The 60948-nt window shown below is 44.6% G+C and overlaps 1 protein-coding gene across 1 annotated transcript; it reads right to left on the bottom strand.

Annotated features, from left to right (window-relative positions):
• Window positions 1-22378: 22378 nt before the first annotated feature.
• On the bottom strand, window positions 22379-37679 carry LOC310634781 (uncharacterized protein; the record flags this gene model as incomplete). Its single annotated transcript, XM_083353317.1, has 2 exons — window positions 37477-37679; window positions 22379-24463 (listed from the first exon to the last, which is right to left on the bottom strand). Exon 2 carries the CDS (start codon window positions 24455-24457, stop codon window positions 22379-22381), a length of 2079 nt encoding a protein of 692 aa, XP_083209443.1. The 5' UTR covers window positions 24458-24463; window positions 37477-37679.
• Between the last annotated feature and the right edge of the window lie 23269 nt (window positions 37680-60948).

Here is a 60948-nt window from a genome sequence, read left to right as displayed (position 1 = left end):
GGGAAAAAGTAGTTTCTCCCAAAGAAAAACCATCACTCTAGATAGGTTAGCTTGACTTTATACAGTATTAACAATGACGCGGTGGCTCAGTGGGTTAGGACGCTGAGCTTGTCGATCAGAAGGTCGGCAGTTTGGCGGGTCGAATCCCGAGTGCCGCATAACAGAGTGAGCGCCTGTTACTCATCCCAGCTTCTGTCAACCTAGCAGTTCGAAAGCACGTAAAAATGCAAGTAGAAAAATAGGGACCACTACGGTGGGAAGGTAACAGCGTTCCGTGCGCCTTTGGCATCTAGTCATGCCGGCCGCATGACCACGGAGACGTCCTCGGACAAGCGCTGGCTCTTCGGCTTTGAAGCAGAGATGAGCACCGGCCCCTAGAGTTGGAAACGACTAGCACGCATGTGCGGGGGAACCTTTACCTTTAACAATGACTGCTCCAGAAGGAAGACAGGCCCAATGATTGAAGAAAAAAAAGCAGAATAGGTAAGTTTCTATATTTATTTAACTGGGTTTTTTCCCCATGTAATGATGTGAGGAAAGCAAATTTTTAGAGGAGTGGGAGTTATTAGCAAAACAGAAAAATAACTGGCACATAAAAATGTCAGGTTCTTAAGACATTTTATGAAAATTTCTGTGACAGCCTAATTGATAACGGGTTTTGTTTTTAAGACAATTATTTTTTCTTGAAGCGAGTAACAGTAGAAGAGCAGAGAAGTAACTTGCTTACTTTTAAATCCGTGTACTTACATCAATTATTATTTATTTATTAATTAAATTTATATGCCACTCGTCTCACTGTCTCTACAAGTGGCTCTGGGACGCTTACAATAGTATAAAAGTGTAGCAATAAAATCACAGCTACAGGTAGTCCTCGACTTACAACAGTTCATTTAGTGACTGTTCAAAGTTACAACAGCACCTGAAAAAAGTGACTTATAAGTGACCGTTTTTTACACTTACAACCATTGCAGCATCCCCATGGTCACATGATCAAAATGGCTTGGCAACTGACTCATATTTATGACGGTCGCAATTTTCCCAGGGTCATGTGATCACCTGTTTTGACTTTCTGACGAGCGAAGTCAAGGGGGAAGCCAGATTCGTTTAAGAACTGCAATGATTCACTTAACAACTGTGGCAAGAAAGGTCGCAAAATAGAGCAAAACTTATTTAACAAATGTTTTACTTAGCAACATACAGTTGGGCTCAATTTGGGTCGTAAGTCAAGGGCTACCTGTACCTGTATGCCTATCATTTTCTCCTCCGTCCTGAAGCATGTAACTATGAATGCCTCCCTTTGTCTTTAGGAATTCCACCTACTGTTCTATGGAGGGAATTTTTCTAGTGCCCACTGTTAAAATAAAGACTACAGTCAGCCTTGATTAGAATAGAAAGAATAAAATAGAATAAAAACTTTATTGTCACTTTAAATGCACACTAAATCAGCATACATTAAAATGAAATTTCATTGCATTCAGCTCTCAAAAAAACCCTCCCAACCATTATGCATATCCCCACACACATATACATAAATACACACACACACACACACACACACACACACACGACATACTGTAGAGAAACATCATAGTCTAGTTCGAATGTACACATATACCTAGCAGGGAAAAAAAGAATCCTACGAATTTACAAGATGGATGGCATAAGGAACAAAGCTGTTACAGAATCTAGTAGTTCTGCTATAAATACTTCAAAACCTCCTTCCAAAGGGGAGAAACAGAGCTTGAAGTGAGTGGGTGTGGGTCTGTAACAAGGCTTCGAGCTCTAAGCACATAGCACTTATAAGCAGCGTCCTGAATACCAGGGAGTGAGCTTCCTATGATCTTCTCGGCTGTCCTTACCACTCTCTGTATGGACCTTCTAACTGAGGCACTGCTGCCACCAAACCAGACAGTGATGCGGTTTGTTAAGACGCTCTCAGTCGTAAAAAGTGGTCAGGACCAAAGGAGAAAGATGTGCTCTTCTCATCTGACACAAGAAATGCAAACGCTGGTTTGCACGCTTCACGCTTTATTGGTTTTGGGGTCCTGCATTTGATTTCACAATCAATAAAGCATGACAAGCAACATAACAGGTTCTTCTCAAAGAACCTCTGTGCATGTTTATGATATAATCTTATTTTTTATACTTTCAGACCCACCCTTTTTATCTGCAGAGAAGAAGCAAATTCCTGTAATTCTGCTGGTACGGTAGTTCCTGAAACCCTGGCTGACTTGCAGCTGGCTGACAAGCCTAATGTTGCTCTCTGAACTTTAGGCTGGGTTTCATTTCCCTTCTTCGTATTCCTACTAAAAATGAAACCATATTGTGACTTATAACCCTTCCTTATCTGCCATTATCTGTTCAGCGTTGAGTCTACTGCCATTCGCATCTGGCATCTGCATGTGAGTTTAAAGTAGAAACAGGAGAATTACTTTTCTCTGGAAATGTGTCCAAAATACCTTTTGGGACAGCTTCTTTCTACCTCTTGCACAGCCTGCACATCTTTTCCCTTAAAGGTAGTCCTCGACTTACAACAGTTCGTTTAGTGACCGTTCGAAGTTACAACATCACTGGGAAAAGTGAATTATGACCGTTTTTCATAATTTTCATAACCATTGCAGCGTTATGAAAAATTAGGACGCCTGGCAACTGGCATGTATTCATGACGGTTGCAGTGTCCCTGGGGCCACGTGATCCCCTTTTGCGACCTCCTGACAAGCGAAATCAATGGGGAAGCCAGGTTCCCTTAACAACCGTGTTACTAACTTAACAACTGCAGTGATTCATTTAATAACAGTGGCAAGAAAGGTCATAAGATGAAGCAAAACCTGTTTAACTGTCTCACTTATCAACAGAAAATTGGGGCTCAGTTGTGACCATAAGTCGAGGACTGCCTGTATTCCCTTCTCTGCCTGTGAATCCATATCAAACTATACCCACTTCATTGAAGTTGGGTTGATTTGAAGCCTCCACCTCACACTCCCTCCTTCTCCAGCATCCTGCAGGGTTTGAAACTGGTCTGCCCCTTCCTAGCATCCATTCCCACAATACCCCTTTCTGTCCCTTCCCGACTCTGATTTCCAGCTCTTGTTTTACGTCCCTTTCTATTTTACACGTCATTTGTACAACAGAGGGGAACAAACTAATGCAGTGTTGTTTATTGTTTTAAATTGTCATTTCATAGTATCATAGTATTGGTAACATAGTATCATAGGGCTGGAAGGGATCCTGGAGGTCTTCTAGTCCAACCCTTTGCCCAAGGCAGAAGATCTTACTGCATCCCAGACATATGGCTGGCTGTCCAATCATTTCTTTAAAAGCTCCAGCGATGGAACACTCACAGTTCTGGGAGGCAATCTGTTCCAAGCTTTTCCATTTATCACAGCGGGTTCACTATATTTTTGTTCACAGTTTCTTCTGATAGAGAGGTGGGTACATAAGACCACCCTCCATCCAGCATATTATGTACATTGCCATCAGCCCCCCTATAGAAATTTCTCATTCTTGGCATCATGCCGGCATCAACTTCCCTCCGCCCTGTGCGCTCCCACAGAGAGGGAGCCTCCTCAGGGTGCCACCGATCAGAGAATGTCGATTGGTGGCCCCCAGGGGGAGGGCCTTCTCTGTGGGCACCCCGGAGCTATGGAATCGGTTGCCGGTTGAGCTCCGGATGGCGCCCGACCTTCGCTCCTTCCGTCGCGATCTGAAGACACTCTTATTTGAACAAGCCGGCCTGGCCTGATGGGGGATGGGTTGGGTTTTTATTGTCATTTTTAATATCTGTATTTACTGTTTTTAGTTGGGCATATGTTTAATTCTTTTTAACTTTTGTATTTTTGTATTTTTTATATCTCTGCCCTGTTTACCGCCCTGAGTCCTTCGGGAGAAGGGCGGTATATAAATTAAATAATAATAATAATAATAATAATAATAATAATAATAATAATAATAATAATAATAATAATAATAATTCCCTACAGGGCTTTTTTTCTCATAGAACGCTCAGAACGGAGTTCTGGCACCTTTTTTGGATGGAGCCTTGTAGGGTAGGCAAGGCGGGTTGTATGACATGAGTGAGTTCCGGCACCTTTTTCTTTTACAAAAAAAGCACTGCCTATAAGAGACTACTTTTCTTCCTTGCCAAGACCTCTAACTTTTCTGAGAATACGTTTATCTAAGGAGAAGCTATTCTTGGAATGTGCATCTTATCTCATCTTCATTGTAAGCTGTCTTCAAGGTCTGTGAAAAGTGAAAGCTAACACCACCAAAAAAGATAATTAGGGGACTGGAAGCTGAAACCTACAAAGAACAATTGCAGAAATTGGATACGTCTAGCTTAATGAAAAGAAAGACTGGGGTTGACATGATAGCAGTGTTCCAATATCTCAGGGGCTGATGGAAAGAAGAGAGGGCGGGGCAATCTATTCTCCAAAGCACCTGAAGGCAGGACAAGAAGCAACGGATGGAAACTAACCAAAGAGAGAAGCAACCTAGAACTAAGGAGAAATATCCTGACATTTAGAACAATTAGTCAGTGGAACAACCTGCCTCCAGAAGTTGTGAATGCTCCAACGATGGAGGTTTTTAAGAAGAGATTAGACAACCATTCGTCTGAAATGATATAGGGCTTCCTGCTTGAGCAAGGGGCTGGACTAGAAGACCTCTAAGTTCCCTTCCAGCTCTGTTATTCTGTTATCTTAGAGAACAAACTGAGACATGGTATCGGAGTCTTAATAAATATAAATGCTTCAATCCTATATCCTATAAAGTGTTCTAACACTATGAAGACCAACAGGCCAGGTCATCTCCACATACTCTGATGTGCCCCCAATGGTAACATATGCATACGAAAAACAGGATGATCTCCAAAGGTCCCACTTTGCAGTCCTCACACTTCTGCAACTAAACTTACACAGCATTTACCAAGCCTGTCTGTCGATCTTCCCCTTGTGTGTCTCTATGGCAGGGGTGTCAAACTGCCGGCCTGCGGGCCGGTTTCATCATACTGAAGCTGCACCCACCTCATTGCCGGCAATGCAAAAAGAGTCACGATATGTCGTGACACGTCACGTGATGTGGCAAGTTTGACACCTGTGCTCTATAGTTTATCTAGATCAGGGTGTCAAACTTGAAACGTCACATGACATGTCGTGACGTATCATGACTTTTCCCCCATTGCTGGGCGCGGTTTCAGCATGACGCATCTGGCCTGCGGGCCAGCAGTTGGACACCCCTGATCTAGATTTTGGCATATACTGTATGTGCAAAAGCAATATGAACAACCAAATCACATGTCTTGCAATGGGAAGGAGATGTGAAGGGGTTCCATTCAGCCACATGATTGTCAATGGTGTGTGTGTGTGTGTGTGTGTGTGAGTGTAATAAAATACTGAAGGATAAAGTTAATTAATGTTTGCAGACTAACTTTTTTAAAAAAATAAGCTTCGTCAGCATCTGAGCAATTTTTTTGGACAATAAATTCCTCTCTATTTTTCTCAAAGGTCAGAATGCTTAGTTTGCAATTGATTGTATAATGTTAAAGCATGTCAATAAACCATAATTAGAGTCATGCAATAAATTGAGCAACAACCTTAGGGCTTAATCTGATGGCGTGATATTCACAAAACAGTTAGATAGGATGTGCTTAATACTACTTAAGTGTGCCCGTTGTGGACAGTAAACCACAGATTCTAGTTTACAGGTTGGGCAAACCTAGCTATGAACTTCATCATAGTTTATTAATCAATGCCATTTTGTGAAGCTGCATAATCACAATCTGGCTGAAGCCACAGAGCCATTTTGATGGATGAGGACTGCAAAGCTGGAAGCAGCTGCAGATGTCATCCTAACTCCTAACTCCTATGCTGCTCAGTTCCTCCCTGTGGAGTCAAACCCAGGGCCCAAAGCAAATAATCAAAACATAGTGTAGTGTTTATTAGACAGAACTTACTAGTGGGAGTCCCACCAAAGAATATTGAGAGATGGCTTAACTGTCTCTCATTGCCCACCCTAGTGTAACTGATCCAGTTCAGGCAAGATGTTTACCCAATGGCCAGCCCAAGCATAGTTTGGAATGTGGCCCCCTCCTTCTTCCAGCTGGGTGACCTTGAGGCAGCATCTGGAGGAGATACTGCACTTACTTTTGTTTTCCCCCAAGCGGAAGGCCCCTCTTCGTTTCCCTCTCTCCACAGTTCATAGCAGTCTTGTTACTGTGTAGCAGCGAATCACAAGCAAGCAGAAGGTGGCAGCTGAGACTTTGGGCCAGTCACATACTCTCAGTCTACCCCCACTTCACAGGGTCGTTGTTCTGGGGACAATAGGATTAGGAAGGTGTGTGGGACACGTAAGCCTTGAGTTGTTTGTAAAAATAATAAAGTCGGGAAACAAACAAACAAACAAATCTCAGAAAGGTGGGAGAGACTAACGCATAAGCAACAGATGATGAAAACATACATGTTCATAGATAAAGGATCCCAAGTTATTATAGGTAATGGAGTTCAGATTATTTCCTCTGCCTGTGTTCCTTCAGAAACCAAAAAGAAGGGATAAAGGGATAGATTAAATGGTAAAGAAAACAATAAAACAGGGAGGAAAACATCTCCCATCAATTCTGAGGAGGGGGCAGTTTGGGAATGTCAGACAGGGGGGAAATTCCCTATTGCAAATCTGTGGGATTATTCTAAAAAAAATAAAATAAAGAACTTTGATCTTACATCTCTATATATCAACTTGCAGGGCTTTTTTTTTGTCATAGAACGCTCAGAACGGAGTTCCAGCACCTTTTTTGGGATGGAACCTTGTAGGGTAGGCAAGGTGGGTTGTATGACATGTGTGAGTTCCGGCACCTTTTTCTTTTACAAAAAAAGCACTGTCAACTTGATTTAATTCTGTTCCATTAATCTAAGAATTTATTTCCCCCACATCCCCATCCTGCTTCAGTGCCCTGCAGAGCAGCTGTTCTTGTGTCAGTGGGGGGACCTTACGGGATGGTGAGGTGGAAAGGTTTCTTCCTGTTAATTCTCTCCCACCCCTGCAGCCCAACAGAATAACAAAGGAAAGGGGGGTATCTCCTAGTTTCTTCTCTTCTGCTGCTGGTGGATGCCTCTTGCTCAAGCTGAAGGAAGGGAGACTTCCTGGCAGCTGAGACTCGACACCCGCTGCAGTTCTCTTCTTCCTCTCAATAGGAAAATTAATACCTACTGATACAACCCCAATAGACATTTTGCATGAAAGTTACAATTTTGATAGTTAGCATAGATTATGCTATAACCATAGGGGAAGAAGTAAATTTATAATTGTAGATTTATAAATTGTACTCATTGCTTTTTTTGTAAAAAAAAAAGTGCGGGAACTCACACACATCATACAACCCGCCTTGCCTAACCTACAAGGTTCCATCCAAAAAAAGTGCTGGAACTCCGTTCTGGGCGTTCTATGACAAAAGAAGCCCTGATTGTACTTATAATGCTATAAATATTAGACCTTCCTTCCTTCCTTCCTTCCTTCCTTCCTTCCTTCCTTCCTTCCTTCCTTCCTTCCTTCCTTCCTTCCTTCCCTCCCTCCCTCCCTCCCTTCCTCCCTCCCTCCAAGTTTTTCCCCTTTTTCTTATTCTATATTAGTTTCTACTAAATTTTAATTTTTTAAAAAATTATATATATTATATATATAATTATATATGTATAAAATTGTATTTAAAAATGTGCGCACAGACACACACAGAGGAAGAGAGAGAGAGAGGGAGGGAGGGAGGGAGAGAGAGAGAGAGGAGAGGTGCTCTTGGATGATTCCCGGGTGATTTCCTAATCTTGGTAGTTACAGTTTCTGATTTTATAATCCATAGTAGAACTAGATTGATAACATGTTCAGAAATTCTTGAAGAATTAATTTGCTTCTTTACTTAGAGATACCAAGAAGAGATTATCTTCCAGCTTTTAGATTTATTACCAGACCTAGTAGAATGAAGAGATTCAAAGCAAAATGTTTCATTTGTTCTGTTTTCCCGCTCCATTTGTCAAAGTTTAGAAGCACAATCAAAGGCTTATTTTATATATATATACATATCCTATTCTTCCTGCCTCTTTTTATAAATAAACCCTGGAGTAATTGCTACAGTCTACAGTCAAGTTAGGATACTTAAAATTTTGTTCAGGGTGCTTCGCAAAGAGTGTTAGAAGTTGCTTTTCTCAGTTTGCTGCCTGCCGGATAAGTGAACTTCATCTTGCAAACTTCCCAGCCAGAATTCCAAGCTTGAATTTCTTGAAGAGTCTCGCCTCTTTTAAAGCCTACCTGGAATGAGATCCCAAAATTGTCTGGAAAAGCCGATCCCTCACTCACCTTGTTTTTTTGGGCTGCTTCTTGTATGGGGAGAACAGTGTGATTGTGATGCTTCTTGGTTTTAGCACACTGGGCGCAGATCAAAGCCAACTCATTTTGGCAAAAGAACTTCAGAGGCTTGTTGTGGTCCTCACAGAGAGTTGAGGGCATTAAGCTAGCAGCAGCTCCAGCAGCATCAGCAGTAGCCATGGCTCCTCTCGTGGAAAGAACAAGAAGAGAAAAAAAATCTTCCCCCACAACTTCCTTTTGGCCAAGAAGGTCTCCTCCCACCATGCCCTCAGTGTCTTCTTCACTGACAAGGCCATCTTACACGCCTCCAGTTGTATCACACCAAGGTGGTGTTTCCCCCCACCTCTGTGGGGGAATTTAAGATGGCTGTCTGGAGCTGAGCCGGTTTCCCTGACTTCTCACACTGCCTGCAACTGGAGGGAGTGCTTCACAAGCAGATCATGCTAGGAGGGTTCCTATGAGGTTGCCAAGAAAAGTGTGTTTAGTGTGTCATGGGAATTCAATCTTACTTATGTGTACAGTCATGCTGGTACCCTTTGAAAGGCCTTTTATCGTCCTCAGAATATAGTTCTGTGGAGGGCTAGAATAAATGAACAGGTTCTGAAAGCTTATCCCAAAGGGTGTCCAAACTCCCATGTTGGCTGAGGCGTTCTGGGAGTTGAAGTCCACAAGTCATAAAGCTGCCAGGTTTGGAGACCCCTGTTCTAGATTAAGTATCTCCAAACTCTTCAGCCCTTTGCCCCTTTCACAAAGTGCCAAATTGTTCATTGACCTCCGAGCATTCATTCAAGGAAATTACAGGTAGTCCTTGACTTACCACCATTTGTTGGTGACTGTTCAAAATTACAACAGTGCTGAAAAAGGTGACTTATAGCCAGTCCTCACACTTACAACACTAGCGGCATCCTTGGCCACACGATCAGAATTTGCCAACAAGTATTTACAATGGTCGCAGTGTCCCAGGGTCATGGGATTGTGGCCTCCCCAGCTGGCTTCCAATAAGCAAAGTAAATGGGGGAAGCTGGATTTGCTTAATGACCATATGATTCACTTAACAACTGTAGTGGTTCACTGAACAAATAAGGTCATAAAATTGGGGATGACTTGTTTTAACAACTGCCTTGTCAAGTTTCCGACCTATGGGCTTTTCAAGTGACTCTGAGGCACTGTTTACCTTAAAAGTCCTTTATTAGCCTAATACACCGGCAAATGCTTGCTCAAAGGAAGCTGGAATCTGAAATCTCCGCCCCTTGCACAATATAATTAAACACAATTCTCCACCTTTCTGATTTGGTCATTAATCATATTCTCCAATTAATTTAAAGAATCAGTTTCCCTTCTGTTAGAAGCACCCGCCAAATCATATCTTCTTGAGAGAAACAAGTGGCCTTGAAAGTGCATTCCTACTCTTCCCTCCCACCTTTTTAAACTAAACTAATACATAAGTCTTAAAGCAATACACAGGTTTAACATATGCAATAGCTACTCCTTCATCTCATGTCAAGCAATAACATTCGATATTAGCAGCGTTGACATGCCTTATTTAAGCATGGAAATTCGGTCTCAACTCTGGCCTTTAACTAATAGTGCTGTGCATACTAATAGCAACAACATTGACCCCTTGGATAGTCCCCTCCACTCTCAGGGGCAATTTTGACCACTTTGGGGACTCCTGCTTTAGATTCAATGTTCTTGGATAAAGCCAACTTAACTCTGGCCCATAAGGCTGACCTATGACCTCCAGATAAGAACAAACCCCATTGAAATCAACAGGGCTGACATCTGAGCAGGCATATGACTGCATTACGATCTTTGTCATTACTAGGGTTGTTTCTGCCCTTCTTTTACACTTGAGATCTTGGTAGCCTGCCAACACCCTTGTCCTAGGGCAGGGGTCCTCAACCTTGGCAACTTTAAGACTTGTGGATTTCAACTGCTAGAATGGCTGAGGAATTCTGGGACTTGAAGTCCACAAGTCTTAAAGTTGCCAAGGTTGAGGACCCCTGCCCTGAGGGGATTCTTAGGTGAGTAACATCTCCAGTTGGTAGTGTTACCCATGCTGTCAAGTTTGGCTTATGGTCACTCACGCCACCACAATCCTGGTGAACAGCCCCACTCAAACACAGAAGCACAACCAGTTCTTTGAAATACCCAGAAACACTTTACTGCCTACAATATAAATTTGTTATTTCTCATACACATATGCCCACACTCATCCACACTTATCCGTGTCCTTCTCAACTAGGCTGTCAGACATTAGCCAGAGGGTCAGAAGCTGCCCAGTCTGGATCCAAAAAATAAAAATTCAAAGAGTGAGTGGGTTTCAAGACCTCTTTGATCTTCCAAATTCCTAGCTTGTTTTGTTTTGTAGATTCTCACATCTGGCAGCTTATCTTGCCTGTTGGTGGGATTTGGGGAGAGGTTCCCATGTGCTCAGGCCCAACGTCTTGTGATATGACATTTTTCTTTTGCTTCCTTAATGATTTGGGTCCTTCTTAACTACTTCTCTGAAGGGAACTTTTAGACAAGATTCCTGGTTTTTGTCTACCCTGCTTAGATGAATCCTCCATCTTTAGATATGGCAGCTTCAGCCTAGTATCACCGTAGCAAAACCTCTGGAGAAGGCCAGGTAAAAGAAAGCTGATCTGGGGATATCCTAAGAAACCAGAAAAAGAAAAGTGGGTGTTTTTGCATTGTTCAATAATCATACCTCTGTCAGACAAAAGTAGAAATCGGGGGGTTTCAAGCAGCAGGTCTGGTTTGAATAAAATAGGCAGCTGCAGGAGCTAATTCAAAAAACTTTGCCACAGAGAAACAGTAAATATGATTCCATTTTGGGCAAGGCAGCTTTTGAAACAGCAGCAGTCTATTCTAAGCAAGTTTTAACAGAGGCAGTTGCAGGAAACTGGGTCTAGATGCAAATAGCTTGAGTGTTGAACCACAAGGAAACTAAAAGCTCTAGGTGCTAAAACTAAAGTAGAGAAAAGCGTGACGTTTATGGAGCTGTTGGAACGTATCTACCAAGAGCAAGGTAACCCTTAGGACCTTTCAGCTCTTGGAGTGTAATATTCTTTTCAGCTGCCTATTTATTTACTAGCATGAGAAATCTACATGAACTGTGTATGCTCGTGTATTTATTTCATGCCCTTCATCCAGTGGTGGGATTCATATATGTGAACAACCAGTCCTCTGTGTGGAAGCCACTTCTGGAAGTCCATTGTGGGTCTAGGCAACAGAAAATTATCTACCAGTTCTGCCAAACTGGTGCGAACCGGCTGAATCCCACCACTGCCTTAATCCTATTTGTGGGGTCCAAAGATTCAGTGCAATAAAAGTTTGAAAACTCCTTAGCAGAGAGTGAGCTGTTTTGTCTCATTGTCTATTTCAACATGAGCTGAAATCTTACAACAGCCCTGCAAGTTAGGCCAGATGACCCTCATCCCCATATTTAAAGCAGAAAGCTGGACAGCACAAAGACTTTCTCAAAGCTACCAAAAAATGTGACATTTATGTTTGGGGTGCTTCTCCTTTCAGTCTGAAGTAAAACCTTGTTAGAGCTGAACTCAGCACCTGGTGACTTCATGGCTATATCTTCCTGGCTTACTTGGCAACATAGAGAACTGCCTCTGTTGGGTCTATTTTCCCAACTTCTTGCTGGGATCTCTTAGTAGCCTCCTATCCCACCAACACTGCTTAGTCTCTGAGACCAGACCAGGAAACCTAGATTCATATCACTGAAAAGAATTTCAGTCTCAAGATAGTATAGTTCCCTCAATCAAAATAAAATGAGTAATTTGCTTCAAAAGACTCCTGAGGTTGTCTCTCTTCTTGGCCAATATTGTAAGGGCAGTTTAAAGTAGAGCCATGACCCAGACAAGATTTCCTGTTGGCTGTTCATGCCAAGTGGAGCAAGACCGCCATCTGATGGTGAAGACTCTAGAAAGAGTACAGGGAAGAGCAACAAAGATGATTAGGGGACTGGAGGCTAAAACACATGAAGAACGGTTGCAGGAATTGGGTGTGTCTAGTTTTAATGAAGACAAGAACTAGGGGTGACATGATAGCAGTGTTCCAATATCTCAGGGGCTGCCACAAAGAAGAGGGAGTCAAGCTATTCTCCAAAGCACCCAAAGGCAGGACAAGAAGCAACGGATGGAAACTAACCAAGGAGAGAAGCAACCTAGAACTAAGGAGAAATTTCCTGACAGTTAGAACAATTAGTCAGTGGAACGACCTGCCTCCAGAAGTGGTGAATGCTCCAACACTGGAAGTCTTTAAGAAGAGATTGGACAGCCATTTGTCTGAAATGGTATAGGGCAGACATCTCAAACTCAAGACGTCATGTGACGTCGCGCAATGTATCGGAGCTTTTTCCACATTGCCGGCAATGGGGTAGGTGCGGTTTCTTCATGACACGTCCGGCCCGCAGACCGGCAGTTTGACTCCCCTGATATAGGTTTTCCTGCCTGAGCAGGGGGTTGGACTAGATGACCTCCAAGGTGCCCCCACTTATTATTATTGTTATTGTTACAGTTACTGTTATACTCCTGCACCAAGTTGGCCAGTGGCTGAGGGGCCTCTCTAGCCCTCCAACTCTCTGAGCATTTTTCCCCTTGCACTTCATTCACAGGAGCCCCAGCATTCTTGTTCTGCTGCTGCATTCCCATGACTCTTGTTTTCCTCTAAACCCCTACACATCCCTGGGCAGCCTTAATATACCCTTATTTTTATAAGTGTCGAGGTAGTGTGCTCCCCTAGGAACAGTGATGTTGATGGAAATACTATCAGCCAAGAGTCAAGGAGGACCATCCAAAGTATGTTTCATCAAACAACAGTCTCTGTGCAACTCCTGCACAGAAGTACAACTGAGGCTCTGATTACTCCACCCACTAGACCAGAGGTCCCCAACCTTTCTCAGTTGGCAGACCAGATGCAAAGGGAGGGGGAAGCACTTTACATGTGTGCACACAAACAGGGCTGTGAGCATGTGCATGACACAAACAGGGTGGCACTAGCACCCTCATGACACTCTCTAGCCCTGCCCCATTTTTGCCACGTGGTGCCCCATTTTGCCACACAGTGCCCCGTTTAGGCCACTCAGTGCCTTGTTTTCACCATGCGACCACGACGCTAGTGCCAGTGGGGGTGAGTGAGCGTACTGGCCAGCCGGTTTCACAGCCCAGTGGCCAGTAGACTACTGCCCAGTAGTGGGCCATTACCCACAGGTTGGGGACCCCTGTACTAGACTGTTTCCTCAAACCTGACCACTTTAATATGTGTAGACGTCAATTCCCAGAATTCTTCTCATATGTTCTTCTTAACTTTATAATAATTTAAGTGAAGGAATGGGAGTGGATAAAGCATATTGCTGTTAAGTTGAATGAAACCGGTGAGTGCCAAGGTAAATATTGGTGTGCTCCTTAGCAAAGTAAGTGTGGGAAATTTGGTGAATTAATTGGTTGTAGGCTTCAGAGGTGTGAGGATCCTCTGCTCTCATAAGACTTGTGGTTTGTGAGTAAACGGCCAATGCTGTTTTGCCAAATGTCAGGTAGTGGCCAGGTGCCAGAGAAAACGTTCTTTTGAGGATCCGGAGATAATGAACCCTACAGTAGATAAGGAGAATTTTAAGCTTTAGTGTTTCACTGCAGTAAGTAAATTAAACAGCCACACACACAAAAACCAACATACTAAGCAAGGTTTTTATTTATTTTCTGTGGTGTAACAGAATACAGCATTAACCATTGTTTTTCTTTTCAGTACTCACACTGTTTCTTCTTGCTGGGAGATCCTGGTCAGGTCTAACAGCCAGAATCTGAAGACTATTTTTAGACTATTTTGGGTGCACTATGTCTACATTGCAAGATGTTGTCCCTTGAGCTGCTGGGAGCCCCATTTTCAAGCAGGGAGATACTCCAAGGTCCTTGGTGCACAGCGTTGAGCACTCTGGAACCAGTGCAGAAGCTCAGTCTTAGTGAGCAATTTTCAGAGGTTTATTAAAATTTGGCCTCAAAAGTTCATGGCCTTGATTCCCAGCTCAGAAGACTGCACAACCTGGCCTTGGTGAGATAACTCTGGAATGGAACCTAAAAGTCTGATAAGGCAGTGCTCCTTGCAGCTGTGTGAAAATTCCTCTCCCCTTTTTTTCAGCAAAAGAAAAGAGCAAGAGCAGTGTTATGTACTTGGCTTTTGGTACCTCACCACGTGCGTTGCTGGAGAACTAACGGTTCTCCAGCAACCCAGACAGAATGTCTCTGGTCCTGCAATTAGTCAACTTTGGGCGGCAAGCATGGGCTCAATCTGATTGGTTGCTACCAGAGGATCTGGCTATATATTGTGGCGGGGTGCACCCAAGCCCTCAGTACAGTTCCAGCTTGAATAAAAGAATGAGTTTCTCTGTACTCAGCTGTGTGTCTTCATTCCTGCTCACCAGAGCCCACGACTTAACAGTGGCGACGAAGGTGGGATCCTGCTTTACCGCCTAAGGGCTGAAGTTACAAGGGGTCGTCATTACTCGCTGGAGGGAAGAGGCATCTTCCCCCTCCCTCTCTAGGCCAGCTAGTAAAGCTACCCTAGTGGCCGCGTGCTCAGTGGACGCACTCCCTGAGCCTAAGAAGCAGGATCCAAGAATGCAGGAATCGAGGAAAAGATGCCGAAGGTTGGCAAACTCAGAGAGTTCGATATTAAACATCCAGAAGATTGGCCGTTGTACCTCTTGCAAGTGGAGAATTATCTATGAGCAAACCAGATTGCAGAGGAGGGCCTAAAAGCTGAGACATTGCTGTGCATCTGTGGGCCAGCAACCTTTGATCTAGCAGAAAATCTCTTTGCGCCAATGCCCATTGAAGCGGTATTGTTTGCTGACCTTAAGAAGAAGCTGACTGGGCATTTTCAACCCAAGATGTCAGAGATGGCATGGCATTTTAAATTCGACCAATGAATGCAGCTTCCCAGAGAGACAGCGTCAGAGTTTATTGCGGGCCTAAGGCAGGCCGCACGCCTCTGCAAGTTTTCAAATTTAGAGGAACGTTTGACAGACCGACTCATCTGTGGCCTGAGAGATAGAACCCTGCAGCAGAGACTGTTTGCCAGACCAAATCTCACATTCACCGAAGCTCAGGACGAGGTCATGGCTGACGAAGCACCTAGAGGTGCAGTACAAACAGTGCAGCCCACCAAATCTTCAAAAGTGGAAGATTCTGTCTACCTTGAGGTCACCAAATGCAGCGGAGAATTGTCAGAAGATGAAGAACCCAAAATAAACAAGCTCCAGAGACAGCCAAGCATGCAAAACTGCAGCAACCACCAAAGAGAGAACGATTACAAGGCAGTTCTCTTACCTAGATGTAAGGGGTGCGGAGGCAAGCACTTCCGCGCCAATTGCAGATTCCGTGCGGCCACGTGTAGAGCTTGCGGAAGGACTGGCCACATCGTGGTGGTGTGCAGAGCCCACCAGAGACAGGCCACCCAAGCACCAGTTGGAGGAACCGACTAGGAGAGGTACTGGAGCCCAGGGTCCAGTTAGTGTGGGGTTCTTCAGGAGCCAGAGAAGCGTTTGCCACACCGGGGCTCGTCGCCCACTTAAGCCTAAACTCAAGCTCTCAGTAGAGCTACAAGGAGTTTCATGTAAAATGGAATTGGACTCTGGCTTGGCAGTCTCGATCACCTTGCATGACACATTCAACTTTGTGTGCAGACGCAGCAACCAGTGGGCTAAACTAAGGACCTCAGATATTATTTTAACAGATTTTCAGAATGCTCATGTTAAAGGGTGAAGCCACCTTATTGGTAAAATTTAAAGGGTTTGGGGGGCACCTGGATGTCATAGTAGTAGAGGGCCAGAGAACAAGTCTTATTGGACTTGATTGGTTTGAGGCTTTGGGCATTCAAATAACAGGCATTAACCGGACACAGACAGCAGACCTCATGGCTGTTTGTGAGGAATACGCGGATGTTTTCAAATCAAAACTGGGAACTTATACTGGGCCACCAATTTCTTTTAAATTAGATCCTAACTTTGTACCGATTAGGGTCAAGCCTCGCAGGGTTTCTTTCTCCTTAAAACACAAAATCGATTCTGAAATTGATAAGTTAGTAGAGCAAGGTGTATTACAGCCTGTTGATGGGGGGGGAGTGGGAAACTCCTATTGTCACCCCACTAAACCCCAATGGAGAGGTTTGCATTTGCTCAGACTACAAATGCACATTAAATAAAGCCCTAAATCAACATGCGTAGCCGGTTCCGATAGTCAGCCATATTCTAGCCTCTTTGCAAGGGGGAATCAATTTTGCTAAACTTGATTTAGCGCAGGCGTATCAGCACATGACGGTAGACAAGGCCACAGCCGTGGCTCAAACAATAGTAACTCATAGAGGGGCATTCAAAGTCAAACGCTTGCAGTTTGGTGTCAGCGTTGCACCGGGTATTTTCCAAGGGATTATGGAATGCACACTTAAGGGTATATAGGGTGTCTGTCCTTATTTTGATGATGTTCTCATTGCCGGGGAATCCCCAGAAGTATTAGCCAATAGGCTCACAGCTGTTTTGCAAAGGCTCCGTGATGCGGGCCTCAAATTAAAGAAAAACTAATGTAGTATTGGGGTCTCATCAATGGAATTCTTGGGGTTCCATATCGATGCTAGTGGGATTCACTGCTGATTCAAAAGTAAAGGCCATCAAAATGGCTCCTAGGCCAAAATCAAAAGGAGAGCTGCAAGCATTTTTGGGCCTCCTGAATTTTTATCACATTTCTACCTCATAAGGCTACAATAGCAGAGCCCCTCCACAGGCTACTTGATAAAAAAAAGCCCCTTGGAAATGGACTGACTTACATGAAAAAAGTTTCCAGGATCTCAAGGCCCTTCTTTCAGAAAAGTCCACTATAACTCATTACATTGAGTCTAAACCTGTATGTCTTGCATTTGATGCATCTCCCTACAGGGTGGGGGCAGTCTTAAGCCACATAGAGAAGAATGGGAAACAAGTTCCTATTGCATTTTATTCTAGAACCTTATCTGCTGCTGAACATAATTATGCACAAATTGATAAAGAAGCCTTAGCCATAGTGGCTGGCCTTTTCAAGGACAGCTTTTTATGGTAGTAGTGGATAGCCACTCAAAATGGCTGGAAGTAGTTCCAGTCTCTAATATGACTACTGCTAGGACCATCCAGGTGCTGAGAAAACTCTTTGCAACACATGGGTTGCCTGATGTTTTGGTTTGTGATAATGGGGCTCAATTCACTGCTGCTGAGTTTCAGGCTTTTCTTAGAGCTAACCTCATCAGACATGCTACGTCTGCACCATTTCATCCCTCTTCGAATGGACAAGCCGAACGCATGGTGAGGACAACAAAGGAGGCGCTCAAGCGCATTATCACAGGTGACTGGCATCATAGACTGGCAGATTTCTTGCTCTGTCAACATTCTACACCCTGCACAGGTACAGGTAAAAGTCCTGCTGAGCTTCGTTGGGGAAGGTGCTTAATTACTAAACTGGACAGGTTGCATCCAGACAGAGTGGTATCCGAAGCCTCTAGACCAAAACCCCCGAGGGGGCTGCAAATAGGTGATTGGGTGTGGGCCAGAAACTATGGGCCTGGAAATTTATGGGTTCCTGGTCAGGTGACCAAAGCATCTGGACCTTTATCTTACAAAGTGGGGTTGGAAGGAGGGCGACTGGTCAGAAGACACATTGACCAACTTAGGAAGAGGTTTCCAGAATGGTCACTAAGTGAGGACTATGGCCCTCCCAAAGTCCTCAAGCTGGCACCCAAGCCAGCCCACACCAGAAACCACCAGGGTTTTCCTTTCTCAGTGGAACTTGATTCCGAGGAGGAACATGGCAGCTCAGAAGTGCAACATGGGACCCCTGACCAGGCGAACCAGACGAATCTCAGCGACCGTTGTGCCTACTCTGCAAAACAGTCTGACTCTGGGGTGGGCCAACCTGGAGAGGCCAGCCAGAGCATTCCAATTGCCCTGGACGACGGAGCACAAGGGGACATGGGTCTACCCAGCCCACCGGGTAAGTTGGTAGACCACAAAGTGACTGGAACTCCAAGGCGTTCCTCCGGACCACACAAACCCCCAGCATATCTTACAGACTATATTGTAAAATAAAGTGATGTGTAATGTTGTGACATTGTACCACTACCTATAGAAATGGGGGGTAAATTGTAACTGCTGTCAAGCATGTTCATTGAGATGTTGTTTCATCTCTATGTAGTTTTACTGCATTGACAGGCTATTTTAAGCCATTGTTTAATCTCATTGTAGTCCACACTACAAGACATGTCTGTAAAGGTCGCGTAATGTCATTCTAACTGCCTTGGCTTAACAAGCATTATCTTTATTATTATTTTATTATTTAGTATTTTGGTTGTTGGGAGTGATTCATAAGCCTTGACTATTGTCAAGTTAATAAGGGTATTATAGCCTGATCTTAGGAGGGAGGGGTGTTATGTACTGGGCTTTTGGTACCTCACCATGTGCATTGCTGGAGAACTAACGGTTCTCCAGGAACCCAGACAGGATGTCTGTGGTCCTACAATTGGGCAACTTTGGGCGGCAAGCTTGGGTTCAATCCGATTGGTTGCTACCAGAGGATCTGGCTATATATTGTGGCAAGGTACACCCAAGTCTTCAGTACAGTTCCAGCTTGAATAAAAGAATGAGTTTCTCTGTACTCAGCTGTGTGTCTTCATTCCTGCTCACCAGAGCCCACGACTTAACAATCAGAAAGGGCTACAAACCTCTAGACCATGGGTCTTCAAATTTGGCCCTTTTATGACTTGTGGACTTCAACTCCCAGCTTTGTTTCCAAACCGAAGGCACGAGGTTACTTTGGTTTTACAATTGCCACTGCCTTCTACCAAGGGCCAGGTAAGAGAGCCTTACCTGGAACTAGAGAACTCTGCATGCTAGTTATTATTTTTTGTAATGTGGGAAGTCAGCTCCCCAGAGAAGGAAATATTAAAAGGGCAGAAAAATATATTTCCTAAAAAGATATTGAATAACCAGGAAAGCATGCACAGTTTTCTTAATAGCCCCAGGTCTCCCTCCCCAAAGCCAGGACCAGCTCTATAGAGATGCAGATGAAAATCCAGGAAACTAGGAGATTAAGAAGACAAAGACCTAAAATCCAAATACCCCATCCATAGAGTCATCAGCCCAGTCCCAGGGAAGCAGGACATGACCTTTGGACATAATAGGATTAACCCACAACCATCAAGAATACCAGAGAGGCACACTCAGGTCAGAATATGTGACACAGGAAATAGCCTCAAACAGGAACAGGAAGTAACTCCAAAGAAAAGGATCCAGAGGGTATAAAAACCTACTCCTTACATGTGGTCAGTCCTTCTTTTCTGCCAGCCATCTTCCTGTCTGGTTCTCCTCTTCAATAAACTACAACCTTCTTCCCAAAGCAGTTGCCATGTTTATACCCGGCTTGGATGGAACCATGATGAAGATTTTTCTTCCAACAGTAATTTTAACCACTAAAAATAGACATTACCAAACATTCTATACTTTCCACCCTATCAAGGAAAAAAATCCGTATCATTATATCCTTCCCGCATATATTTTTGTTTTCAAGATCTGGTAAACATGATGATGGAAATGTATGTTGCCCCTAATATTCACACCGTTGTTCCAACGGGAAACTCTGCTGTCCCAAAGTTGCTTTTCGAGAGGCAACTGGATTTTCTTGTTTTTCTTTGAAGACATTTTTCTTGTCATCCAAGAAGCTTCTTCAGATTCAGAGCCAAAGAAGCTTCTTGGATGAGAAGCGAAACGTCTTCAAAGAAAAACAAGAAAATCCAGTTGCCTTTTTAAAAAGCGCCTTTGGGACAACCATGACCTGGATGACTGAGAATCTCCATAGAATTTAGAAACTCTGCTGTGTTGTGATATGTTAAGTCAACAAGATATTAAACCCAGGCCAATTTTAGAGAATAGACATTTATTGACTCTTTCTAGCATAAAAGCAAGAATTTAATGCAGGAGAGTTGTTTACTATAATGTTTAGTAACTTCAGAATGACTTAACATAGTTCTTATATGTTGCAGAAAAGCTGTAATGAATCAGTAAAAGAAATGCTAAAATGTAAAAGTAACAACTGAAAGGCAAAAAGAGTTAAAAATCCTATTTCACTGTTTTAAGATTACAACAATATGGAAAACAACATAGTGTAATAGCGGTTAATAATTGTATGATTAACAACCAAATAAAATAAATTCTTATCTAGCCCAAAACTCAGTATTTACGGTAATTACTCTGTTCATTCTGGCTGATTTGATTAACCTCTTTCTCTTGATTACCTCGAAATTGACCGTCTAAAAGTACTTGAAGAGTATCTCTCGAAACTGGCACTCTTCTTCCTCATTAGGTACAATTCTGTCATCTGCTTTTGATGAAAAGGGATCCCTTCTCTAAAAAGTGACATTTTTAAAATAGCTTGTTCTTAAGATTTTCTATCTTAAAGTTTATTTGCAGAAAGTAAATTAGGAGTGGTTGTTAGAATCTAGCCATTCTCGAGCTGTACCAAGGTAATATGAAAAGGTGTTAGGACGACTCAAGAAGCCAGGAAAACTGAGAATCTATTACCCATATTTCAGTGAGCATAGTAACCCAAGCACCCATCTCTCTAAGAGATGATAGATCAGGCTGTGGGATCTAGCAGGGGGTTGGACTAGAAGACATCCAAGGTCCCTCTGTTAATTGATAAGCATCTCCAAAGAAATACAGACCTACAATTGCTAACCACAGGGAAAAAAATGTAGACATTCTATTCATTTCCCAATTAATGTGTATGCATTTATGTGTGTGTGTGTGAGAGAGAGAGAGACAGACAGACGTGATTGTACCATCACTCCAAAAATGAAGGAAGCCTGTAGTGACAATAGAATTAACAGCAATGATTGATTTGATTGATTTATTATATTTATATGCCGCCGTTCTCCCTAAGGCAGACATGTCAAACACAAGGCCCGGGGGCCAAATCCGGCCCGCAAAGTGGTTTCATGTGGCCCGTGAAGCCATCCTGGAAACAGTGAGGGAACGGCCCCCACTGCCTTGGCCCTGGCCCAGAGACCCTCAGATCTGTCCCACTCCTGCCCAGGCCCCCATAGGCCCCCTTGATGCGAACGATGTAGAGCTGGCCACGCCCACCCAGTAGGCCATACCCACTCTAGCCACACCCACCCAGTAGGCCACGCCCACCCTGGCCATGCCCACCCAGCTCCCTGAGGGCAACCGCAATGCTGATGTGGCCCTCAATGAAATTGAGTTTGACACCCTTGCAGGACTCAGGGCGGCTCACAACAATAAAAATTAAAAAAGAACATGAAAATACAAAATTTTAAAAAGAATTAAACAGTAGATATGTTCAATACATAATAATTTAACCCCATAAAACCAAATTTAAAAACCATAGTCAGTCCAGACCTGTTTGTTGGAATAACCAAGTTTTCAGGTCACAGCAAAAGGACCGAAGGTCGGGGGCCATCCGCAGCTCCGGAGGCAACTCATGAATTAAATTGGACATCATATTTTTAATATTGAACTCAACCCCTTTATCTATCGTAGAGACACAACCTATCCCAACCCCTTTATCTATCGTACAGAGACAAATTATGGTAAAAAGAGAAGCACACAAAACACACTTCAGCTTTTCCTCCACCAGAAACAGCCCCAAAAGAGAGGAGTGGTAGGGCATACAAACCAGCAAGCAGATAAGCAGACAGAGGGAGAGGTATTGGTCCATAAAAATTGACCGAAGAGGAGAAGAGGTAACTGATGCACCAAAGAAGAAACAAAAATAGAAATATTTAGTATGAGCCAACATGAGCCCCTATGTCAGAAATGGTCAGCCAAGATTATTTTTGAAAGGATCCTGAACGGCAATATCTATAGCCGTTTCTTGGTTTTCTAGTTTTAGCAAATACAAGATGACTGAGTGGCCCAATTCACATCCTATTACTCTGAGGGAAATAATACAGAAGAGCCTCCATTTTCCTCATGGATTGAAAGACATTTCTACATGAATTGATCAGCTTCATCCTCAGTGATTTCCCTCATTCCTTTGTGCACATTATATTCGATCGCTTTCCTCTCAGCTTCCGGCACTTCCGGCAAGACAGCCTTCAGCTCAGAATTGATTTTGACCACTCTGGCGTGGATGTTATATTCAAATTCTTTCTTTTGCTTAATGACAAGATCCTCTATGGCTTTTTGGGCATTGTCACAGCCCTCTCTTAGTTTGACACGCTCCATCCGGAATTGGGGATCAGAAGGGTCCATGGAAATAAGCCTGCTGAGGCTGCCCACTTTATCCATCAGGTATTTTGAAGACACGTCTGTGTAGGTCTCAGATATCATGTGCACCAAATGAGCTATGTTGGATGCATTGAAGGCCTGTTTATAGATCATATCTATCACAAAGTCTTGGTGGGAATAATTCGGAATTTGGGGAAGATCTTCGGCCGATTTCACAAATTCGGTTAGGCGTTTATTGAGACAGGAATCAATGAGATTCGAGATCATCTGGAAGAAACGCACCATTTTCTCCCACTGCTCCTTCACTCTTCCCAAGGCGTCCAGGCCTTTGATCAGCATGTTTTTGGCTTTTTCAAAATCAATCTCCTTTATTTCACTTTTCCTCATTTCACTGAGCACGTCCAGCAAATCCTTATTCTGCTGCTTTAAGTTGTCGAAGCTTTTCTGGTACTCTTCTTGACTCATCTTCAGCATTTCTTTAGTTTGCTCAGTTTTCAAAAGGCTGTTTTTCACCACGGATGACAACAATGAGTCTTCTTGGGCATTTTTCTGAGATTTGGCCATATTTGGCACCATGGGACCGAAAGGGGATGTGCAGTTGCAGGATTTGCTTCTGCTATCGAAAACAACAATATCATTCGAGAGGGTGTTCATTTTCTTTAACAGTTTTTCCTGGTTTATGTACCCTGACTCTGCTGTTTCAGTTAACATATTGGAAATCTCGATTATATCTTTGCATATTTTCACTGCCAATATTTTCAGCCTGCACATTCTTTCTTTTTTTATTTTCTCTAACAGTTGCTTGGCTTTCTTTCTGGTCCATACGGTTTTGATTTCATTGTGCTTTTTATTGTAGAGAAGATCCATGTCAATATTACCTTCATCATCCACCACGGTTTTAAGAGCGTCCACCAATGCCAGCATTTGACCTGACAGGACAGAGATGTTGTTCGTGGCTATAAAGTCATCCCTACTTTCAAACTCTTCCTCACTTATGCTGTTGATTGGAGAAAGCAACTTATTTCTGTTAGAGCTGAACAAGGATGTCAGGCTGGCAATTGACACCGTCATGGTTTCTCTTACAGTTGAAGCTATTTCCAGAACTACAGAATTCCAGCCAGTAGGAATGCTATCTACCGCTTTTCTATAATCATCAAACGTATCAGTCACTCTGTTCTTTATTTCCTTGAAGTATTCCTCTGCTTTTGCCTGGGCTTCTTCAGTTGCTTTCTTTCTTAGCTTCAGGTCTTCCAAGGCGTGTTTGGTTTGTGCCAATCCTTGTTCGTACTGTGATTTGGAACTCATACACACTTCCAGGAGTTCCCCAATCAGATAGATGACATCATTGAACTTACTGTCAACTGCCTTAGCCAAAGAGCAGCATTCATTTGCAATCGATTTCAGGCTGGACAGCTGTCCAGGGAGCAAGGCATCTATCAAGGTGAGGTCATCCTGGAATAAGGTCTTGATGATCATTTTGATTTGCTCAGGGACGCTCATAGAAAGGAGCCGGATGCCATCCATATTCTTGTGGGCAATGCTGAAGGCATGCCACCCACTGTTGCTCACCTGCATCAGGGAAGCCTGGAAAGAGTCCGGATGCCTCATATATCTGTAGCCTCCCTCGGGTGGGGCAAGATTGATGGCAAAGTCTCCTTGTCCTGCAGCGATGCAAGCCAGCTCCCCTAAGAGGGCGATGGAAATGGGCCCAGGCATCAGATACTCCTCCCAGTTTGCGTGGGGCTTCATCATCAGTTCTGTCTCCTTTCGGACTTCCTCGGCTTTGCTAATGTTCATCATGGCCTTCGTAGCAAGTGCACCTTTGGGCTGGACAGCCATTTCGGCCTGGATAAAACAAAAACAACAAGAAGAAAGGTTGAACAGTCAAAATTGTAGTCTCTGGAATTCCTGGGTTGGAAAAGATCCCAGTGAACTCAAAGAGTTCTAGAAGACTTTGCCACATCCAGGATAACACAGTCGTATCGTTTTGTTTTTATAACTGGCGATAATTTCCTTTTCAGAAATATGCATGCCAAGCACAGGAAATCAGGAGCTGAGGCGGTTGAAATGAATACAGGTTTATTGCATGTTAGCACTCTCTACAACAGACATGTCAAACTCGCGATGTCACGTGACGTCACGCGACGTATCGGAGCTTTTTCTCCATTGCTGGCAATGGGGTGGGCGCGGTTTCCTGGTGATGCGTCTGCCCCAGGGCCGCCAGTTTGACACCCCTGCTCTACAAGAATCTGAAGTACTAACGGTTAAGGCAGATTGGTGGTCGATAAGGGTCAACGGAATTCAAGGATGGCTGGACTTAGATCTCTTGTGGGCTTAAGACTGATGACGCACTTGACCCCTCCCTCGGGCTCAGCCTGGTCATCTCCTACAAAGCAAAATTTGTCTGACTTGCTGCATTTTCATAAATTAGATTTAGAAATTCACTTCTGAACCTTTGTTTCATATGTCTCAAATGCATTCATTCTTCAAATAATTATATGATCACATTTAGTGCCACAGTAAAACCACAATATAGATAGTCCTCAACTTACCACCTACATTCATTTAGTGACCATTCAAACTTGCAACAGCACTGAAAAAAGTGACACATGACCATTTTTCACATTTAACAACCATTGCAGCATCCCCCTGGTCACGTGATCAAAATTCAGACACTTGGCACCTGGATCCTATTCATGGCAGTTGCCGTGCCCCGGGGTAGGTCTTTTGTGACTTTCTGATAAGCAAAATCAATGGCAAAGCCAGATTCATTTAACAACCCTGTTCCTAACAACTACGGTGATTCACATAACTGTGGCAAGAAAGATCATAAAATGCTGCCAAACTCACTTAATAACTGTCTTACTTAGCGATGGAAATTTGTTGTCGTATTTCAAAAACTACCTGTACCTCAAAATATCTTCGTAGTCAAATTCAAGCTTTCCAATGTAATAACTGGAAACACGTTCACTTCTTTAAATGTAAGGCTCTCCCTCCCCACGAGAAACTTGACATACATTTAATAAATAGATAGTTTAGTTCAGAGGTAGGCAACCTTGGCTCTTTTATGACATGTGGACTTCAACTCCCACGAGTCATAAAAGAACCAAGGTTGCCTACCGCTGGTTTTGTTGCTGTTAGTGGGGGTGGGGTGGGGGGGGTGTTTGGTTTTTATTCCCCCCCCATCTGCTTGGTGGTTGCAGCAGGTTTTGGTCACTTCACATGACCCTGGGACACTGTGACCGTCATAAATATGAATCAGTTGCCAAGCATCTGAATGTAAATCACAAGACCCCGGAGATGCTGTAACATTCCAGCTGATCGGTGCATCTTCGGGGCTCAGCAGAAGCGCCAGGATCAGTGCTGAGCTCCAGCTGGAGCCTGGCACTGATTCTGGCGCTTCCACTGAGCCCTGACAGTCCTGCAACTCCAGCCATCTCTCGCTCAGGCTTGTGCGGTGCTGCCACTGCTTCAGCTCATTCCCCTCCCCTGCTACCACTTTTCTAGGATGGTCGCGTACCACCAGCCAGGTGCCAATGTACCACAGGTGGTACCCATACCACTGGTTGAAAAGCCCTGGTCTACCATCTTCTGGAGTCCATTTATGCTCACACCTACTGTTTCAGGGACTCCATCCAACCACCTCATTCTCTGTCATCCCCCTGATTTAATTGAATGCATAAAGAGCCTTGGTGGAGCAGTGGGCTAATGCCTCCTTAAGTAACACCAGCTGCCTGCAATTAGTGCAGGTTCACATCCCACCAGGCTCAAGGTTGACTCAGCCTTCCATCCTTCCGAGGTAGGTAAAATGAGGACCCAGATTATTGGGGGCAATAAGCTGACTTTGTAATAATGCCGCTTGGGGTGTGTGTGAAAGCCCTAATAAGCAGGTATATACATAGAATGAAGGCTACTGCTAAGCTTGTAAGCCGCCCTGAGTCTTCGGAGAAGGGCGGGATATAAATGTAATATAAATAAATAAATAAATAAATAAATAAATAAATAAATAAATAAATAAATAAATAAATAAATAAAGGGAGATAAATGAAGGGCCTGTCTTGCTTCTTCCGGTGTCTTTCATATCCCTCTGATTTTGATTCAAGCCAGATTCACATCTTTAAATGTAACTTGACTTATCCTTTTAATAAATAACTGAAAAATGACTGATTGAATGCATAAAGGGAGAACTTGTTTTGCTTATTCTGACTTCATCTTTCATTTCCCTCCGACTTTGATTCAAGCCAGATTCAAGAGATTCCTTTGGCACCCAGGAATGTATCAAGAGTTAAAGTACAATTAGATTTCACCAGCAGGTGGGGTTTAAGGAAAAAGCCACTTTACAGCCACCTTCGGTGAAGAGAAACAAGCTTAAATTACATTCTCGCCGTGATCTGCTTCCAAATCCTAACCGAACACACGCTTGTTTCCTCAGCCTCCTTGCTCCGAGCTCTACACGACTCTTTTCAGCTAGTTTTGGACTACTGCTCAAAATATGAATGTTGGCATCCCCTAGTGGAGGACAGTGACCTATAATTGTCAGACTTCGGCTGAATCCCGGCTTCCCGGGTCTTCCCCCATGTCATATGAGGACGCCCCCAACCTCCACTGCAGAATCTGTCTCCTTCCCCTCACTGGGCTTTCATTCAGTTCACCGTCCATAGCCAGAAAATCAGCCTATCTCTGCCTCCCCCCCCACACAGGATACTCTGCTTTTTCCACCCCCTGCGGGAGAAAGTTTTATGCTCCGTTAAGGACTCAACTGGATGCTCATCTGTTGGTAAAAGAAATCGTGAGAACCACCATAAAAAACACCCCCTCCCCCGAGAGAAAGAGAGAGGCTCACGTCAGCACTTGTTGGTCTTTGAAGATCAGACTGGAGAGGAGCCAAAACAGGATATATTCGGTCTGCGAGGGTTTCCGATGCTTTTGTGAAGCTCAAGCGGATGCGAGTCTCTTTTTATGCAGCCCGTTTAGTTTCGGTTTCTGCTTTGCACCGATTCCTGCAAGTCAGGCGTGTTCGGAAATCAGCCCAGGTTGCAAAAGGCGGCTTTTCTACCCAGAACCTTAACTCTAAATCCTACCCTGGATGCTTCAGGCAACTTCCAGAGGCCCCCTGTGGAAACTCTGCAGCCTCTCTTAAAATGGGGCATTGCAAATCTAAACGGTTTCTGGTTTTATAAATATCCTCTGGTCGTCTGAATGGGGAGTTCTTTCTTTCTTTCTTTCTTTCTTTCTTTCTTTCTTTCTTTCTTTCTTTCTTTCTTTCTTTCTTTCTCTTCTTGATCTCTGAATGTTTCACATCCATTTCTGGCAGGGATCAAGTTAGTTGCCTGCACTTTTTTCAATTCCACTTTAGCTAAGTGATTGGCAATTTTTTCTCGTGAAATTAGGAAGAGAGATTAGGTGGGATGTGACTAGATTCAGCCCTCCGTCCCTTACCTTTATTTTTTAAAAGTGACTTTTGGGGGGAAATAATGAATTCTGTAAGTTTGCAGATGATACACAACTGGATGGGTAAAATTCTAAAGCAGATTCCACATTCAAAACCCAACTTGAGAGGGTAGGAGAAAAGATGTTAATCTTTTGAATTGTTTTAATGGTTTTTACTGTTTTTTGTTTTAAAATGTTTTGAAGATTTTAATTGTAATACCAGTAAATGTTTTTGAATTGTGAGCCGCCCAGAGTTGTTTGCAGAGATGGAGAGAAAAAGGAAAGAAAGGAAAGGAAAGGAAAAGAAAGAAAGGAAAGGGAAAGAAAAAAAGAGAGAAAGAAAGAAAGAGAAAGAAAGAAAGAAAGAAAGAAAGAAAGAAAGAGAAAGAAAGAAAGAAAGAAAGAAAGAAAGAAAGAAAGAAAGAAAGAGAAAGAAAGAAAGAAAGATCTGTTGGAGACAAATGCAATGTTCTTTACTAAGGAAATGATTATGAGTTGTTGAAAGAAAAATCTTCATCAGGGTCCAGGAATAAACAACATGGCAACTGTTTTAGAAAGAAGGTTGTAGTTTATTGAAGAGGAATGCCAGACAGAAAGATATTCTCTTAAATACATTCTGGCAACTGTTTGGAACGTAGCTCAAGATCCAAAACAAAACAAACTCACTTGGAATTCCAGCAACAAAGTTTTTTATTAAAAAAAACTAAAACTAAAACGTTTGCAAAGGCTTGATGGACTGAAACACACAGCCACACCTTACAGAGCTGTTATATCCTATCCCCGACCCCTTCCCTAATCATCCGATAAACTTTCCAGACCGCCTAAACCCATTGTCCCTCCCATGTTCCAAGAAGCCCCTTTATCCATAGCCTATCTTTCACCATCTGATTTTCTGTTACCAAAGGCCGCCCCTTACAATTTGTAACTTCTGCTTTTTGTATTTGTGCTTAGATAAAATATTATTTCTGATCTTCAGTTGGCTTCTGCTTCAACCTTTAGACTCATTAGAAATTTCTGAATAATACTTTTATTCCTTTCACAACTCTGAATGCCTGCATTTCTTGGAAAAGGTGTGACTTCAGTTCTGTCCCGGCAGAAAAAAACCCAAAAGCTTTATCCTTATCTCAGAATTGGCAGGTCCCACTGCTAGGAAAAGAAATTGTTAGGATAATTGATGCCAAAGCCTCTGTGTGTGTGTGTGTGTGTGTGTGTGTGTGTGCGGGCCCATGTAGACATTGCTTGATCTTTGTTTCCAATTTCCTTTAATTGCCCCCTAAATCAACTGCACCTTATTTGTTCATGTGCTGAGTTTTCCATTCACTTGTGGACCCATAGAAGAAATAAAATAAGATAAGATAACACTTATTATCATCTTTTTACTATGGGCACCACGGCACACATTAAAAATGAAACTCTGTTGCCTGCTCTCAAAAGTGTACACATACATAAGACACTTATAGACATGCTATATACATACATATGTATATACCTACACTCTTACCTATAAATACATACAAATATTAATCACTGTCCATCCTGAACACATTGCGGAAAGAGGAAGTTTGAATGTTCACAAAGTTGATACTGTATGGAAGAAAACTGTGACTGAATCTGGATGTTCTGCTTTGGATACCAGGGAGACTCCTCACAGAAGCTAACAAGGAAAACAGGTCACAAAGAGGATGTGTAGAGTCCCAGACAATCCTGCGGACCCTGCTCAAGCAACGTTTGTATGCTATGTCCCGGATAGAAGGAAGTGAACTGCCAATAATCTTTCTGCCATCCTCACCACTCTCTGCACTGCCTTCCTGTCTAAAGCAGTGATGGTTCCAAACCAGACCATAATGCAATAAGACAGGAGGCCCTCAATTATCCCTCTATAGAAAGTGGTAAGGACAGGAGAAAGAAGATGTACTTTTCTCATGCAACTCAGAAAATGCAGGCGCTGCTGTGTCCGCTTCGCCAGTGTTTCGCTCTTGACCGACCAATCAATGTCTTGTGGTGTATCACTGCACAAAAATAGAATCCACATTCTTGAAGTGGTCCACTTTAATTTCTGAGGAGTTCCCTGATCTGACAGATGACACCATTGAACTTACAGGTGGTCCTCGACTTAGAACCATTCACTGAGCGATTGTTCAAACTTACAAAGTTACACTGAAAAAAGTGACTGATGACTTGTTGCAGCATCCCCCCCCCACGATCAAAATTGGGAACTGGCATGTATTTAGGATGGTTGCAGAGTCCCGGGGTCATTTGATCCCCTTTGGTGGCTTTCTGACATGCAAAGTCAATGGGAAAGCCAGATGCACTTTACAACCATCTTACTAACTTAATGACTGTAGTGATTTGCTTAACAACTGTGGCAAGAAAGGTTGTAAAATGGGGCAAAATCTATTTAACAACTTCCTTGGCAACAGAAATTTTTGGCCTCAACTGTGATCGTAAGTTGAGGACTACCTGTATTAACATACACCATGTACTCATATTACAGCATTGCTGTGATCATGTGATCAAAATTTGGGCGCTTGACAACCAGCAGAGATTTAGGACAGTTGCAGAATCCCGGGGTCCTGTGTGACCCCCATTTGTGACCTTCCCAACAGGCATCCGACAAGCAGACTGAATGGGGGAAGCCAAATTTGCTTAACAAACACATAATTTGCTGAACAACTGCAGGGATTCGTTTAACAACTTTGGCAAAAAAAGGTCATAAAATGAGGCACAGCTCACTTAACAACTGTCTTGCTTAGCAATGGAAATTTTGGGCTCCGTTGTGGTCGTAAGTCAAGGACTACCTTTAGCTAAAAATGAAATATTCCCCTGTCCTTGTTTTCTTCCATACTTTGTTATTTGGGGTGGGTGCAAGATGGGGAGGGGTCCTTTGGTCTCTGAGAAAAGGAGAGAACTGGCCCTGTAGCATGGCTTAAATGGATCCTAGCTATTGATCAGAAACAAGCAATTTTTTTTCCAAAGCAAGCTCTGTTTATATTCACAAGTGCAGTGAACATCAGTGGAAGAGAGAGACAGATTTTTCATGCTTGGTTTAAACTGTCTGAAACTGAGTTTCTCCAGGGGTGACATGATGACACTATTCCAGTATTTGAGAGGGTGCCACAAAGAAGAGGGGGTCAATCTATTCTCCAAAGCACCAGAGGGCAGGGTAAGAAACAATTGTTAGAAACTAATCAAAGAGAGAAGTAACCTGGAATTAAGAAGAAACTTCCTGACAGTGAGGACAATCAACCACTGGAACAGCTAGCCTTCAGAAATTGTGGGCGCTCCATCAATGGAGATTTTTAAGAAGAGATTGGACAGTCACTTGTCTGAGATGGTATAGGGCAGACATGTCAAACACAAGGCCCGCGGGCCACAAACGGCCCGCCACATGATTGAATCCGGCCCGCACAACTCTCCCAGAAATTACAAAGGTCCAGCCCCCACCACCTTGGCGCCGGCCCGGCTGAGCACTTGCTCAGTAGGAGGCAAGTGCACGTGGGCTGGTGGAAACCAGCACCATTTGCATCTCATTAGTCTCCTGCGGCTCCAAAAAAAAAAGTGGAGGAGGAGGAGGTAGGAGGTAAGAGGGAGTGAGGTGGGACGCCGGGGGGAGGACGAGCAACACCCAGCCGGTGAGGGGGAGAGATGCCCAGGCAGGAAGGCAGACTTGAGGTAGCCAGAGAAAGAGCCACAGATGGCTCCTCTGCTGGGCTTCTTTCGCACACGGGCTCCTTTGCCGGGCGCTGCTGAGAGTGAGCAGAGGCGCCCGACCCGGATCCTGCAAGGCCCGGCTGAGATGCGCCCCCAGCAGCGGAGCCGCTCCGGTTTCTCTGCCGGGCTTCTTTCACACACGGGCTCCTCTGGCGGGCTTCTTTCGCGTGCGAGCTACTTTGCCGGGTGCTGCTGAGGGTGAGCAGAGGGGCCCGGCCCGGATCCTGCAAGGCCCGGCCGAAACGCGCCCCCAGCAGCACCAAGCAAAGTAGCTTGCACGAGAAACAAGCCCAGCAGAGGAGCCCGTGTGTGAAAGAAGCCCGGCAGAGGAGCCGGAGCGGCTCCACTGCTGGGGGCGCGTCTTGGCTGGGCCTTGTAGGATCCGGGCCAGGCGCCTCTGCTCGCCCTCAGCAGCTCCCAGCAAAGTAGCTCGCATGCGAAACAAGCCTGGCAGAGGAGCCAGAGCAGTGAGCAGAGGCGCCCGGCCCGGATCCTGCAAGGCCCGGCCGAGACGCGCCCCCAGAAGCGGAGCTGCTCCGGCTCCTCTGCCTGGCTTGTTTCGCGTGTGAGCTACTTTGCTGGGCGCTGCTGAGGGCGAGCAGAGGCGCCCGGCCCGGATCCTGGAAGGCCCCGGCCAAGACGCGCGCCCAGCAGTGTCAGGCAAAGTAGCTCGCACACGAAACAGGCCCGGCAGAGGAGCCTGTGCATGAAAGAAGCCCGGCAGAGGAGCTGGAGCGGCTCCGCTGCTGGGGGCGCATCTCGGCTAGGCCTTGCAGGATACGGGCCGGGCGCCTCTGCTTGCCGCTCCGGCTCCTCTGCCGGGCTTCTTTCATGTGCGAGCTACTTTGCCGGCCGCTGCTGAGGGAAGATCTCTGGAGAGGAGCATAAGGTGGCAGGGAAGCTGCATGAGGGAAGGCTGCTCCAACAAGCCAGCATCCTTACCACGCATGAGTGGAAATGGGGAATCCCTTTCAAGAAGAGCCAGCCTCCCTCATGCAGGACTGGGAAGTGCTGCTCCCTGCCTCCTCTTGCTCTCCAGAGATCTGTCAAGGCAGAAGAAGGAACACACACACACACACACACACTCTCTCTCTCTCTCTCCAAGCTTGGAGACTAGGAGGCTATCTACATCTGAGCTAACAAACTACCAATCATGCCTGGGCTTGGGAAGAAGGCCCTTTCCATCCTCTGCACATGCTTGGCTGCAGATGTTTGGGGAGGTGAAGAGCTTGTGGGGCAATGAGATGTCCCCACATCAAATTAGCTGGTGCAACTTGTTCTCTCCTGACCCAGGCATTTCGAGTAAGCTGCGCTGAGTGAGCAGCATTGAGCTGGCCACGCCCACCCGGTCACACCCACTTGGTCACGCCCACCTGGCCACGCCCACCCGGCCCCCTGAGGGCAACCATAACGCTGATGTGGCCCTCAGTGAAATTGAGTTTGACACCCCTGGTATAGGGTCTCCTCCTTGAGCAGGGGGCTGGACTAGAAGACCTCCAAGGTCCCTTCCAGCTCTACTCTACTCTACTCTACTCTACTCTACTCTAAAACCTCAGTCTCTTCCTTCCTTTGGAAATGTTATTTCTCTCCAAATTCACCGCTTTTGCGTGGAGACAGAACGGCTGCAAATATTCAAATGGGGAGAAAGCTTTTTCTTTGCTGCAGTGGCAGAACTGAAATTGCATTTCTTGGAAGCCGTGGCGTTGCTAGAAAGAGAAACCTCCCCGGGGGGAAAAGTTCAACGGGCTGGACATTGTACGCAACCTTAATTGGCTGGATGTGAAGATTTCTGGGCTTCCTCTATGCAAACATGAGTGTATGAGAGGAAGTGGCCAATTTCTAGCTTTTTCCTGAGCAATTTCCCCACCAGATTCCAATCTTTCTCTTGCTTGAAAAAGATCAAGAAATCAGTCAAATGTATTGTTATGATCAAAATTCAGTGATTCACCAATGTGGCAAAAAAAAAGTCACAAAATGTGGCAAAACTCCCTCGACACATTCCTCACTTAGCAACATAAACTTTAGGCTCAACTGTGGTCCTAGGTTGAGGACTACCTGTATATTACCTGATCTAGGTTTGCTAAAAGAAATATTTTCTTTCCATTTTTCTACTAATGTATGGATCAAGAACAATTGCCCTGGAAGGGCATGTGCAACCTGGAAACTTCCAGAGTAGGCCTCATCCTGCCTGTGCCAGCTTTTAGCAGTAGAAGCAGGGCTTTTTTTCTCATAGAACGCTCAGAACGGAGTTCCGGCACCTTTTTTTGGATGGAACCTTGTAGGGTAGGCAAGGCGTTTTGTATAACATGTATGAGTTCCAGCACCTTTTTCTTTTACAAAAAAAGCACTGCCTATAATTGTCAGACTTCGGCTGAATCCCGGCTTCCCGGGTCTTCCCCCATGTCATATGAGGACGCCCCCAACCTCCACCGCAGAATCTGTCTCCTTCCCCTCATTGGGCTTATTGTGTAGTGGGTCCGATGCAAGGAAGAGACGCCAGCCGGTGTGTGAGTTCAGCTCTTTATTGAAGGGGGTAGTGAACTGGGGAATGAGGGCTACCTGGCCTCCTTATATACCTGGCCAGATAAGCTAACAGCCAATGGGGTTGGCCCTAGGTTTCCCGCCGAAACTGTCCAGGCCAACGCCCCCTGGTGGCTGTTGCTATGCAGGTGCCTGCATACATAACACCCCTCCCCCCTTAGAGAAGAACCACATAACAACAACAACTTGCAACTACTATAACTATGATTATATATATATAGAAAAAACAGTGGTGTCCTTGTGTGAGGGTCACTTGCACACATAGTCCGACAGGTAGGCTGGTGTCCTGTGTGGACGGGTGGATCGTCTGGGTGTGCTTGGCCCCTGGGCTTGGACCGTGGGTTCCTGAGGCCTTTGTGCAGGGCTGCAAGGAGCCGGAATCAGGAAGTCCTCCTCCTCTGGTCCCTGCTCTGTGACGTCCACAGCTGGGTTGACCCCTCCTGGAGTGTGCTCCTCCTGTTGATCGTGTGCGTTGAGTTCAGGGACGTGTGTGACGCGCTCAGGGTCGTGTGTGATGTGCTCAGGGACTCTTCCTCTGAGCTGATCGATGTGTCGCCGTATGCGTCTGTCCCCCTCCACCCCTACAATGTACGAAAGGGGTCCTGTTTTCTCGACCACTGTCCCCGGAACCCAGGGATGTCCAGCCCCATAGTTCCTTGCCCAGACCAGGTCCCCCAGGTTGAGGATCCTGTGTGTGGGTGATGATGGCAATGGTGATGGTAGTGATGCTGGTGGTGATGGTGATGATGGTGATGTCGTCCTTCCGGTCTCGGCTGCTACCCGGTCTGGGTGTAGGCGGTCCAGCTTGGTGATGAGGCACCGTCCCCATCGCAGTTCTGCTGGGCTCTTGCCGGTAGCCACGCATGGTGTTGTGTGTTGGGCTAGTAAAAATTTGGCCAGTCTGTGGTGCCAGTCCCCACTGATGATGCGCCGGAGTGCGTCTTTGGTCGTCCTTACCATCCGTTCAGCCTGCCCGTTGGTAGATGGATGGAAAGGCGCGGAAGTGGCGTGCCTAATCCAGTTCGCCTTCAAGAATGCCTGGAAATCAGCAGCAGTAAACTGAGGGCCATTATCAGACACAATTACGTCGGGGAGGCCGTGTGTGGCAAAGAGAGCTCTGAGCACCTGGATTGTCCTCCCCAAGGTCATGTTGGGGACAGGGACTACCTCTAACCACTTGGAGTGACTGTCCACCACTACTAAAAATAGTTGACCCTGGAATGGCCCCGCATAGTCAATGTGAATGCGGGACCATGGCGTGTGTGTGGCCTCCCACCAGTGTACTGGTGCATGTGGCATTTCTAGCCTGGATCTCTGGCAGGTGTAACAGGCCCTGACCCGATCCTCAACCTCCTTGTCCAACCCGGGCCACCAGAGGTAGCTCCTAGCCAGTGCCTTCATTCTGACCACCCCCGGGTGCCCTTCGTGACCCTTGAATCCCACTGAAACGGTGGCCTCCCCCTTCACCTTGACCGGCGAATTCTGAAAATCGGTCAGGGTTAATTTAGTAGGCCGTAATTTAATCCGTTGCTTGCTCCGGCTAATTATGTGATTAAGGGTCTCGTCCGAAATAATCGAGACCGCTGATCCGGAGTCAAGCTCCATGCTGCAAGGGACGCCTTGGAAACGGATTGCTAATCTAATTTTGGGTTTGAGCAGTCGGTGGCTACCCGTGTGGTTAATGGCCAGCCGGCTCTCGACATAGCCAATTTTTGTTTTGGTGGGGGCCCCAGTACCTTCGAACGGCGGTTCCTCCGGCTGCAGCTCGTGGATCTCCTTCCGGGGGCGGCGGCTACGGCAGATGGCGGCTATGTGGCCTGTTTTCTTGCAGGCCCGACACGTGGCGGACCGGAACTTGCAGAGGCTGCGCACGTGGTTCCCACCACACCCTGCGCACCTCTGAGGAACGGCGGTGTTGCTGGGAGGCCTGGGCCTGTCTGGGCGTCTGGCTCGCTGGTCGGGGGTCGACTTCCACTGGAGGAGGTCGATGCTCAGGTCGTCCTCCTCTGTGGCCCCTTGCCGGTGGATGCTGGTTGCCTGGTTGCTGGGCCGGATTCCCTGGCAGGCTTGGACGGCCCCGCAGGCCGCCTCGTGGGCTAGGATGGCATCCTCGGCTTCCTGGAGAGAGACCTCCTCTCTTTCGAACAGGCGCTCCTGCAGCCGCCTGTCGCGTAGGACGCAAATCAGCCGGTCCCGTAGCCGCTCCTCCAAATTTGTGAACCTGCAAGCGACGGCAGCTTCCCGCAGGGTGGCGAGGAAGTCGGCGCCGGTCTCGTCGGGGCGCTGGTCCCTTTTCTCGAATTGTGACTGTGCGGCCACCTTGGAGCGCCGGGGCTTGAAATGTGTGTTGAGCCTGGCCACGAGGTCTCGGTACGCGACGGTGTTGATGGCCTCCTGGGGGAACAGGTTCGCGGTGACTTCCAGCAGCGCTGGCCCCCCGAGGCAGAGCAGGGCAGCCGCTTTTGCACCGTCCTCCGATATCTGATTGAACCGCATGTACAGTTCAACGTGAGCCAGGTAACGGGCCCAGGTTTCGAGGCGGAGGGTCTCGAATTCGCGGGGCTGTCCGGCTCTAGCCATGGCGGCAGTTGCGGTCTTGGTCGTGGATGTGGCGCTTGGCGTTGCCGGTTCAGCTGGCGGTCGTGGGGAAGAAGGAAAAATGCCTTTCCCTTCAGCTCGCGGAGCGTTTCCCCCAGTGACTTCAGCTCTTGGTCGGCAGCAATCCCACCCTCGTCGCTACTATTGTGTAGTGGGTCCGACGCAAGGAAGAGACGCCAGCCGGTGTGTGAGTTCAGCTCTTTATTGAAGGGGGTAGTGAACTGGGGAATGAGGGCTACCTGGCCTCCTTATATACCTGGCCAGGTAAGGTAACAGCCAATGTAGTTGGCCCTAGGTTTCCCGCCAAAACTGTCCAGGCCAACGCCCCCTGGTGGCTGTTGCTATGCAGGTGCCTGCATACATAACACGGCTTTCATTCAGTTCACCGTCCATAGCCAGAAAATCAGCCTATCTCTGCCTCCCCCCACAAACACGATACTCTGCTTTTTCCACCCCCTGCGGGAGAAAGATTTATGCTCCCGTTAAGGACACAACTGGATGCTCATCTGTTCGTAAAAGAAATCGTGAGAACCACCATAAAAAACACCCCCTCCCCCGAGAGAAAGAGAGAGGCTCACGTCGGCACTTGTTTGTCTTTGAGGATCAGACTGGAGAGGAGCCAAAAGAGGATATATTCGGTCTGCGAGGGTTTCCGATGCTTTTGTGAAGCTCAAGTAGATGCGAGTCCCTTTTTATGCAGCCCGTTTAGTTTCGGTTTCTGCTTTGCACCAATTCCTGCAAGTCAGGCGTGTTCGGAAATCAGCCCAGGTTGTAAAAGGCGGCTTTTCTATCCAGAACCTTAACTCTAAATCCTACCCTGGATGCTTCAGGCAACTTCCAGAGGCCACCTGTGGAAACTCTGCAGCCTCTCTTAAAATGGGGCATTGCAAATCAAAACGATTTCTGGTTTTATAAATACCCTCTGGACGTCTGAATGGGGAGTTCTTTTTTTCTTTCTTTCTTTCTTTCTTTCTTTCTTTCTTTCTTTCTTTCTTTCTTTCTTTCTTTCTTTCTTTCTCTTCTTGATCTCTGAATGTTTCACATCCATTTCTGGCAGGGATCAAGTCAGTTGCCTGCACTTTTTTCAATTCCACTTTAGCTAAGTGATTGGCAATTTTTTCTCATGAAATTAGAAAGAGAGATTAGGTGGGATGTGACTAGATTCAGCCCTCCGTCCCCTACCTTTATTTTTTAAAAGTGACTTGTGGGGGGGAAATGATGAATTCTGTAAGTTTCCAGATGATACACAACTGGATGGGTAAAATTCTAAAGCAGATTCCACATTCAAAACCCAACTTGAGAGGGTAGGAGAAAAGATGTTAATGTTTTGAATTGTTTTAATGGTTTTTACTGTTTTTTGTTTTAAAATGTTTTGAAGATTTTAATTGTAATACCAGTAAATGTTTTTGAATTGTGAGCCGCCCAGAGTTGTTTGCAGAGATGGAGAGAAAAAGGAAAGAAAAGAAAGGAAAGGAAAAGAAAGGAAAGGGAAAGAAAAGAAGAGAAAGAGAGAAAGAAAGAAAAAGAAAGAAAGAAAGAAAGAAAAAGAAAGAAAGAAAGAAAGAAAGAAAGAAAGAAAGAAAGAAAGAAAGAAAGAAAGAAAGAAAGAAAGAAAGAAAGAAAGAGAAAGAAAGAACTGTTGGAGACAAATGCAATGTTCTTTACTAAGGAAATGATTATGAGTTGTTGAAAGAAAAATCTTCATCAGGGTCCAGGAATAAACAACATGGCAACTGTTTTAGAAAGAAGGTTGTAGTTTATTGAAGAGGAATGCCAGACAGAAAGATATTCTCTTAAATACATTCTGGCAACTGTTTGGAACGTGGCTCAAGATCCAAAACAAAACAAACTAACTTTTCAGCAACAAAGTTTTTTATTTCAAAAAAACCCCTAAAACTAAAACGTTTGCAAAGGCTTGATGGACTGAAACACACACAGGAGTTCAGCCACACCTTACAGAGCTGTTATATCCTATCCCCAACCCCTTCCCTAATCATCCAATAAACTTTCCAGACCACCTAAACCCATTGTCCCTCCCATGTTCCAGGAATCCCCTTTGTCCATAGCCTATCTTTCACCATCTGATTTTCTGTTACCACAGGCCGCCCCTTACAATTTGTAACTTCTGCTTTTTGTATTTGTGCTTAGATAAATTATTATTTCTGATCTTCAGTTGGCTTCTGCTTCAACCTTTAGACTCATTAGAAATTTCTGAATAATACTTTTATTCCTTTCACAACTCTGAATGCCTGCATTTCTTGGAAAAGGTGTGACTTCAGTTCTGTCCTGGCAGAAAAAACCCCAAAAGCTTTATCCTTATCTCAGAATTGGCAGGTCCCACTGCTAGGAAAAGAAATTGTTAGGATAATTGATGCCAAAGCCTCTGTGTGTGTGTGTGTGTGTGTGTGTGTGTGTGCCCGCGCATTGCTTGATCTTTGTTTGCAATTTCCTTTAATGGCCCCCTAAATCAACTGCACCTTATTTGTTCAGGTGCTGAGTTTTCCATTCACTTGTGGACCCATAGAAGAAATAAAATAAGATAAGATAACACTTATTATCATCTTTTTACTATGGGCACCACGGCACACATTAAAAATGAAACTCTGTTGCCTGCTCTCAAAAGTGTACACATACATTTATTTATTTATTTATTTATTTATTGCATTTATATACCGCCCTTTCCCTGAGGACTCAGGGCGGTTTACAGGGAGTTAAAAATCAACCATACAAAAGTCAAAAAACCAATTTAAAAAAGATTAAACCAACCCTGTACAATTAAAAACCCCAATTAAAATAAATTTCTCCTCAGCCTGGTCCCGAGAGCTCAAAGAGCCAGGTCTTCAGGCCCCGGCGGAATGATCGGAGGTCGGGGGCAGTCCTCAGCTCCACTGGCAGCTGGTTCCAGAGGGCAGGCGCCCCCACTGAGAAGGCCCTATCCCTGGGTGTCACCCGCCGGCAATCTCTTACCGGTGGGACCCTGAGCAGACCCTCCCTGTGGGAGCGCACTGGGCGAAGGGAATTTGATGCCGGCAGCAGGTGTTCCCTCAAATACCCCGGACCCAGGCCATGTAGGGCTTTATAGGTGATAACCAGCACCTTGAATTTCACCCGGAGGGCAACCGGAAGCCAATGCAGCTCGCGGAGTAGAGGTGTTACATGGGAGTATCGGGAGACCCCCATTACAACTCGCGCGGCCGCATTCTGCACCAGTTGAAGCCTCCGAGTGGTCTTCAAGGGCAGCCCCATGTAGAGAGCATTACAGTAGTCCAAACGGGAGGTCACAAGCGCATGAGTAACTGTGCGTAGGGCGTCTCGGTCCAGATAGGGACGCAACTGGCGCACCAGGCGAACCTGTGCAAAAGCCCCCCTGGTCACGGCTCCTATGTGATCTTCACAATTGAGTCGTGAATCCAGGAGGACGCCCAAGTTGCGAGCCCTATCAACGGGGGGTAACACCTCACCCCCCATCGTTAGAGGTGGAATAACCTGGTTAGCCCGAGACGCCGATATGCACAGCCATTCAGTCTTGGCGGGATTGAGACGAAGCCTGTTTCTCCCCATCCAGACCTGAACCGCTTCCAGGCACCGGGACATCACGGCGAGGGCATCACTGGGTTGGTTCGGGGTGGAAAGAAAAAGTTGGGTATCATCAGCGTACTGATGATACCCCACCCCGAAGCCACGAATGATCTTGCCCAGCGGCTTCATATAGATGTTGAACAGGAGAGGCGAGAGAACCGACCCCTGAGGGACTCCACAAATGAGAGGCCTCGGGGCGGATCTCTGCCCTCCCGTCAACACCGACTGCGAGCGGCCCTGGAGGTAGGAGGAGAACCACCGTAAAACGGTGCCTCCCACTCCCAACCCTCTGAGACGCCGCAGCAGGATACCATGGTCGATGGTATCGAAAGCCGCTGAGAGATCTAATAGGACCAGGACAGAGGAACAACCCCTGTCCCTTGCCCTCCAGAGATCATTCACCAGTGCGACCAATGCCGTCTCCGTGCTGTGTCCGGGCCTGAAACCCGATTGGTATGGGTCCAGATAATCAGTTTCCTCCAGGAACAGAGGGAGCTGATGCGCCACCACACTCTCAACAACCTTCGCCAAAAAGCGAAGGTTGGAGACTGGACAATAGTTGTTTAAAGCAGCCGGGTCCAAAGCAGGCTTCTTGAGAAGGGGTCTCACCACCGCCTCCTTCAAGGCGGCAGGGAAGACACCCTCCTTCAAAGAAGCAGTTATTACTGCATGGAACCAGCCTCGTGTTCCCTCCCGAGCCGCATAAGCTAGCCAGGAGGGGCACGGATCCAACAAACAGGTGGTGGTGCTCAGTCTCCCCATGATCCTGTCCACATCATCAGGGGAAACAGGGTCGAACTCAGTCCAGATAACATGCTCAAGACCGCCTGATTCCTCCACATCAGACTCTGCTTAGTCAGAGTCCAGGCCGGTCCGGATCTGAGCGATTTTGTCCGCCAGATGATGACTAAACTCCTCGGCTCGTCCCCGCAAGGGATCCTCTCTTACCTCCTGGTTAAGGAGGGAGTGAGTCACCCTAAACAGGGCGGCCGGGCGATTATCTGCGGACGCGATAAGGGCGGCAAAGTAGTTAGACTTCGCCGTCCTTATTGCCGCAAGATAAGACCTTATAAAGGTTCTTAACTGCAATCGGTCGGATTCGGATCGGCTGGATCTCCAACCGCTCTCTAGACCTCGTCTCCGACGCTTCATCTCCCGGAGCTCCACAGAGAACCATGGGGCCCAACGGGATCTGCGCCAGGTCAGAGGTCGCATGGGTACAACGCAGTCAAGTGCCCTGGCGGCAGCCGTTTCCCAGGCCTCCACCAGAGCATCGACTGGGCTGTGGGTAAGGGTGATAGATATAGGCCCAAGCGCCCTCTGGAACCGATCCGGGTCCATTAGGCGCCTGGGGCGGAACCACCTGGTCGGCGGGGGGTGGCATAACAGAAGACCAGCCTCAGGAGACACAAATAGACAACTGAATCTGGATGTTCTGCTTTGGATACCAGGGAGACTCCTCTGTTGCGCTGAGCGACCGATCAGGGTTCTGGCCTCAACTCTTAGAGCCCCGTAACAGGGGTGAGAATTTAGAGGGACCCTCGCAAGGGTGAACACCTTGAATATGGAAGGATTTTGCCCTTTGCCACCGACCCAGTGTGCCGGACGTTCCAACGGTCACACTTGGGAACTGCGATAGCGCAGGAACAGAGTCCTAGGACAAACTGAGGCACCAACACAAGTTTGTTCAAGGTGAGAGAGCACAGAGTGCCCGGGGGTGGATGGTGTTCCCCCGAACAGCTTTGCACATCACTCTTTTATTGGGCAGTTTCACCAGGGAGGGGGAAGTACACATGAGGAATTAACATATGTGAGGTCATAGGAGAACATAACTCATTGCATACAACTGCTAATGAAGAGGGCAAAGGTCATCACAGGAAACAATAAAGCATAACCTATCGTATATAAATGCTAACAGAGAAGGACAAGGAAGCAATAAAGCATAACTTATCATATACAAATGCTAACAGAGAAGATACAGCTTTATCACAGGAAGGCATAACTTGAAAGACATAACTTGAAACAAGGACAATTATAAAAGACAAGTCTTGTTATATACAATTATAAATGAAGCAGGAGACAAAGGTTTATCACAGGAATGCAAAACTTCATAATTGTAAATGGGGGAAGGCAGAAGTTTTATCACTAGAGACAGGAATGCAATAACTTTCAATATAGGAATCTTTGGGAGTCTAGAATAACTACAACTCCTCCTTTTCTGTTTTTTAAGGTCAATTACTGAGAAGGCCCCTCAATGTCCAGAACTTTCTCTTCTAGGATACTTACGCGGGAAAAAGAGAAATCCTTCGATACCTCCTGTGCCTGCGCCAGTGTTCCTTTCAAAGAGTGTTGGTGTGAGGGTTCATCAGTCTCTGGGTCAGAAGTGAATTCTAAAAGAGGATGTTTGTATTCACTGTCAACAGTGTGTTTCATCAACAGAATGTCCTCGCTAATGCTGCTCAGCCTTCGTTGTAGAAAATCTAAAAGTTTACCCATAACACATGGGCCAATTGCACATGCAAGTAATAACAAAATTAAAGGACCAGCTATGGCTGAGAAAAGGGTGGTCAGCCAGGGAGAGAAGTTAAACATTCCTTGATACCAAGTATAATGCTGGGAGCGTTCCCCTTCTCTGTCTTTCAATCGTTTGTTTAATTCTGCCATGGAGTCAAGCACAATACCTGAGCTATCAGTGTAAAAGCAACATTCCTCTTTCAAAGCTACATATAGGCCTCCATTTTTCAAGAAAAGCAAATCCAAGCCTCTTCTATGCTGTAAAACAACTTCAGATAGTGAGGTGAGAGAATTTTGGAGAACAACCATAGACTGTTCGATTCGTTTGAGGTCTGCATCAATTTCGATTTTACAGCTCTCTGTTCAGCTATCAAAGAAATACTGTTAGTAATACCTCTGATAAAAATAGGCAAGACACAAGGTAAAATAATACATCCTAATACAATCATGCCAATTAAAGCTACAATAGCTTGTAAACCAGGTAATTTGGGAAACCAGGAGCCAAGTAATTCCTGAAAATTGAAACCATTTCAAGTTTGGACAGGAACATGAGCTACAGAGTTCACATAGATGATGATGGTAGACTCGTTGTTAACAACAGGTTGTTCCTTCTGGGTCCATGCGATGGGCAAAAACAGTGTGAAAAGAGTCATTTTTGACTGGAAGCAATGTCAAAGGTGTGAGTCATTGTAAAGAACGTGATGGGATAGCACAATGAAATACTGCAGGCTGAGTAGGCGGCAAAACTTTGACGTCTGGGGTAAGCTTTCAGATGGAATTGTGTTTTAGTGGCATCAGTCAGTGGTGTTAAAGCTGAAAAAAGTCACAAACCATGCTGTCATCTTTAATGGGTTCTGCAGTTGTGTTTGTGGAGGCATGATACGGACGAACGTGGCGACCGGGGATCCACAGCACTTTGTCTGGCAGTTGAGCAGCTGCGTAGCCTCTTCCCCAAGTGAGAAGGTCTGCAGGGCCTTTCCAAGTTAGGTCTGGAAGTTGGCGATACCAAACCTGTGGCTTAGGGAGATCTGAAGAAGAAGAAGAAGAAAAATGCTGCTCTGCAGCTGTGGTTAAGGGATGGCCAGTGAAGTTTGAAAAGTTCAGAGTGTAGAGGCAAAGGTTAAGAGTTTCTTGCACTGCTGGGAGGTTGGGGTTTCGTTTTCCCCCGTTCTGATTTTTATAACGATCTAAAGCATGTTTCAAGGTTTGGTTAGCCCTTTCCACCAAGGCTTGGCCTTGGCTATTATATGTAATTCCGAATTTGTGTGTGATTTGCCAATGATGACAAAATTTTGCCATGGCTTGACTGCTATAAGCAGGGCTATTATCTGTTTTGAGTTCTTTTGGACATCCCAGCACTGCAAAGGTCCGAATACAATGATTAATGACATGTTTGGTGGCTTCTCCCCTTTGGGGGGTAGCCATGATGAATCCTGCAAAGGTATCAATTGAAACATGCAAATACTTACATGGGGCAAATGGTGCATATTGTGTAACATCCATTTGCCAAATTTGGCAAGGCTCCAATCCCCTGGGATTGACACCCATAGGGATTGCAGTTGCTTGTTTGCTGCAGGTTGGGCACTGCTGGCAAATTGCAATTACTTCTGCAGCGGTGATGCCAAACTGCTTCTGCAAAGCTTTGGAATTTTGATGAAAATATGAATGGCCTTCCCAGGGGGTGAGGGGTTGCAAAGAACAGGCTGAAGGTCCGGAGGCAGCCTGATCTGCAACATTGTTTCCCTCTAGCAAAAAACCTGGAAAAGGCTGATGACTACGAATGTGAGCAAGAAAAATAGGATGTTGGCGTTCAAAAAGCAAATTTTGCAAGGTTAAAAAAAGTTGTAACAAATCTGGTTGAATGGAGGGGGATAAATAAGATCCATAAATCACTTGAATTGTGTGATAAACATAAAAGCTATCCACAATAAGATTCAAAGGTTGAAAGGAAAAAATTTGACAGGCCAAAATTGAAGCAGCCAGTTCAGCTTTTTGAGCTGACCGCTGGGGTGTTGTTTGCTTGGTTATCCATTGACCATTTTCCAACCAGGCACAGGCGCCACACTCCTTGCTCCCATCTGCAAAAACTGTAACAGCCGAATGTAGGGGGTGAGGAGACAAGGGTGACAACCAGTCAATGGGTACAGTGCGAACAATTTGCAAACAATAATCGGGTGGTGGGTGGCAAGAAACCTTGCCATGCCAATCAGCTAAAGAAAATTGCAATTCACTCGAGGTTTGAAAAAATGATTCCCAAATTTGCAAAGACAGGCACAAAAAGAGTGTCTATCTCCAGCCCAATCAAGGCTTTCGTTCGGTGACAGATTTTAAAAATCAATTGAGCCAATTGTGCTTCTCTGGTTAAAATAGAAACTTTGGGCGTATGGGATAAATGAATCCACTCCAAAATTTTCAATTGGTCAGCACGTTGAACAATAGCAGCAGTAAATAGTCCAGGCGTGTTTAAAATAATAGCAGCAAAAGGAACATCCGACTCCCATCATGCAACATCCACCTCTCACTTTCTTGTACTTCCCATGTTTCTCCCTATCCATATTTCTATAGTACATTCTTGTTCCTTCAGCATAAAAACCACTTTTCTGTTTCTCCCTTCTATTATCCATTCATTCACTGCCCTTCTGCCATTCTGGCCTAACTTCTGTCTTTTCTGCTTCCACAGCTTCTATCAACTTTTGCATGAGCCAACTGTTTCTCTTAGCTATTAATCAATCCTCTACATTTCTCTTCTCCAAAAATATTGAAGATTCCATAATCATATTTGGAGTCAGTGTATATGTTCCTCCTTTCCTGTAGTAACAATCTCAGAGCCTGTTGTAAGGCATAAAATCCACAGGTTAGTGCTGATTAAGGGAGGGAAATTCTCCCAGATATCACCTTCCATCAATGTGTCCTGCACACAGACACAAAAACATCAAAAAGAAAAAAACAAAAACAAAAAACAACTCCACAAAAAGATCAGAGTAATTTCTTTTGGGTGATGTTTAACTAAAAGTCAAAAATTTCCAAAAACTTGTCCAACAATTAATCTCTCCTCTTTCGAGTAAAAAAAATTACAAACTGAAACTGCAAGAGTGGGCATCAAGTTTCACATCCACCCCCCTTTCTCAGACTGGAATTCTAAGCAGAGAAAAAAAAATGGTTAAAAGGACCAGCCACCCCCCCTTCGTCTGGCTGTCTCTCCCTTTCTCACTCTTAAAGTAACACAGCGGGGTTGGGGGGGAGTAAAAGAAACTTTACAAAAATCTCACCACTAAAAAAAATAGTTTGCTCTCCTTTACATGGATTTTCCATAAATTCTCTCACACATCCTCCATGGCTTTTAAAACAATAAAATCTGCAGTTTACTGTTCCTTGCACAGTCTGGGATGGGGTGGGGGGTGGTAGGTGGGTTTGAGGGCTAACACACTCACATTTACATATCAGCAAATTAACTCATTCACTTCCATTCTGACTGCTTGCATAAACAATTTCACATACAAAAATTTCATTTCATACTTTCTCCAGACAAACCATACATTGTTAAATAAGGCCTTTTTGTTTGGTGTTATCAGAGAGGATTTTGACCCTCTTCCAAGTCTTGGAAATAACACAGAACAACACAGACAGACATATATACACAGATCCTAATATATATATATATATATATATATATATATATATATATATATATATATATATATATATATATATATATATATATATATATATATATATATATATATATATATATATATATATATATATATATATATATATATATATATATATATATATATATAACAAAACAAAACACACATATCATTTTAGGCCAAAACAATAATCCAAAGAGCTAGATTAAAAGAAAAAGATAGGAGAAAAACTTGATTTTATTTCTTTGATTTTTCTTTTCTTTAGGTTTACAACAACAACTACTTTCCTATTCTTTGATTTGGTAGACCAGAATTGTCAATTTAGCTTGGCTCGGAGCCTGCAATGGGAAGCTAGATCTCAGACAAGTCCAGGCAGTTGAAATCAACAGGCGCGCCCCTGGACTTTACTGAGAACAGCTCGCCCCAAGAGGCTCTTTCAAGCCCCACATAAGCCAATTTTAACAGGAGTTCATTTCGGGCATATTCGTTGTCTATTTGCCTTGTTATTTCTTCCTGCAGTCTATCCACAAAGTCTGAATAAGCCTGATTGGGACCTTGATAAACCTTTGCAAAAGACATTTTAGCTTTTCCCTGAGGATATCTAGCGGAAAGCTGCTAAAGCCCCTTCCTGTATCAAATTAAAAGCCTCCCTTGGGCTTTGAGCCTGTTGGTCATTAGTAATGAATTGTCCCGTGCCAAATAATTGATCCCTATTTACTCCTTGAGGTAATCCAGCAAGAATTTTTTCTCTATTTCTTTTTTTTATTTATATTCAGATTCCCAAACAAGATATTGTGATAGAGTCAAAACCATGTTAGCTTACCTATACTTATTACAAATCCTTGCACATAGTTGATCAATTCATGATGCAAGGGTGTATACTCTTGGATTGGTTAACCTCCGGCTGCTGGTGCTGGCAAAAAATTAACAGGATAACAAGATGACAAATCTTCCATGTTCTAATATCCCGGAGGCATGAGCTGCAAGCATAGAGTGAACAAAAGGTGCCCCTTGAGTGGGGCGGAGAGGCGGAGGAGAGAGATTTGGAGAAGGAGGAGGAGGGAAGGGGGGAGGAGGGGGTTTAGAAATAGTAATGGCAACAAGCTCAGAGGCTTTTTCCTCTTTGTCGGGAGCAGAGAGAGGGACAGGAACAGCAGGGCAAAGAGAAGAGGCAGAAGGAAGATTCTCCGGAGGCAGAGCAGAGGGGGGGACAGGCACAGCAATAGGAGGAAGTTTCTCTGATTTTTCATAGGGTGGGGGCGGCACGGATGAAGGCGGAAGATCAGAAGAGTGATCAAGAGGTTTAGAGGTAGAAGATGTCAGATCTAAAGGAGATGGCAAAAGTTTTAATGCTGCCATCACTGCTTGCCATGCGGACAAAATGTCAGCAGGCGCCCTGGGATGATTGTGAAGATATTTACCTAGCTTTTCCCAGGTTATAACAGACAAAGTGCCTGATTCCGGATAAGCCGGACAATTTTTGTTAATATATTGTAAAAGTTTTGTTAAAAGTCTCTTTCCTGCAGGATGGACCATGGTGCCATTGTGTTTTTGAACAAAATTAGCATTCTGCACTATATTAAAAAGTTCGTCCCTATGACATGACGAAACTTTGAAAAGTGGGGAGCCCATTACTCACGAATAGAAGCCTTCTCCGAGGTGCGTGGTAACAGGAGTGCAGGCAGTACACCCCTGGACAGGAGTCGTACTGTGGAGTTGAAGCCGCAATCCAACGGACGAGCCCCCAGTTGTTGCGCTGAGCGACCGATCAGGGTTCTGGCCTCAACTCTTAGAGCCCCGTAACAGGGGTGAGAATTTAGAGGGACCCTCGCAAGGGTGAACACCTTGAATATGGAAGGATTTTGCCCTTTGCCACCGACCCAGTGTGCCAGACGTTCCAACGGTCACACTTGGGAACTGCGATAGCGCAGGAACAGAGTCCTAGGACAAACTGAGGCACCAACACAAGTGTGTTCAAGGTGAGAGAGCACAGAGTGCCCGGGGGTGGATGGTGTTCCCCCGAACAGCTTTGCACATCACTCTTTTATTGGGCAGTTTCACCAGGGAGGGGGAAGTACACATGAGGAATTAACATATGTGAGGTCATAGGAGAACATAACTCATTGCATACAACTGCTAATGAAGAGGGCAAAGGTCATCACAGGAAACAATAAAGCATAACCTATCGTACATAAATGCTAACAGAGAAGGACAAGGAAGCAATAAAGCATAACTTATCATATACAAATGCTAACAGAGAAGATACAGCTTTATCACAGGAAGGCATAACTTGAAAGACATAACTTGAAACAAGGACAATTATAAAAGACAAGTCTTGTTATATACAATTATAAATGAAGCAGGAGACAAAGGTTTATCACAGGAATGCAAAACTTCATAATTGTAAATGGGGGAAGGCAGAAGTTTTATCACTAGAGACAGGAATGCAATAACTTTCAATATAGGAATCTTTGGGAGTCTAGAATAACTACACTCCTCACAGAAGCTAGCAAGGAAAACAGGTCACAAAGAGGATGTGTAGAGTCCCAGACAATCCTGCGGACCCTCCTCAAGCAACGTTTGTATGCTATGTCCCGGATAGAAGGAAGTGAATTGCCAATAATCTTTCTGCCATCCTCACCACTCTCTGCACTGCCTTCCTGTCTAAAGCAGTGATGGTTCCAAACCAGACCATAATGCAATAAGACAGGAGGCCCTCAATTATCCCTCTATAGAAAGTGGTAAGGACAGGAGAAAGAAGATGTACTTTTCTCATGCAACTCAGAAAATGCAGGCACTGCTGTGTCCGCTTCGCCAGTGTTTCGCTCTTGACCGACCAATCAATGTCTTGTGGTGTATCACTGCACAAAAATAGAATCCACATTCTTGAAGTGGTCCACTTTAATTTCTGAGGAGTTCCCTGATCTGACAGATGACACCATTGAACTTACAGGTAGTCCTCGACTTAGAACCATTCACTGAGCGATTGTTCAAACTTACAAAGTTACACTGAAAAAAGTGAATGATAATTTGTTGCAGCATCCCCCCCATGATCAAAATTGGGAACTGGCATGTATTTAGGATGGTTGCAGAGTCCCGGGGTCATTTGATCCCCTTTGGTGGCTTTCTGACATGCAAAGTCAATGGGAAAGCCAGATGCACTTTACAACCATCTTACTAACTTAATGACTGTAGTGATTTGCTTAACAACTGTGGCAAGAAAGGTTGTAAAATGGGGCAAAATTTATTTTACAACTTCCTTGGCAACAGAAATTTTTGGCCTCAACTGTGATCGTAAGTTGAGGACTACCTGTATTAACATACACCATGTACTCATATTACAGCATTGCTGTGATCATGTGATCAAAATTTGGGCGCTTGACAACCAGCAGAGATTTAGGACAGTTGCAGAATCCCGGGGTCCTGTGTGACCCCCATTTGTGACCTTCCCAACAGGCACCCGACAAGCAGACTGAATGGGGGAAGCCAAATTTGCTTAACAAACACATAATTTGCTGAACAACTGCAGGGATTCGTTTAACAACTTTGGCAAAAAAAAGGTCATAAAATGAGGCACAGCTCACTTAACAACTGTCTTGCTTAGCAATGGAAATTTTGGGCTCCATTGTGGTCGTAAGTCAAGGACTACCTTTAGCTAAAAATGAAATATTCCCCTGTCCTTGTTTTCTTCCATACTTTGTTATTTGGGGTGGGTGCAAGATGGGGAGGGGTCCTTTGGCCTCTGAGAAAAGGAGAGAACTGGCCCTATAGCATGGCTTAAATGGATCCTAGCTATTGATCAGAAACAAGCAATTTTTTTTCCAAAGCAAGCTCTGTTTATATTCACAAGTGCAGTGAACATCAGTGGAAGAGAGAGACAGATTTTTCATGCTTGGTTTAAACTGTCTGAAACTGGGTTTCTCCAGGGGTGACATGATGACACTATTCCAGTATTTGAGAGGGTGCCACAAAGAAGAGGGGGTCAATCTATTCTCCAAAGCACCAGAGGGCAGGACAAGAAACAATGTGTGGAAACTGATCAAACGAGAGGAGTAACCTGGAATTAAGAAGAAACTTCCTGACAGTGAGGACAATCAACCACTGGAACAGCTAGCCTTCAGAAATCGTGGGCGCTCCATCAATGGAGATTTTTAAGAAGAGATTGGACAGTCACTTGTCTGAGATGGTATAGGGTCTCCTCCTTGAGCAGGGGGCTGGACTAGAAGACCTCCAAGGTCCCTTCCAGCTCTACTCTACTCTACTCTACTCTAAAACCTCAGTCTCTTCCTTCCTTTGGAAATGTTATTTCTCCCCAAATTCACCGCTTTTGCGTGGAGACAGAACGGCTGCAAATATTCAAATGGGGAGAAAGCTTTTTCTTTGCTGCAGTGGCAGAACTGAAATTGCATTTCTTGGAAGCCGTGGCGTTGCTAGAAAGGGAAACCTACCCGGGTGAAAAGTTCAATGGGCTGGACATTGTACGCAACCTTAATTGGCTGGATGTGGAGATTTATGGGCTTCCTCTATGCAAACATGAGTGTATGAGAGGAAGTGGCCAATTTCTAGCTTTTTCCTCAGCAATTTCCCCACCAGATTCCAATCTTTCTCTTGCTTGAAAAAGATCAAGAAATCAATCAAATGTTTGGATTAAAATTTGGTGGAACATTCAAAAGATTTTTAAGAGAAAGATAAAGTTTACTCCACAGTTATTTTTATTGGGTGTTATTACAGACTGTGACACTAAAGAAATCAATTTGATGTTGAATTTGATAACAGCTGCGAGATTATTGGTAGGGCAATACTGGAAAAAGAATTGTCTGCCTACTATAGAGGAGTGGACACTTATAGTGTCAAATCTAGCAGAAATGGCTAAGATTTCTGCTTACTTGAAAGATCATTCACAAGAGAGATACATTTCGGTTTGGAGAAGATGGATAGATTATATTCAGAAAAAATATGGGACTAAAAAGTTCCATTTAGCTTATGAGTAAATTTTAAATTAATTTTAGAATGTTGGTAATTATGTTAAAGGCGGGTTAAAGTGTATTATGTATTTGGTTTTTTATATAGTTGATTAATGTTAGTTAGATTATGATTACTATATATTTGTAACCCTGTAACCAGCTTTGGGAAGTGGGGGAGGGGGGTTAGGGGGGGTTGGGGAGGGGGATAATTTTGTAACTTTTTATAAAACTTTTCAATAAAAAAAAGAAATCAATCAAATGTATTGTTATGATCAAAATTCAGTGATTCACCAATGTGGCAAAAAAAAGTCATAAAATGTGGCAAAACTCCCTCGACACATTTCTCACTTAGCAACATAAACTTTAGGCTCAACTGTGGTCCTAGGTTGAGGACTACCTGTATATTACTTGATCTAGGTTTGCTAAAAGAAATATTTTCTTTCCATTTTTCTACTAATGTATGGATCAAGAACAATTGCCCTGGAAGGGCATGTGCAACCTGGAAACTTCCAGAGTAGGCCTCATCCTGCCTGGGCCAGTTTTTAGCAGTAGAAGCATCTTAAAAGGGTCTTTCCTGCTGATACAAGTACTGGAGCAGATTCACAGAATAGGAGGTGCTTCTTAAATAGAAAGCTACTAAGCTAGGCAACAGGAAACGATACAGCCAATTAAAATAAGCAGAAGGGTTTTGTACAAAAAACCAGTTGCCCAGAGGAAAGCCAGGATGACAAAACCAATGGCCAAGTACCCACGGACATCCTTGTCAGCTAGCATTTCCTTAAGAATGTAAGTATTTCTGGCCAAAGTACTTGGGGTCTCGCAGAAGAATTTTAATTTCTTGATACTTCGTTTTACCTCAGGGCAGTCCAGCAGCTGGTGTTCAGGATTTTTCGCATCTAGGAAGGGAAGCATGTGCTGCGTGATACTGTCAATCTGAGGCTTCAAGGAATTATAAATGAACACAAACTGGCTTGTCACCTGAACCGCATTCGCTTCTGAATGCAGGGTCCCCACCAGGTTAGAGCAGCCCCTGAGAGCCTCCTGCAGATTCAGAACATCCTTGTGAAAGTTGGTTAGCTGCTTTTTTCGTTCTGCCATGGCTTCAAGATTCTTCTGAGCCGTCTTAATTTTTTCCTCTTGCTCTTTCAAGCACTTCTCACAATTGGCAACCTGGCTCTGAGCCTTCTGTTCCTTGGCACAATAATCATCTACCATTTCCTGTGCCGCATCGGCCTTTTCCTCAGCCGTCCTCTGAGACAGGTGAGCGTCGATAACCTGAATACCTCCTGATAATGAGACAAAGACAAAATTGGGGGTTTACAGGATGTAACACGTAGCCAACAAGTTTTTCCAAGCAAGATTATTTCATATACATTTAGACAATTCCTTAGTCTTTAACTGTGGCAGCATGTCTACCATGTCTCAGCTTGGGGGGGGTGGGTCTAGGACAACTCGCCATGGACAACTCGGCAGGGCCAACTCATTGCGGCCAACTTGCCACAGACAATTCGCCTTGGGGCAACTTGAAATGGCTAACTCACCACAGGAAAAACTCGCACAATTCGACACTGCATTAATCGTATCATTCAGATACTTTTATTATTGTTGTCTACATTTTCGTTGAAATTATTTGTCATTCTTATATTTCTGGATTGACTTTCTTTATTATTATTGGCCACAGTTCCACTGAAATTAATTTAAGTTTTGTATTTGTTGAGTTGTCCTGCAGCAAGTTGTCCTATGGCGAGTTGGCCATGACAAGTTGTCCCTCAGAGAGTTGGTCATGGAGAGTTGGCTGCGGTGAGTTGGCCGAAGCAAACTGTCCCTTTCCACAGCTTTGGAAACTGGGCAAAGTCGGCCTGTTCGTATTTGAAAGAATTCTATCTCTAGGCTAGCATGGGGAGTGTAGAGATCAGAAGGAGACAGTGGAAAACTAGAAACCCAGTCTGATGTAGTAGTTAAGGGTGCTGGCCTAGCAAACAGGAGACTGTGAAGTCTAGTTCGGATAAAACCCAAGGAGCCTTGGTGGAGCAGTGGGCTAATGCCTCCTTAAGTAACACCAGCTGCCTGCAATTAGTGCAGGTTCGCATCCCACCAGGCTCAAGGTTGACTCAGCCTTCCATCCTTCCGAGGTAGGTAAAATGAGGACCCAGATTATTGGGGGCAATAAGCTGACTTTGTAATAATGCCGCTTGGGGGGGGGCTGAAAGCCCTAATAAGCAGGCATATACATAGAATGAAGGCTATTGATAAGCACATTGATTTGTGCTTAGATTGTAAGCCACCCTGAGTCTTCGGAGAAGGGCGGGATATAAATGGGATAAAAATAAAATAAAAATAAAATAAATGGGTGACTTTGAGCTACTCACTCTCTCTCAGGCCAAGCCAACTCACAGGGCTGTTGTTGTGGAGAAAATAAGGGGAGGAAGGAGTATTAAGTATGTTAAAAGGTAAAGGTAAAGGTTCCCCCGCACATGCGTGCTAGTCGTTTCCAACTCTAGGGGCCGGTGCTCATCTCTGTTTCAAAGCCAAAGAGCCAGCGCTTGTCCAAGGAAGTCTCCGTGGTCATGTGGCCGGCATAACTAGACGCCAAAGGCGCACGGAATGCTGTTACCTTCCCACCATAATGCTCCGTTTTTCTACTTGCATTTTTACATGCTTTTGAACTGCTAGCTTGGCAGAAGCTGGGACGAGTAACAGGCGCTCACTCTGTCACGCGGCACTCGGGATTCGACCCACCAAACTGCCCATCTTCTGATCGACAAGCTCAGCGTCCTAACCCACTGAGCCACCGCGTCCCTTATTAAGTATGTTGGCTACCTTGAATTATTTATAAAAATATCGCAGGTGGGATAAAAAAAATCTATACTAAAAACCGTCTAAATGTATGTCCAAAGTTCTCTGCGAAGTCATAAGCAGTTGAACTCGCCCTGAAGAAGGTTTACCTTTACACTAACTAAAGCAATGCCAAAAGGGTGAATTTAGGATGCCCACAAAGAGGTTTGAGAGACCCAGTAAAGTAGAGATGGGAGTTAAGCAAATGGTCATCTTCTGATTTGGAGCAGTTGATAGCTAGTATTAGGGAGATGGACCAGACACATACAAAGTTTCACAAAGATTACATTTCTATATGAATCCATAAGGCCTGAAGGGAGAGCTTTCTCAAAATTACAGTGGCAATCAATTTCAAACCCTACCCTATGAGCTGGGAGAAATCCTAGGCAATTGTATGCGAACCTTCTCAGAAACCAAGTCAAAGTGTGATGGTTCATAGATAAACTTCCCCCAGGTTTTCTAAATTGAAAGGTTTATTATATATTTCAGGATGCTACTGAAGCAATGAAAACAGTATGGTAGATTCTATTTGTAATCTTGCATCTTCTGTCTCCTAAATCATTGACTTCAGCACTGAACATAGAATAGAACAATCACTTTCCATCTACAGTACTGTATTGGTTACTGGTAGCTTCGTTTGGACAAAAGAGGTTTGCAAGCTGCATCTTCTCTTGAGGATATCTAGAATAGCGACAAGTGGACAAAATTTAAAACTGCCGATGATAGCAGAAAATGGAATCATTCATATGTGTGTGTGTGTGTGTATAGATATATAGTTATATAGATATTACATAATCTTAACCAAAAATCACACAATAATGCAACTATCCCCTTCCTGCAAAAAAAAGATAAATCAAATAGAGAAACATAATAAAAATTTGGAAAACCTTTAGCAACATGTTCTTCCCTTCTCTGCCATTTTTCTCCAATCATTTACAGAATAAAGTAACAATAATAAGATTTAGAAGTGACCCTGGAGATCATCTAGTCCAGCCTCCTGCTCAAGTAGGAGACCCTATACCAGGGGTCGGCAAGCTGAAACAGTGAAAGAGCCACTCGGAACCGGTTCCCTCACAAAAGAAAAAACTGAGAGCCACAAAAAATAGTGCGCATGCACATGCATGCGCAAAACAAGAGGCTGATCAGTGGGTGTATGTGTCCTCCCGGGAGCTCTGGCAACTCTGTAAGGCCAGCCCCGAACTTCACAAGTGGAAATTGAGGGAGATTGCCAGGAACACGAGATCAGCGTTTCTCAACCTGCGCTGATCTCGCCCTTCTTGCAGTCTCCTCTCTGTTTCAGCTTGCTTTCGGCTACTTTTCTTTCGGGGGATCCAGTCTCTGCCACCCCCTTCTCTCAACAGCTGGATGCCCTGAAAGAAAAGCAGCCGAAGGTAGCAGCTCTGCAAGTCTCCGCCAAGAGAATGGGGCGGCGGAGGCTGGATCCCCCAAAAGAAGTCACCGCTGAGAGAATGGGCGGCAAGCCTCCACCGCCCCATTCTCTCGGTGGAGTGCTCCACCGCCCCATTCTCTTGGTGGAGGCTTGCAGAGGTGACGGTGGAGCTGCGCACGCAGCTCTCCAAACCATCGCCGCCCGTTTGGAGAGCTGCTGCCTTGTCAAACATGGACGAAGGCAGCAGCTCTCCAAACAAGGCAGTGGACGTTTGGAGAGCTGCACGTGCAGCTCTCCAACCCGCCGCTCTCCAAACCTCCACCGCCCCGTTTGGAGAGCTGCTGCCTTCGTCAAACATGGACGAAGGCAGCAGCTCTCCAAACGGGGTGGTGGAGGTTTGGAGAGCTGCGCACGCAGCTCCCCAAACCTCCGCCACCCCATTCTCTCAATGGGACTTTTTTACTCCCACTTTTTTTCCAGAATGGCAGAGGAGGACAGGGAGCCGCAGCAGATGGCTTAAAGAGCCGCATGCTGCTCTGGAGCCGCGGGTTGCCGACCCGTGCCCTATACCATTCCAGACAAATGGCTGTCCAATCTTTTCTTAAAAGCCTCTGGTGATGGAGCACCCACAGCTTCTGGAGGCAAAGCTGTTCCACGAGGTAATGGATTTGTCAGGAAATCTCCTTAATTCTAGGTTGGATCTCTCTTTGGTAAGTTCCCATCCATTATTTCTTGTCCTCTGATTTAACCTAATTTAATTTAATTTTTTAAAAATAATAATTTCATTAATTTTTTTACTTTAATTTAACCTCTGCTTAAATATTTCTACTGTGCTTTGGACATTAATCATTGGAGATTGGTGTTCATATCTCCTTCTGATCTGTCATTTATTCCCGTAAACTCTTTCCCTAAAGACCACAGTCCAAATGTCTACATTCGCCTTGCTGATTAATGTATTTTACTGTATTTAAAGATACATTTGTGTTACATTTATTTAAACTTCTACAGTATTATGAATATGAAATTTTTTGCCATTGCTGCACAATCTCCAGTTTTGGTCTCCAAAATTCTATTCTTCATTCTGTGACCAAATATTTTGCAAACAAAACTGGACAAGAAATGGCAACACAGTTAGCTTATCTTGTCTAGTCTTGTTAACTTGTCTAGCACATGAAATATATTTGTGTCATGAATTTTTATCCCACCCACTAATATAATGGTGAAAAAAGCAAGGTTCTACATTTAGGCAAGAAAAACCAAATCCACAGGTACAGTATAGGGTTACCTTACACAATAGTAGTAACTGTGAGAGGGATCCTGGAGTCCTAGCTGACAATCACTTAAATATGAGCCAGCAGTGTGTTGCAGCTGCCAAAAAAGCCAACACAGTGCTAGGGTGCTTTAACAGAGGGATAGAATCAAGATCGCTTGAAGTGTTAATACCACTTTACAATGCCTTGGTAAGGCCACACTTGGAATACTGCATCCAGTTTTGGTCACCACGATGTAAAAAAGATATTGAGACTCTAGAAAGAGTGCAGAGAAAAGCAACAAAGAGGATCAGGGGACTGGAGACTAAAACATATAAATAACAGCTGCTGGAACTGGATATGTCTAGTTAAATGAAGAGAAGGACTAAGGGTGGCATGATAGCAGTGTTCCAATATCTCAGGGGCTGCCACAAAGAAGAGGGAGTCAAGCTATTCTCCAAAGCACCTGAAGGCAGGACAAGAAACAATGGATAGAAATTAATCAGAGAGAAGCAACCTAGAACTAAGGAGAAATTTCCTGACAGTTAGAACAATTAATCAGTGGAACAACCTGCCTCCGGAAGTTGTGAATGCTCCAACACTGGAAGTTTTTAAGAAGAGACTGGACAGCCATTTGTCTGAAATGGTATAGAGTTTCCTGCCTGAGCAGGGGGTTGGACTAGAAGACCTCCAAGGTCCCTTCCAACTCTTTTATTCTATTCTAAAATAACCATTGTACTACACAACCTGCCCCATGGATTAGTGTCTATAACAGCATTTTCTTCTTCCTGAATATTGTAATTTAAACAACCAGCAACAACCTGAATTCTGAGCTAAAGGGACTAGGAATCCCTGGTCCCACCAACAAAATTACTTCAAATGCAATTGACCTATAGCAGGCATATCAAACTGCCAGCCCGTGGGCCGGATGTGTCACGCTGAAACTGCGTCCACCCCATTGCCGGCAATGGGGGAAAAGTCATGATACATCGCGCAACATCACATGACATTGCGAGTTTGACATGCCTGACCTATAGTATGTCGAAACCATGTGTTTGATTTTGCAATTAGCTGTGAGAGCCAATCTTCACTGACCTGGAAGAAATCTAAGCAGGGTTGAGTCGTTAATATTAAAGCAAGCATGGTGTCAGTGTGACTCATTGAGTCAACTCCACAGAAGCCTAAAAGAGATGCGGTTGCTTTAATGAGACATCAATTGCTTGTGCTCCTGAGCATCCCAAAGTATTTCTTCCAACTCATTTTTTTCACATGCCTAGGGTGTCATTAATACTCACCAATAATAGTTCCGACAATTGGTATCATCATCAACCGCCAGCCCTTATCTTTCCGCCTTTCTTGTTCTCTAATTTCTTCTTCTGCAGCAGCTCTATCCCTTTTTGCCTGTTCCTTCATAGCTCTTTGGAGTCGACAGTCCTCTCTTTGCAGCTCACTGCGCCTTTGCAAATCCTTCTGAAGGCTCTGCAAATTGACAAGCTCGTTCTCTTTTGTTTTCTGTTCATCCGTGAGTATTTTCTTTGAGACTATTATCTCTAAAGTCATTGAATCCACATTCTTCAGACACCCTAGAACCAATTCTTCTGTCTTGTCCAACTCCTCTGTAGCCTTCTGGATATGCTCCTTTAGATCTATGTAAAACTCAACGTCTTCTTTTGCTTGGTACAGACAGTTGACCACAGAGGTTAACTCACATATTCCTCGGTTGAAATGGTGTCTGACCGTTTCTTTAAATGCGTTGTCGTGGGCAGACCTTTGGACAAGGGCCATACTTTCCCTGAATCACAACGGGGCCTGGTTTGCAGAGAAAGAACAAGGGAGATTCCAAAGAGAAGGTGAGATCTGATTCAATGGTCCTGCTTCACTTTCACACATAAAGACAATGCCTGGCAGCTGTGTTACAAAAGGCCCCCAATGTCAGACAAAACTATCTATAGAAAAGGAAGGTTAATGGCAGCTATTGGTGGGATAGCCAAAACATCTGTCCCGGGTGGGTTCCTCCTTACTTTTGCCATTCTGTTGACCTTTCACTGGATTTAAAGAGATCTTTCTGGAATTGTCCAGAATCATTTTTGGTTTCTGATTCTCTGAAAAGGTTGCTATCTTCCAGAAACGTTCAATGCTTCCAAGTCAAAACACTTTATGAACAATTTAAAAGCAGCAAACCCTCAGGTGTTTCCACTTCTGAATGGCTTTCCCAAGAATCCTCTCCCCTCTTTCAATCCTATTTCTTGCTTTCTGATTTCGCCACATAAAAAGTCCTGCTAAGAGACTTAAGATAAAGAATTATCTCAATAATGTGTTGAAGATCCTAGTCTCTGTTCATGGGCCGATGGACACCCTAAAACAAACACTGAGCAGGTGGATGCGTCAATTTGGCTCAGTTAAAATTCCAAGTTGGTTCCTAGCCTCAAAACCTCTCTAGCTGAAGGCAAGAGAAGAATATCACAGACGTATTGTTTTTCTCATATGTCTCTCACTCCTCGAGTCAATTTGAAATTCTGTGCTCCTCAAAGAAGATGCAACGTATCGATATTTCCTAACCCAAAGATTTAGACTAGACTAGAGTGTATGATTTGCGGAGAAAAACAAGGTTTTACACTTAGGTAGGAAAAATCAAAGATACAAGTCCAGGATCCTGTGAGAGAGATCCTGGAGTCCTAGAGGATGATCACTTAAATATGAGCCACCAGAACGCAGTAGCAGCAGCAGCTAAAAAAGCGAATACAATCCTTGGTTGTCTAAACAGAGGCATAGAATCGAAATAGCAGCAAGTATTAGTAACACTTTATGAAACTTTAGTAAGACCACACCTGAAATTCCCTTCCAGCTCTTCTTTGATTGATCGATTTCTTCGAGTATCTTAAAAAGCTGTGTGCAGAAGGACTTTCTCACCCACAATTTCTCCTCCGCACCAGAAAAAATAGTTAAGCCTGGCCGTTCTTGGTCCCAGGGATTCTTCAATAACAGATAAAGAACTCTATTTACCAAGTTGAGATAAATGGACTCAGTTGCCTTCCAGTCACTATTGACTCTTGGCAGCTGTCTGGACAGATCCCTGCAGATTTCTTGGCAAGATTTTGGAAGCAGGTTAGCCCTTGCCTGCTTTTTCTTTCTAGGACTGAGGGAGAGGGACTGTGCCAAGATCACCCAGTTGGCTCCGTATCTAAGGCATAATGCCTCCTTAAGTAACACCAGCTGCCTGCAATTAGTGCAGGTTTGCATCCCACCAGGCTCAAGGTTGACTCAGCCTTCCATCCTTCCGAGGTAGGTAAAATGAGGACCCAGATTGTTGGGGGCAATTAAGCTGACTTTGTAATAATGCCGCTTGGGGTGTGTGTGAAAGCCCTAACAAGCAGGCATATACATAGAATGAAGGCTACTGCTAAGCTTGTAAGCCGCCCTGAGTCTTCGGAGAAGGGCGGGATATAAATAGAATTAAAATAAAATAAAATAAAATAACATAGACTCCCAGTTTCTGCCTTAACGAGCACACCAAACTGCTTCTCCTAAATTAACTTAAGAGGACTGTCTTAATTAGAACCCTAATTGCTTTTGATGAAAAGCTAAAGCGACCAAGAAAAATTAAAAAAAAACAAACAAGCTACCCAAGAGGCAAACTTTTTGTGCTCATTTTAGAAGCCTGCAAAAAGATTTGAGAGAAAAATATCCAAAGAGCAGCTTACCTTGCCGGAGCTTGGTACCAAATGAAAAAGAAAAAAGAAAAAGAAAGCAATTGTTTAGTTTCTGTTTCTAAATCTATAGGAGGACTTTAAAAGCTCCAGCTCTTCTAAGCGCTAGCGCCCTCCTGTGCCTTTAAAGTTAGTAACAGAGGGAGGTTATTATTAAAAAC

Source organism: Vipera ursinii (genome assembly GCF_947247035.1).
Source record: "Vipera ursinii genome assembly, chromosome: 2".
NCBI lineage: Eukaryota > Metazoa > Chordata > Lepidosauria > Squamata > Viperidae > Vipera > Vipera ursinii.
The sequence above is the reverse complement of the archived record's forward strand: the minus strand, read 5'-3'. Positions and strand labels throughout refer to the sequence as shown.